We start from the raw sequence: 72,089 nt of genomic DNA, 5'->3' as shown, positions 1-72,089 counted from the left end.
TCCAGTTTAAGTGATTGATTAAACAGTTTCTTTTTTAAAGACTCCGGTCCAAAGACGACAACTTCTGTCTTGTCTGAATTTAGAAGCAAAAAATGTAAAGTCATCCAAGTTTTTATGTCTTCAAGACATGCTTGTAGTCTATCTAACTGGTTGGGTCATCAGGATTCATGGATAAGTAAAGCTGAGTGTCATCAGCGTAACAGTGAACATTTATTCTATGCTGCCTGATAATTTTACCTATTGGAAGCATATATATATAGTAAAGAGAATTGGCCCAAGTACTGAACCCTGTGGTACTCCACAATTAACCCTTGAGTTTAAAGATGATTTATCATTTACATGATCAAACTGGAATCTGTCAGACAGATAAGATTTAAACCAGCCTATCGCTGTTCCCCTGATCCCTACAGCATATTCCAACCTTTCTAAGAGAATATTGTGATCGACTGGATCAAATGCAGCACTGAGATCTAACAGGACAAGTACAGACACAAGTCCATTATCTGAGGCCCTTAGAATATCATTAGTGACTGTCAGCAGAGCTGTTTCAGTGCTATGATGAGCTCTGAAACCTGACTGAAACTCTTCAAACAGGTCATTACTATGTAAATGCTCACACATTTGATTAGCAACAATTTTCTCAAGAATTTTAGATAAAAATGGAAGATTGGATATAGGCCTGTAATTTTTCAAGTCATCTTGATCAAGCGAAGGTTTCTTGAGTAAAGGTTTAATTACAGCTACCTTAAAAGCTTGTGGTACATATCCATTTACTAAGGATAGGTTAATCATACCTAAAATGGGGCTGGTAATCAGAGGGAACACTTCCTTAAATAATTTGGTTGGGATTGGGTCTAACATACAAGTTGAAGGTTTAGATGAAGCTAATATTTCTGATAACTCAGGAAGCTCCACAGGATCAAAACAGTCCAAACACAAATCAGGTTCTACAGTTACTTCCAATGTTGTCTCTCTTGCTGAGGATGAAGTAATCATCTTCGGGAGTATGTCAAAGACTTTCTTTTTAATAGAATCAATTTTATTTAAGAAGAATCCCATAAAGTCATGACTGCTGAGAGCTAAGGGAATGGATGCCTCAACAGAGCTATGACTCTGTGTAAGTTTAGCAACTGTACTAAAGAGAAACCTAGGATTATTCTTGTGCTCTTCTATTAATGATGAGAAATAAGCCTTTCTAGCTTAGTGAAGTGTCTTTTCATACAACAGTAAGCTATTTTTCCAGATTAAGTAGGAATCCTCTAGGTATGTAGAGCACAATTTTCTCTCCAATTTTCTAACATTGTGCTTTAAAGTACGCAGCTCTGAATTAAACCAAGGAGCCTGCCTCCTATGAATAATTACCTTCTTTTTCAAGGGGGCTGCATTGTCTAATGCATCACGCAATGATGAAGAAACACTATGAACAAGAGAATCAATTTGTGAAGGGGCAGAAACAAAATTATTGCCCTCCACTGTGTTTTTCTGTGATACTGAGGACATCAAAAGTGGAACAGATTCTTTAAAGGTTGTTACGGCATTGTCTGATAATGATCTACTATAATGAAATGGTTTCGGAACTCGCTTCCTGAATTTTATTGTAAGTTTTTATAAAAATACAACTTCATCAATTTCACTGCCGGGAGGAACTTCCCCTCAGTTTATTATTGAATGTGGGATCAAACAAGGTTGTCCAGTCTCTCCTTTCCTCTTTATAATAGCTGCTGAAATGTTATCTATTTTTATTAAAAACTCTAATTTTACCCCTCTTAATATTTTAACAAAACAATTCATCATAAGTCAATTAGCTGATGATACTACTATTTTCATGAAGAATATAAATGAGACCCCTAAAATATTTTAAATAATTAACATTTTTTCAAAAGCTTCTGGTCTAAGGTTGAATTTAAACAAATGCAAACTTATGTCTATTCATCTTACTCATCTGACTGAAATGTACAACATCCCAATAAAAACGTCTATCAAATATTTGGGTATATTTATTTCTAAAAATATGGATGAACATGAAAAGCAAAATATATGGAAGGTGATTGAGAAATGTAAATCTAGACTGAATTTATGGTTATTAAGGGACATTCGTTTATTTGGTAGAATATATTTGACCAAAATGGAATCCTTATCTACATGTATTTATCCAGCTTACTCCCTCTCAATCCCTAATAAAGCCATTAAAAAAGTAAACCAGATTATTTATGACTTTATTTGGAAGAAAAACAAACACTACATTAAGAAAACGGATATGACTAAATACTATGAGAATGGAGGACTTCAAACTATTGATTTTGATTTCATGAATGGTACTCTTAAAATAAAATGGTTAAAATCGTGTCTTAACTCTAATAGTCTATGGTTTCATATTCCCAAGTCTGTATTTGATAAAATGGGTGGTATCTGTCACAGTGTTACGTATGGCTCTGACCCACATGCAGAATCACGCTCAAGGGAAACGGGTACAAGTTTGAAAAAGGTTTATTTATGGAGAATGGATCGGTATGGTTTGCTGGAACAACTGTAAGGAAAAACGACAGGTAAGTGGCACAGTAAACTGCCAGCCCCATCCACGCCGACAGGAGTCAAAAATGCGACGAACAGTCCAAACCGGGTGTCCGGACTCAATAACGTAGGGCCCAATAAACCTAGGTGACAACTTCTTTGATATGGCCTTGAGAGGGATGTCCCGGGAAGATAACCAAATCCTTTGTCCCGGCTGGTAAACAGGAGCTGGCCGTCTCTTGCGGTCAGCGATACATTTGTTCTGGGCCGCAGTCCAATTAAGCACATCGGCGAACACGATGGCGAACAGAGGGTACAGCCACGTCAACCTCATCAGCTGCGAACAGAGGTGGCTGGTACCCTAATGAGGCTTCAAAGGGGGAAACTCCTGTAGCAGATGAGACCTGTGAGTTGATAGCATACTCAACCCAAGGGAGATGCTTGGCCCAGTCTAACGGGGCAGAGGAGGTCACACACCTAAATGTGGACACGAGCTGCTGGTTAAGTCTCTCAACTTGTCCGTTAGATTGGGGATAGTGGCCTGAAGTCAGTGATACCTTGGCTCCTGAAACTGAGCAAAACTGTCGCCAAACTTGGGAAATAAACTGGGGCCCTCGGTTATTCAGAATATCCTGTGGTATACCGTGTAAGCAAAAAACGTGCTTGACCAAAAGTTTGGCAGTTTGCAACGCTGAGGGAAGCTTTCTAAGTGGCACTAAGTAACAAGCCTTGCAGGTCCAACCATCACTGCTGTGTGCCATTCTGCACTGCATCAACAAAGACCAATTCTTACCTGAGCTTTCATACCTTTCCAAAGGACTCCGAATTGCAGAAGCAATGGGCTGTTAAGATCAGGAGAGATCATTTTATCGTCACAAATACTTCCCGAGTGTGTTCACGACATTTTGTTACTGCTGATCTGATCGAGCCTCCCACTCCTGCTGATCTGATCGAGCCTCCCACTCCTGCTGGACGTCGACAACTGCAACCTGAAGCTGTTCCTGTGCTTTTTCATTGGAATAACTATAATATTCCAACACGACAACTTGGAGTATGGGAAAGAACAGAGCGTCCACCGAACAACGATCTAACAGTGATGCAGACTGACCCTGATGAAGATGACCCAGGGCCATGTCATGAACATGACTACTGCGCCAGTACTGAGCCTGCTGCCCTTCATCTCTCCCTCAACGAAAACGAAGAGCTCTGCGAGAAGATATCAAAGCTCCGAAAACAGATAGAGGACCGTCAGCAGCAAGTTCTGTTTTGAGCGGTTTTCTGCGTCTGATGAGGACATACGATTCTTTACCAGGTAATTAAAATATCCACAGTGTGTGAGTTAGAACAATAGATCAGCAGAGCTATTACATTAAGAGCAGTGAAAATAACATTATCTCGGTGGAGTATACTGACTATAGTTCTTAAATGCCCAACAGTTGGATAATAGAGATGACAATTAAGATCAAATAACTACATATTTACAATTCAGTGAATATTGCTGGGAATTATGTCAAGCTTGTTTTGGTTATCAGGGACGATCTGAGTTATGACTGGTGATCCAGTTGTGCAATACATTAGATGAGAGGCACAGGACAATGTGAGGAGATAGTATATGTATAAGTATTGAATGGGCCTTCTCTGGGGTCTGAAATAAGATGTGAATGAATTAACCTGATCAATATAACTTATATGTTTCACAGATTTGCAAGTCATACCCACCTGATGGGTTTGTGGAAGCAAATAAAGCCAGCCACCATCCACATTATACAGGTTACCAGGGCACAGAGTGTCACAAAGACTGAACAAGTCCCTCACTCTGCCAGTGCAACGGTAAATGTTTACCTGTTGTCCTTATAAAGCAGTTTTTTCCCCTTAGTTTATGAATCTTTTTTTTATTTTTTTATCATTTGATCACTTTATTATTCATTTTTATTAATCATTTTATGACCTTTAATACCTATTGTTTTCTTACTATGCCACTGCATTGCCCGTTTGTTTGTTTTTCTATTATGTTTTGTTCATGTAAAGCACATTGTCTTGTTACTGAAATGAATATAAATAAACTTGCCTTGTCTCACATCAAAAAGATTTTTGATAGTCAAATATGGGTTGCCAAGTATAAAATAAATGTCGCTAACACATTTGCATTATTTAGCTAACAGTGACCTAAATAACAAGAAAATGTTAGTGGAATTTGTTTTACTATGATTTCACACTCAACATGAGCTAAATAATAATTTGTTGGTGACATGTTTTGAACATTTTATTTTACTGGTCATAATGCATTTCCTGCCATAGGGTAACTTTTGTTTTTTTCCAGGTTCTTCAACCAATTGATGAGTTCTTCCTGTTCATGAACTACCTGCCACCGGGACTGATGCAAAAGGATTTGGCCCACAGATTTAGAATACATCGGTCAACTGTAAGTCGCATTGTTAACACCTGGGCCAACTTCCTTTATACTGTATTGGGAGTTGTGAATATGTGGCTAGACGAAAACACTGTGAAAGCTCACCTCCCAGATGTGTTTCAGGACTACGCTGACACTCAAGTCATTTTAAATTGCACAGAACTGCGATGTCAAACCCCAAACTCCCTTCTCCTCCAGAGCGAGGTGTTTTCCACTTATAAATCACATTGCGCATTCAAAAGGTTGATTGGGATAGCCCCTCATGGCGCAGTGACCTTTGTGTCTTCTCTTTATCAAGGTGCCACCAGTGATAAAGAGATCTTAAAGCGGTCTGGCATTGTGGCCCTCCTTAAACCATCTATGGCCATCATGGTGGACAAGGGTCTCCTTGTGGAAGACTGTGTACCATGCAAAGTCCACATGCCCACATTTCTGTCAAAGAGAGCTCAACTGTCTAGGTCAGAGATCAGAAAGACATAGTCCATTGCAAGACTGAGAGTCCATGTAGAGCATGTGATTTGCAGAGTCAAAGAACATAAAATATTCAGCACAGCGATTCCTCTTTCAATCACAGGCAGCATAAATCAACTTTTTGCTGTTGCCTGTCTTTTGGTGAATTATCAAAATGGTCCCTTGGTGAAAGCCTGGGCAAGCAGGCTGGATCCTTCAAAGGATTCAGCCCCTGAATTGGGACATCTGCAGACCTGTTCAGACATGCAGGGTATTTCCCAATTCAGGGGCTGCATCCTTCGAAGGACCCGGTCTACGTGTGCTGGGTCCTTTGTCGGTCGCTAAAACCATGGAAGCCGCAAGTGAGCAGCTGCGAATTGGGACGGTCTAGCCATTACCAGCTGTTAGCACATTCCAGCGCATTTCTTCATCAAAAATGAATATTGAAAAGCTTATTTATTCTCAATCACAATCTCCAGCGATACAGTAAGGTTACATAAAATTGTCCATTTATACAGGTTTACTTTAATATCACCTGTAATGTCAAATTGATTTACATGAACAAATGACACAATAAATTAAAATAATACATAAACTATTGGAAATCACTTGTGTTTAACAATCACTGTGATGACTGACAGCGGGAGCTCAGTGTCGGAAGTCCGGTCCGATCTCTCCAGGGTTAGCTTGCCTCACCGCTGGGAAGGCTGGCGAGGCAAGCCAGCAGTTACTACAGCGGGAGCGGAAAACTCCGAACACTTTGGAGCACGTTTGAAATTAAGCGATGTCTTGATAAATCAAGCAGATATTTCACATCTACACAGTTACAGGGGTTGGACAATGAAACTGAAACACCTGGTTTTAGACCACAAGAATTTATTAGTATGGTGTAGGGCCTCCTTTTGCGGCCAATACAGCATCAATTCGTCTTGGGAATGACATATACAAGTCCCGCACAGTGGTCAGAGGGATTTTAAGCCATTCTTCTTGCAGGATAGTGGCCAGGTCACTATGTGATACTGGTGGAGGAAAACGTTTCCTGACTCGCTCCTCCAAAACACCCCAAAGTGGCTCAATAATATTTAGATCTGGTGACTGTGCAGGCCATGGGAAATGTTCAACTTCACTTTCATGTTCATCAAACCAATCTTTCACCAGTCTTGCTGTGTGTATTGGTGCATTGTCATCCTGATACACGGCACCGCCTTCAGGATACAATGATGGAACCATTGGATGCACATGGTCCTCAAGAATGGTTCAGTAGTCCTTGGCAGTGACGCGCCCATCTAGCACAAGTATTGGGCCAAGGGAATGCCATGATATGGCAGCCCAAACCATCACTGATCCACCCCAATGCTTCACTCTGGGCATACAACAGTCTGGGTGGTACGCTTCTTTGGGTCTTCTCCACAACGTAACTCTCCCGGATGTGGGGAAAACAGTAAAGGTGGACTTATCAGAGAACAATACATGTTTCACATTGTCCACAGCCCAAGATTTGCGCTCCTTGCACCATTGAAACCGATGTTTGGCATTGGCATGATTGACCAAAGGTTTGGCTATAGCAGCCCGGCCGTGTATATTGACCCTGTGGAGCTCCCGACGGACAGTTCTGGTGGAAACAGGAGAGTTGAGGTGCACATTTAATTCTGCCGTGATTTGGGCAGCCGTGGTTTTATGTTTTTTGGATACAATCCAGGTTAGCACCCGGACATCCCTTTCAGACAGCTTCCTCTTGTGTCCACAGTTAATCCTGTTGGATGTGGTTCATCCTTCTTGGTGGTATGCTGACATTACCCTGGATACCGTGGCTCTTGATACATCACAAAGACTTGCTGTCTTGGTCACAGATGCGCCAGCAAGACATGCACCAACAATTTGTCCTCTTTTGAACTCTTTTATGTCACCCATAATGTTGTGTGCATTTCAATATTTTAAGCAAAACTGTGCTCTTACCCTGCTAATTGAACCTTCACACTCTGCTCTTACTGGTGCAATGTGTAATCAATGAAGACTGGCTACCAGGCTGGTCCAATTTAGCCATGAAACCTGCCACCCTAAAATGACAGGTGTTTCAGTTTCATTGTCAAACCCCTGTATATTCCCGCACTAAAAACATTGTAAAAGTTCCTTGGTGTCACAGAAAGTGTAAATTTTCACAATTTACACATAGCTTTTGCCGCTGTGGTCCGCCATGGCTGCCTCTGCTTGACCAATCCGCTTTGACCCGTAATGAATCATGGGAAATGATGGACCACGAAGGATACTCACCACCCATCCTTCAAATCGGGCCACATTTGAAGGAGTCTCGGAATGATTCGTGAATTGGGAACGCCTTCGTTGCCGCGGTGTAACGTAATCGGACTACAAATACGGCCTTCGAAGGATCCAGCCCCTGATTTGGGACATACCCGCAGATCTAGACCACTTGTTTTTGCGACAGTGTCATCTGCTGGATGACCGTAAAACTGCCCGCATGTTCAGACCCTGAGTTCTAGATCGCTTGTTTTCCTGACTGAAATAAAAATTTGCCATTTTTTCCCCACACAAATAAGTATAGAGAATTTCCGTTTGGGTATAAATAGGCTACTTCTGATTTCAATTTAGCCTGAGGTCTTTTTCAGCAACAGCTATTAAAGCTAATTAAAGCACTGATTGTAATAGTTTAGAGATTTAGTGCACCCCGATACCAAACAATTTGAAAGTTTATTACATTAAACTACTAAATAGTAATAAATGCTTCATGCTTACACAGAAATACAGGGGTTGGACAATGAAACTGAAAGTCCTGTCATTTTAATGTGGGAAATTTCATGGCTAAATTGGACCAGCCTGGTAGCCAGTCTTCATTGATTGCACATTGCACCAGTAAGAGCAGAGTGTGAAGGTTCAATTAGCAGGGTAAGAGCACAGTTTTGCTCAAAATATTGAAATGCACACAACATTATGGGTGACATACCAGAGTTCAAAAGAGGACAAACTGTTGGTGCATGTCTTGCTGGGGCATCTGTGACCATGACAGCAAGTCTTTGTGATGTATCAAGAGCCACGGTATCCAGGGTAATGTCAGCATACCACCAAGAAGGACGAACCACATCCAACAGGATTAACTGTGGACGCAAGAGGAAGCTGTCTGAAAGGGATGTTCTGGTGCTAACCCGGATTGTATCCAAAAAACATAAAACCACGGCTGCCCAAATCACGGCAGAATTAAATGTGCACCTCAACTCTCCTGTTTCCACCAGAACTGTCCGTCGGGAGGTCCACAGGGTCAATATACACGGCTGGGCTGCTATAGCCAAACCTTTGGTCACTCATGCCAAACGTCGGTTTCAATGGTGCAAGGAGCACAAATCTTGGGCTGTGGACAATGTGAAACATGTATTGTTCTCTGATGAGTCCACCTTTACTGTTTTCCCAACATTCGGGAGAGTTACGGTGTGGAGAAGCCCCAAAGAAGCGTATCCAGAATGTTGCATGCCCAGAGTGAAGCGTGGGGGTGGATCAGTGATGGTTTGGACTGCCATATCATGGCATTCCCTTGGCCCAATACTTGAGCTAGATGGGCGCGTCACTGCCAAGGACTACCGAACCATTCTTGAGGACCATGTGCATCCAATGGTTCAAACATTGTATCCTGAAGGCGGTGCCGTGTATCAGGATGACAATGCACCAATACACACAGCAAGACTGGTGAAAGATTGGTTTGATGAACATGAAAGTGAAGTTGAACATCTCCCATGGCCTGCACAGTCACCAGATCTAAATATTATTGAGCCACTTTGGGGTGTTTTGGAGGAGCGAGTCAGGAAACGTTTTCCTCCACCAGTATCACGTAGTGACCTGGCCACTATCCTGCAAGAAGAATGGCTTAAAATCCCTCTGACCACTGTGTAGGACTTGTATATGTCATTCCCAAGACGAATTGATGCTGTATTGGCCGCAAAAGGAGGCCCTACACCATACTAATAAATTATTGTGGTCTAAAACCAGGTGTTTCAGTTTCATTGTGCAACCCCTGTATGTTCTCTGCACTGGAATTAATACCAATAATAAATACATACCAGGTGATCCAGCTGGATGGCCTGGATTCCCTGACTCCTTCATTCTCTCCATCTGTTTCTTCTATACTCTTTTTTTCTCTCTCTCTGACTCTGAAGTCTTCTCATCTTCATCGCTTATGCTAACATCATTTTCCTCATCTTCACTCATTTCTTCACCTGTGACCCTCCTGGTCTCTCTGTCATTCTTCCTCAAATCTCACAGTCTCTTCTTCCTTCTCATCTCTCACTTTTTTGCCAAAGAAACTGGAAATGTCTCCATTTTTAAATTTCCTTTTCATTTTGTTCTGCAATGTCAAGCATCAAGATTTTGAAAAATTTGACAATTTATTACCACAAGAAGTCTATAACAATATGAAACCAGAAGTGATCCTATTCACACAGATCACACCAGTAGTTACATTCAGAAATCTTATTCTCATGACTGCCAATTTATTATTTTCCCGATCTGATTAAATATTGATCATATAGAGCCGTTAATTAAACTGCAGCCCCTAAAAAAACAAACACGAACATTTTTTTCATAGCTAAACTTCTCATTAACTGTTATCATGCTTATTGTACGCTAAACTAATAAGGAAATATGCTAACGCTCTTACAAATCACATGCCGGTCATTGTTGCCAAACACTTCAGTGGACATTTCAGTCAGTCAGTCAGTCAGTCATTTTCTACCGCTTATTCCATAGTGGGTCGCGGGGGAGCTGGTGCCTATCTCCAGCAGTCTATGGGCGAGAGGCAGGGTTCACCCTGGACAGATCGCCAGTCCATCACAGGGCACTTCAGTGAATATTTCATTCATTGCAAATTGAAGTTGACTTTAAGTTGACAAACTGACTTTAATTGTGGAAACTGGGACACTCGTTAATGTGCCCAAGACACATGCAGGTGTTTACCACAAGGCTCTACAGCAGGGGGGCAGTTGCCGCCCTTGCCTCCCTCTAGATCCGCCCCTGATTGATGTGTGTTTTTGACTGAAATAAAATCCTCAAATATTCATCAAAGTCGGTCAAAAAGATTCTTTCTGAAGATGTGCTACGTTTGTGGATGAAACACAACAGTATTACAACATTTCATTTTCATTTTCTGTAAGCCATAATCATCAGATTTACAAGAAATAAAGACTTGAAGGCATTGAATCCATTGTGTAATGAATCTCTATAAATATAAGTGAAAAAACTATTTTGAGAAGAACAGTTTGTGACCTTTTGTTTATTACAATATCGAGCAGGTAAGACCAGATTGTGCGGTTGTTGTCACACTTAAAACATTCTAAAAATGGTCCTTTCTTGTGATGTTAGAAGGAAAAGGGGGAACACCTTTATCTAAGAAGGAATTCATTTCAAATTTCAAATTAGCACAGTACAGATAGACTGTAGTCTCAGTTAATGTCATGATTTGTAGCTGTTTGGGTTTTGTTTTTCCTTTAGGTTTCCTACTTATTCTTGTATTCTGTTATGGTGTGTTTTAGTTTGGTTGGCTACATCTGTTTGATTATTTCCATCATCTCTGTTCAGCTCATTCATGTTTTTTTGCTTCTACTCTGCCACAGCCATGTTGTAATCAACTTCATTCAGCCAACCTGCATCATGAATATCAGCCTCCCTGTCACACCTGTGGTCTGTACTATATTTACTCTTCTGCTCTGTTTGCTCCTTGCTGAATAATACTGTTTCCCTTCAGGTCTAGACTGCTATACTCATGCCATGTTTGTCCATGTTCGTTTCCATGCCTGCTCCTGCCATCTCATGCCAAATTGTAAGTTTTTTGTTGTCTTTTTATAAAATCTTTTCAACTCACCAACCTGCTTTTGCCTGCCTGTCTGCATTTGGGTCCTACTCCAACAGCACTTCCTGACAGCTGTGTCAGCATGACTTTTTTTTACTCTACCTTTTGATACATCACTAACACCTCCCAGAGCAATATTTACAACAGATTTTAAAAGTTGGTCTATTGTGTGAAGATTCTCCAGATCAGATCCTCTATTATGATCTTTCTGGAGACATAAAAAGGTTTAGGTTAACATGATCCGAAATTGCTTGTTATCACAATCCGTTTCCAGTGGTTTCTTCTCTATGACTGTACTTCTTGTTGAGCTGCTGTGTTCTACTTCTCTCGTTCCTCTGCCCTCATTTATTAAACATGCATGCAAACAGCTGTATGGTAATTTTCAATGCAAATTTTCTGTTTTATCAGTTTAAATGTGAGTGAATGATATGCTAATATCCCACGCCAGGTCTCATGTACACAAGTTCATACCCAGCGCAGCCTAAAAATTCAGGCAGTGTGGGAGAATTGTACTCCAACTAGAGTAAAATTGGGTTTGGCTGTACTAGATAATAGCTTATGTTAGACAAATGATTTTGCTTTATTAATTTTCTTTGATAATTAAAGAGACCAGTCACATAAACATGCCTAGAGGCTAAAGCAAAATGATGCCATTGCATTTGCCCGAATATTATTGGAGATTTAAACAACAAAAAACCGAAGGGTACTTAAATGACATGACAAATGGTACTAAAACATATTTTAGCTTCTGAAATAGGAAATATGTTGAGATGGCGGTGACTGACATCAGGAAGATGGCTGTTGTTCTTGTGTGAGGGAGGCATAGTGAACTGTTTGCAGAGGGCATGGGGCTCACTGCATGGTGTGCCCCTTACGCCCACAATGCCCTTTGTCCTGCACCCCGAGACCCTACTGCTGTGTGGTGTTACATATGTAAGGGACACAGGGGGTGGACACCAAGGCACCAGCATAAATCTCCCAGTGTCTGAATGCAATTAGTTAGGTGTTTTACAGTGTGGTCCTTGCGTTTAGAGTTACCTAAACTGACTAGGGCAGAAACTGTAATTCACCCTTGTAATCTCTGTACCTGAGAAAAATACAATCATGTTCAATAAATTGGAATATGATTGAAATATTAGTTGATTTAAGGAACTCAATTCACTAAGGAAAACACATTATATAAATTAATGACACACAGACTAATTTTGTCAAGCCTTTATTTCTGCTAATTATGATGATTGTTTTGCATACAGCTAATTAAAACACAATATTTCATTCAGCCCACCTGCTTCATGTAATCAGTGTCACTGCTTTGACCTACATATACCACTAGAGTGTTTATTCCTTGCGGGAGTCTACTGTGTGCTTTGTCAAGCCAGTCCACAACTGCTTGTTTGCGACGCCAAGCCTATCTATGTTAATGCTTGCATCTGCTCCATCCTGCCTGCTGTGAGTTTTGTTTTTGGTCACTTATTACAAACTTTTTACTTACCACGCTGTCTCTGCTCACTGGTCTGCACTTAGTTATGATCCAAAAGCCACCTCCCCTGTTAAACGATCATGTTTTCATGTACTGATGCTGACAATTTAGCAATGACTGGCAGTGCTAGCCAGTTGGGGGCCCGCTCCCTAGTCAGGACCGCAGGCACCACACAGGCTCCAGCAAGTGCTCTCATCCTTTATGCCTCCCACTATCCACCCGGGTAGTGGGGTCCTAATTTACGCCTGTCCAGCGTTGCATAATTGTTAGGGTTAATTAATGATTATATATGTTTTAACTTTAATAGAAGTGAAGCTTGCTGTTCAGAGTGATTATATCTTATATGTACAAGAGCTGCAAGATAGAGACAGGATGTTCTAGAACATTCTGTCAGTGCAGCTGTTTCTAATCAATATGAGTGTGCATCTCTCCCTGTTTTGTGCTTGGAACATTCTGTAACCAGGGCCTCTTCTCTTATGAATAAAAGGCAGAGAGAGCAGGGGCTGTTTCAGAGTGTGTTTGGAGGATTGTAATTGAGCAGCCTCTGAGACACTCTCACCTGCAGGTTAAAATGAACTAACTTCTCTGTGTCTTTCTTTGTGCAGAATTGTGAAAGTGTTTGGTGTTTAAACCTAACATAAATGGTCCTTCGAGCCGGAGACCAAGACGCTTGACGATCCCAGTGGGTGAGTGAGATTCCAGACAAATCTGTGGCCACAGTACTAATACCCTTTCCGGGACTGGTCCCTCCCTGACAGGCTGGGGTCTGACGGCTGACGGTACTCCCGAGGACACAGAGAACCAGTGAGTAGGTCTTTCATTTAAAAGGAATGAGTGATGAAATGCAAATGACCTAAAATAGTACAGTATAGAGAAACCCTGACAATTCTAGACACTATCAGGTGAACTAAAATAGACAGTTAAATTCCGCAGGAGGGTAGACTCCCTTAGTTGAAATAGACTAATTAAACTCTACACAGGACGGCGGAGTCCTCTGTTGAACTAAAATAGACAGTTAAATTCCGCAGGAGGGTAGACTCCCTTAGTTGAAATAGACTAATTAAACTCTACACAGGACGGCGGAGTCCTCTGTTATGTTTTTGTGAAAGTAATTACAGTAAGAGTAAAACGCGTAAAAAAGTGTGACTGAAAAACGTGTGGAAGAGTGAATGGAATCGTAATGACCATTAGGTCCTTACTTTTCATATAAACTGAAAACAGATAGTAAATGGTGAGCCTTTGTGGATGCTTGTAGGCAAGAAAATCCCACCTGAACAGGGTTGAAGTGGATTTTACCACAACTGACTTCTTGATCACCATCCTGTTTTCAAATACATAAATCCAGTATTTAGAATACACCAGGTATTAAAAAACATACTGGATCTAAATTTAGTTCAAAATGGGAAAGGGGCAAAGTAAAGAGAAACAAAAGTTACTTGATAACCTTACATGCAAAGATTGGAAAGCGGTAGAAAAAGAAAATCAAGATGCAGTAGAACCCCTATGTTATTGGATAAAAACCTATAATTATAATGGAAAGCTGTCTACAAGTGCCCTAACAGAATTACAGAATAAAATAAAAATTAAATGCAAAAATAATGAAAAACAAATGAGAAAGGAAGGTTATGCACAGACTCAAGTCTGGGTTAAAATAGCAAAACAACGTGAGGAAGGAGAAAGACTGGCAAAACAGGAAAGAGAGGAAAGGAAGCGACAAAATAAAGAGAAAAAAAAAGCAAGTGAAGAAGAGCAAAAGAGAGAAAAAGAGGAAGCAAAATGGAAAGAAGCAGGACATGAGAACATAATGTTTCACAGAAGGGAAGATAATGAATATTCTGGTCCCTACTTAGCGTTGCAACAGCAGTTACTGCAGCAACAGGGAGGGGCAGTGGGGAGAAATGATATAGATGCACCCACTGCTCCACCACCACCATCACCACCTGGATATACACCACGAACACCAATTGCTACTCGAAGCACTGGTGCAGTGGGTAAATGGTCTGCAACATTGGGACATTTATTATCTCCATTACCTAGGGTTAGTCCCATGACCCTAGATGAAGGAGGGGATGTGCAAACTTTTCCCCTCATTGAACTCCCTAACCCACGAGCAGGCGCAGAAGGCCAATCAGACATAATTAGAGTTTATCGAACTTGGACCCAAGATGATGTTAAAAAGGCTGTAGAAGGAATCCCACACCCTAGAGAGGATGTGGATGAGAGTGTGAGGCAGATGGAGGATCTTAGGAAAGCCTACCATCTGAATGGAATAGAAGTCCAACAAGCATGGATGTGCAAACTTGGCCCTGACTGGTATCACGTGAAGGGAGGTTATAATCCATCAACTACATTAGGAGCACCTCTTGCAGCTGGTAGCGGAGAGCTAACAACCCAGTTAGTTCCTCTCCTGGAAAGAATAAAAGGAAAATATAAAAAGAGAGCAAACTATACTGAAATAGGGAGATGTAAACAAAAACCAGACGAACCTTTTGATGAATATAGAGTAAGAATGGCAAAAGTTTTTAAAGTTCACAGTGGACTGGAACCAAGCGAGGATGAAAATGGTGCTTATCAGCAGCAACTAAAAAATGCACTCCACTCAGGCTCAACACCCGACATACATGGCTGGGTGAACCGGCACTACATAGGAATGAGTGGGGGCTCGCTTGCAGACTACATAAATCATGCGCTGCATGCTGAAAAAGTTATAAAAAGTAAAAAGGGTAAAAAGGACACAGTCAGAGACGCAGTGTTTTACCAAGAGGAGGACAACACTGTGTACTATCAACAGTCACAGGGCAGGGGAAGAGGCAGAGGCCGAGGTAGAGGAAGAGGTAGAGGACACTTTGGAGCACAAAATCTTAGAGCATGTTGGTCCTGCGGTAAAGAAGGACATCTAGCCAGGGATTGTAGGGGAGGTCCTCCCCCACAAACTAAAAATGCATGACTAGATCGTGAGACAAACGGGACAGAATTGGATCAAAATTTAATACAAGAGAAAACCACCTCAGAAGATGAGGAAATACTAAATTTAGATGACCTATTCTATGTTGAAAAAATAAGACCTGAAATAACCCTGCTGGTACAAGGCACACCTATCACGTTTCTTTGTGATAGTGGAGCTTGCAGGACAACAATTAGAGAACAATTACCATATGTGAGACCCAGTGGGAAATGTACCACAGTTCAGGCCGCACAAGGTAAAATCAAACAAGTAAATGAAACAGAACCCTTATGGATCAGAGATCCAGAAGGAAAAACATGTCAGTTATCAGTTTTGATGTTACCAGAATGTCCAGTGAACCTATTAGGAAGAGATGGCTTAATAGCCCTCTGCCTAAGCCTAACACCAACCCCAGAGGGTTTGAGAGTGGTCAGAGGCAAACCTGAGGAAGTCTATGTAGTACAAGGGACGGGAACACCAAATTATTACTACACTTTAGACATCCCTAACAAACCGCCAACTGCAACAGGGGCATCGTTAGTGGATGAAGGCAAACAATCAATGCGGAGCCCACAAGATGTTATGTCACCAGATGAATTACATGTGACAATGTGGTATACTGCAAAGCCAGACACCAAGTACATGAGTGAACTGAACAGGATGACCCCAACAAAGATAACAGTCTCATATGTGTACTCAGATGTAGAAGCAAATGCAGCAGCTGCAGTAATATTGCCAGAAACTGTCAAACCACTGTTCAGACAACTTTCTGGGCCACACATATCCTTATGCAAAGACAAAAAGGAAGAATGGAAAAACTTAGCAAAACTAGTGGACAGAGGTGAAAGAGCAAGGGATTGGGTGGTAACCGGCATGAACACATGGTATAGCCAGTCCACTGAAATGACCAAAAAGGCATTGTTCTGGACAGTAACTGTCCAGGCTGGAGTGCACCTAGACCCAAAACAAAAATGACACATCTTTTTCACAAAAGAAGAAGAGGAACTACTTAAACAAGTTCCTGAGAGACTATGGTCACAAGGACCTACTGATGTTGGCCTGGTAAAAGGAGCACTTCCTGTTGTGATAAGACCAAAAACAGAGTACAGACCCAGAGTTAAACAATATCCTCTAAAACCAGATGCAATGGTGGGAATAGAACCTGTTATTGAAGATTTAAAGAAGGCTGGAGTATTAATTGAGTGTGCTGAATCACCCTGTAACACACCAATATTCCCTGTAAAAAAGGCACCCCCATCTGTGGGATGGAGGATGGTTCAAGATTTACAAGCGGTAAATAATGCAGTAATACAAAGATCTCCGTGTGTAGCAGATCCACACACGTTATTAAACTCTTTGAACCCAAAAGCAAAATACTTCACTGTGGTGGACATAAGCAATGCATTCTTTTCTGTACCACTACACAAAGACAGTCAATACTGGTTTGCTTTCACCTTTAAAGGGAAAAGATACACTTATACCAGATTACCACAAGGATATTGTGAAAGCCCCACCATCTACTCCCAAGTTCTTACATCCAGCTTGGCCACTTTTGACCCACCACAACAGAGCCAATTGCTCACGTATGTGGATGACATACTAGTTGCATCTGAAACCGAAGAAAAATGCAAAAAAGACTCCATAGCACTCCTGAAACATTTGGCTAAAGAAGGCCACAAAGTCAGCAAAAACAAATTACAGTTTTGTAAGGAAAGTGTGAAATATCTGGGCCATCAGCTCAGTTCAGGGGGAAAAACAATAATGGAGGAAAGGAAAACTGCAATTCTGCAAGCACCAAAACCATTGACAAAGAAACAAATGATGTCTTTTTTAGGACTCACTAATTACTGTAGAAGTTGGGTGCCAAATTATGCAGAGCTAACAGCACCCTTGCAAAGCCTGATGTACAAAGAGGACCTTAAAATGTCTGACTACCTAAAATGGAGTTCTGAAGCAGAAGATGCACTCTGTAAATTGAAACAAACTATGGTGGGAAGTTGTGTGTTAGCATTACCAGATTACAACAAAGACTTTGTACAAATGGTAGACTGCAAAGGAAATTTCATGACCTCCGTGTTGACACAGCTACATGGAAGTAAATATAAACCAGTAGCCTACTATTCAACCAAAATGGATGCAGTGGCGTGTGCCCTTCCACATTGCGTTAGAGCAGTGGTGGCTGCTTCCCTAGCAGTCACGTCTAGCGCAGATGTTGTACTATTCCATCCACTCACTTTGAAAGTACCTCATGCAGTTTCAGCACTGCTTTTGCAAACTAAAATGAGTTTTCTGTCACCTGCAAGACATCTTTCCTGTATGTCTATCCTGCTGTCACAACCACATCTCAAAATAGAACGGTGTACAGCACTAAACCCAGCAACATTAATCCCCACAGAGGAGGATGGAGAAACTCATGATTGTGAAACATTATCTGAGGAAATAGCAAAAAGCAGAAAAGACTTAAAAGATACTCCTTTGACAGAAGGAGAAATATTATTTGTAGACGGGTCTTCCAAAAAGGATGAGAAAGGTAAAACAAAAACCGGATATGCTGTAGTGACTCTTAATAAAGTACTAAAAGCAGAAGCACTCCCTTCACACTACTCAGCGCAAGCTGCTGAGTTAGTAGCCTTAACTGAAGCATGCAAATTAATGACAGGAAAAAGTGCAACAATATACACTGATAGCCAGTATGCATATGCAACAACGCATACTTTTGCACAACATTGGAAAAATAGGGGTATGATTACCTCCACTGGAAAACCTGTAACACATGCAGCACTATTAACAGAGCTATTGCAAGCAGTCCAACTGCCAAAAAAGCTTGCAATATGCAAATGTGCAGCACACACCACAGGAACAGACACTGTGACTAAAGGCAACGCCTTTGCTGATAAAACTGCTAAAGCAGCTGCAGAACAACAACCAAGTAGTCTTCTCCTAGTAACAATGGAACTAAAAGATGAAACATTACTGGAAATGCAACAACAATCACCCCAAAATGAAATACAAACCTGGCTAAAAAAGGGAGCTCAACTTAAAGAAGGAATATACACCTGACCAGAAAATAAACCTATCCTACCAAAAAACCTATACAAATGGGCAGCAATATCGAGTCATGGAGTTTCTCATGTCTCGAGAGGAGGAATGGTAGGATTAGTGAACAAAATATACACAACATATGGATTTAACTCTTATTCAAAAAATTTTTGTAGAACATGTTTGATCTGTGCCAAACACAATGCACAAGGGAACTTCAGACCAAAAAGGGGACAGTTCCCCAAAGCAAAATATCCTTTCCAACACATACATATGGATTTCATAGAATTAAATAAAAGTGAAGGAAAAAAGTACTGTTTAGTAATAATAGACTCTTTTTCTAAATGGATAGAGTTATTTCCTACACAAAATCCTGATGCATTGACCGTAGCAAAAGCACTATGTAAAGATATCATACCTAGATATGGAATTCCAGAAAAAATATATAGTGATAATGGAACTCATTTCGTCAATCAAATGATAGAAAAAATAGGAGAAGCCCTACAAATGGATCTTAGACATCACTGCGCTTATCACCCTCAAAGCGCTGGTCTAGTAGAACGAATGAATGGAACAATAAAAAATCGATTAAAAAAGTGCATGGAAGAAACAGGAAGACCATGGACTAAATGTTTAGACTTAGTAAAGCTCTACATAAACATCACAAGCACAGGAGGACTAACACCCTATGAAACCCTGTTTGGGAGGCCATATAGATTACCATTCTTTAAAAATAAATGGGAAACTGATGATGAAAGCACACTAGCAGATTACATGAGAAAAATGTTACAGCAAAAACAACAAACAGATGAACACGCAAGTGACCATGAGCCTTTTGTGTCTACACAGGAAAAACCATTAGTTGAACCTGGAGACTGGGTCCTGATAAAAAGCATAAAGAAGAAGCATTGGCATTCACCTAAGTGGGAAGGGCCCTATCAGGTGTTGTTGACCACTGGAACTGCAATTAAGATTGCAGAAAGAAACTCATGGATCCATCTGACACATTGTAAAAGAATAATAGAACATGACTAAAATAAGTTTCTTAATAGCAGTGTATATTCTAACCATCATAATTTGTGTTGTGGTCATAGCATTGTGGTATCTGCTGTAGCATTGTGACTTTTCAACAAACCTACAGAGAAAAGTCCGGCTACAAAGGGAATTGTAATTATAGTTTACAATTGTCTCAAACCGGTGAAGATCTCCACAACTCTGTTTAAAGGTGCTTAGGAAAGGTTCCAATCTATAAGTAAGATGTACACCCCCACACACAAGAAAATAGTGCTAGTAGCTGGAATAATCTCAGTGGTAATTGTAGGAGCTATTTTACTATGGGAACGTTTTTACGAAGAAAGAAAAGATTTGAGTAAAAGACAAATAAATGTTAATTCCTGCCCAAATGATGTAGGCATCAGAACCACAAAACTATGTGTACCAATACAAAAAACCACTACAGTAAAAATACCCTGGGGAACGCTTGGAACAGCACGTGATGGCGCAAACAAACATGCCGCATTGTATAAGAAGTGGGAGTGGTATTTGACCTATGGAGATGTGCAATGGTGGAGTTGGAAATACTTAGTAGCAGAAACAGGACAGGACTGGTCTGATTGGTCCACAGGTCCAGCAATTAAATGGAGAAGACAATTGACCCTGATAAAAGATGAAGGAGGTCTAACCTTGACTGTAATCTCCCCCAACAACACGGGATGTACAGACTTTGTGGCGGCACCATATGTAGATTCTAGCCAAGGCCAATATTACTGGCAGATTCAAATATGCGTTAAAAACATTACTGAGCCACTTGCGGTAATACGGCATGATGCAGCCACACCTGAAAACAAAACAAACAAATGGCATATGGGGCTAAAACTATTAGTGGAGTTCAAGACAGAACCAGTAACCCCAGATGACTGGTTCAAAATATCTACAGGAATATCTAAAATAGATAACAACTGGCTTTTAATGGCAGAACAGGCTGCCCAGGCAGCAAAAACAGATTGTGTAGTATGCATGGGAGCCAGACCCCTGCTACAAGTGGTTCCCTCAACGTTGACAGAAAAATGCTTAGTAGAAGTAATGAACAGCACAAGACTCTCAACAAACTGTACTATGTGGGATAAGATTTATCCTTTGACTACCGCCGAAAAACAAAAACCGATGTTTTCAAATAAGGTTGCTCCAGGAAATTTTTCCTGTATAAACCGAACAGGTGTGGGATCAAACATAAGCAGACTCAATAAAGATCAATGTCACTCCATCATAGCAGTAGGTGTCAGCTTTAAACCTAAAGCACGCAGCGACATCTGGTGGTGGTGTGGAGACGATAAACTGTATGACAGGTTGCCATACAACACAACTGGATTGTGTGCATCAGTGTCATTAATATTTCCCGTGTCTGTTATTCCACTCTCAGTAGCAGAGTTGTTGGGTACAGTAGCCAGCATATTTCCACACACCTGGAAAAATAGAGAAAAAAGATCAGGATGGAGTAAAGACGACCCTACTTATATAGATAGCATAGGAATACCAAGAGGAGTTCCTGATGAATATAAGTTAGCAGATCAAGTAGCAGCAGGTTTTGAATCCACCATATGCTGGTGGTGCACAATAAATAAAAATGTTGACAGAATAAATTACATCCATTACAATGTGCAACGACTAGGAAATAAAACTGAAGAAGGATTCTCAGCCATCCATGAACAATTGTCAGCTACCTCTTTAATGGCTTTCCAAAATAGAATTGCTGTCGATATGCTCTTAGCTGAAAAAGGTGGAGTATGTTCAATATTTGGGCATCAATGTTGTACATTTATTCCAAATAACACCGCAGCTGATGGGAGCCTCACCAAGGCCCTGGAGGGCCTTAGGTCACTTAACAGCAAAATGAAAGATCATTCTGGAGTTGACACCACAATGTGGGATGGGTTTGGAGAAATGTTTGGTAAATATAAACAATTAGTGTTGTCTATCCTTATGTCAATAGCAGTCTTTGCAGCTATTCTCACATTGTGTGGATGTTGCTGTATTCCGTGTATAAGAGCTTTGTGCACTCGCATAATAACCTCTGCTATTCAGCCAGTCAAAACAGAAATGTCAGAGATGTATGCCCTCCTGAGACCTGAGGAGACAGAAGGAGCCAGTGATGATGATGATGATGACCAGGAAGAAGAAGAGACTTCTCTGCATTTCCCTGATCTGTATCTTGACCCTGACGACAATTAGTTGTATACAGTAAACTTAAAGACCTCCTGCTACTTTTTTAATGACATGTACAGATAAAACACACCATGATGTCTTAACTGAAAATCTGAGAAGAAAAGGTTAATGATTGATGTATCAAGTGTTTAAAACATTTATAAAGAGGAGGAAAATGTTAGGGTTAATTAATGATTATATATGTTTTAACTTTAATAGAAGTGAAGCTTGCTGTTCAGAGTGATTATATCTTATATGTACAAGAGCTGCAAGATAGAGACAGGATGTTCTAGAACATTCTGTCAGTGCAGCTGTTTCTAATCAATATGAGTGTGCATCTCTCCCTGTTTTGTGCTTGGAACATTCTGTAACCAGGGCCTCTTCTCTTATGAATAAAAGGCAGAGAGAGCAGGGGCTGTTTCAGAGTGTGTTTGGAGGATTGTAATTGAGCAGCCTCTGAGACACTCTCACCTGCAGGTTAAAATGAACTAACTTCTCTGTGTCTTTCTTTGTGCAGAATTGTGAAAGTGTTTGGTGTTTAAACCTAACAATAATACTGAGCTGGACTGTTGGCTTTAATTTAGTACGGTGCTGCACAATGATCTGAAAGGCGTCTAAGGGCTGTCAGACAAACTGAACCTTATCCGCACTTCTGCTAAGGTACGGTTTCATAGCTTTGTTTGGCAAGTGTGCCACTATATTATTGTTTCAATCAAGACATGAAAACATGACAATTGCTTTCAGATGCCACATTCATTGACAATCAACTCTATTTGCTTTTATATCTCATTCTTTCAGTGTTTTGAGTTTTAATAGATGATACCTATATTGGTTTATTCATCTATGCAAATATTTGTGCAGACCATGGCTGAGCTTCACTTTAATGTTCATCCATAGTCTGTGCACACAACATTCATGGTGCTCTGTTCAGGCTGCAACTTTATTCAAAGACCTTTATACACTCTTATCGAATTGTTCTAGCTTTGAAACAGCCGGGAGTAAATGATTTACATTTGAAGATTTTATTGTTCAACACCATTACAGCATTGGGTTCCAGCCTTCATCAGGGAACCTTTGAAAATCACAGTAGAGTTGCGCTAGATAATGGTGTTGCCTGGAAGTAACGTAGATGGAGGGGTAACAACGCAGGGACCTGGGAGGATGCAAGCAAATACACTACAGGCGATATAAGGCTAAAAACTCACATAAATCAATAATACACGCATGTGGCACAGAACAAATCCAATCATAAAAGTCAGGTACATACATTTGGAATGTATGTACCTGACGTTTGTGAAGTGCCTTGAGACGACATGTGTTGTGAATTGGCGCTATATAAATAAACTGAATTGAATTGAAATCATAGTCAAACATGACGGTCCAGCAATAGCAAAAAGAAAAGAGGCAGCATACAGCAATTAGGCATAAGATTATGACCATCGGTCTAATACCTAATACCCGTCTAATGTTGTCCCCCTTTTGCTGCCAAAGCAGCCCTGACTCATCCAGACATGGAGTTCGCTAGACCCCTCAAGGTGTGCTGTGGAATCTGGCACCAAGGGGTTAGTAGCAGATCCTTAAAATCCTGTAAGCTTTGAGGGGAAGCCTCCATAGACCAATATGTCCAGTACATTCCACAGATGCTAGATTGGATTGAGATCCGAGGAATTTGGAGGCCAAGTCAACACCTGGATCTAGATCATGTAATAATCAAAGCATGCCTGAACCCTCTTTGCTTTGTTGCATGGTGCATTATTCTATCAAAAGACAACACAGGGAATGCAGTGCTTATGGGTGGATATGATCTGAAGCAATGCTTCAGGGTGGTACATGTTAAAGTAACATCCACATAGATAAAAGCCCCAAGATATCACAGCAGAACATCACTCAAAGCATCACATTTGCTTCTTTTCCCATAGTGCATCCTGCTGCCATGTGTTCCACAGGTCAGTGACATACATGCACCCAGCCATCCATGGTAATAGTAAAGAAAACGTGATTTAGCAGACCAGGCCACTTTCTGCTATTGGTCCATGGTCCAGTTCTGATTCTCGCCTGCCCATTGTTGGTACTTTCTGTGCTGGACAGGGGTCAACATAGGAACCCTGACTGGACTGTAGCTATGCAGCTATGTACACAAAATTAGGTGAACTATGTATTCTGATACCCGTCTGTCAGAACCAGCATTAAATCTTCAGTAATTTTCACACTAAAAAGTCAGCTATGGCACTGTTTTATAGCTCTTTGATTGAGTTGGTTCTACCTTTTGACCTTGTGTCTTGGTATGGTAATCTAACTTTGAAGGACACGAACTAACGTGAATTGTGAAGTAGTCAGGAAGGTAATTGGTGAATCTCAGCTCAACCCAGAGTCTCTGTATACCAGACATTTGCAGACAATGGCAAGCTTGATTTTGAGCAATGACTCCTGTGTCTCATGTTTTCAGTTCCTAAATGCAGAACAAAGTGGAACAAAATCAGTTCTAGCTGCTATTGCACAACGCCACAGCACTTATTTTATTTTGTGATAGAAATCTATTGTTTTTTGTCGGTTTTTTGTTTCTCTACCTTTCTGTTATTATTGTACAAACAAATCAGAGACCTAATATGCAGGAAGCTAAACCAAAAATAAAAAGGAATCAATTCAATCAAAACAAAGGGACATGGAACTGAACATAGAAAAAAGACAATGGTGAAAACTATTTCTGAGCAACATCCAATATTATTTAAGTGTGCTAGTTTGTTTTGTAAAAGTGCAGGAAATATTGGTAAAGAACAACCTTTGGCCATGAGGAAATGAAACTAACAAGCAGATGCAGAGTCCTGCAACAAATCATTTAATCAATTTAGATGACAGCATGACAAAAACTGTTTCATATTATTTAGTAAACCCTGTAACATTTCCACATCATTGATTCTGTGTCCACAGATTTCCAAGAAACCTATCAAGACCACTTATATCCCCATCTCCATCCATCCATCCATCCATCCATCCATCCATCCAAGACTGGGTTGAGGGGGGTAAAAGTTCAAGGGGGCAGACCCAGCAAGACTACAGCTCATTCTGGGAGATCTTAAAGCATTCCCAGGAAATATTGTCTCTCCACAGATCTTGATCTGACCACGGTCTTCTCCCTGTAGGGTTTGCCTGGACAACCTCCAGTGGGAGTGTCCTCGTCTTCGGGATGCTAGGAGGTAATTACAATCATCAGAGTGCACATGTAAACTTTAGTTACTGTATAGAGAATACATACATGTATTTCCACTTTCTTTTTATCAACTGCTTGCCAATGACTATATTTGTCTGAATCCAACTGGTTACAGTGTGGTCCATGTGTTTAGGGTTACCTAACATGACTTGGACAGAAACTGTAATCCACTCTTGCAGTCTCCGTAACTGAAACAAGTACAATCATGTTCATTAAATTGGAATATGATTGAAAGGTTTATTGATTTGAGGAATTCAATTCACTAAGTAAAATACATTATTTAGATTAATTACACACAGACTTTTTGCTAATTATGATAATTTTTGCATACAGCTAATTAAAACAACATTTAAGGTCAGAATATTACATCAGACCAATAAAAAACATACAGAAATGTGGGCTTAATTAAAAGTATGTTTGATACCTGCATAAAGGTTGTTATTCTCAAAAGGTACTTTTAATCTGAAAAACTAGCCTCATCGGAACACATATTTTAATTTATTAAATATGACTACACTGTGGCCTACTTCATGCATGATAAGTACCATTGTTTGCATTACAAAACACTACAGCAATAGAAGGTTGCCATTTGATTTTCCACGTCTACCTCAATTCACCCAGAACCTGTTTCCATTTGAACAATGGGTGACCACATCAACCAGGAAATTTTGAAAAAGTACCATTGTCCCTCTGCCAGAACACTGGGACAGGTCGTGCAGCTTGGCAAGGATCCAATACTTTATCCTAAAGCAACAAAGTTGTAGAAACTGGACATTTCTATATAAAAGAGAAAATGAAACTCACAAATTCAGAAAATAATTAACAAATAATGACTTGTGATGCTGGATCTGTTTTTAAAAATGATCAAGAAGAGAGGTTTGGGTCAAAGACCTTTGTTCACATTTTAGGCCCTAAGAAAAATTGTTTTAATATTTTCAAAATTATGTCATGTTTTCATGTACTGATGCTGAAAATACAGCACTGACAGCAGTAAACAAAAGTAAAAGAAAGAAATATTTTGCAGTCTTTTCATTCTATGTTTAGCGTCCATTCAAACAAGATATCAGTCCGATATGATACATTAACAACAGATACTAGAGGTGTCACGGAAACACAGACTTAACAAAACAAAACAAAAAGTGTGCAAGTGCAGGAAATCCGTTAGCAGAAGTCTGGGATATACAAGCCATCGGGACAATAAGGGAAACAGTGAGGGATCTAGCAACAATAGGCTGAAAATCTGGGACAATGAGAAACTAACTATTATAACTAGAAGAAGCTGAAAACTAAACTAAAACAGGCAGAGAAGAGACAGGAAGGAAACATGAAAACAAAAACAGAACCAAGACTGTCCTTGCACAACCCAACACAGAACCCATAAAGTACACAATCATGAAAAACCACAACAGACTGTCCAACTGCAAACAGACCGTAAGCAAAATATACTATGGAAATAAAATTGAAACAAAATACAATTTACCAAAATCAGACATATTGTGGTGGCCGCACAGTGGTGCAGTTCCTAACACTGTTGCCTTGGATCAAGAAGGTTCTAGATAAGAACACTACACATTCTGTGTCAAATCATTTCTCTTCACAATCTCAAGCCTAGTATCAAAACTGAAAAATGCTTGAAGATTTATTTTTCCAATAAATCAGTAGCAGACGAAGCGTCACGTCTGTGCTGAATTTCCTCTATATTTCTTGGTTTTTTCTGTGAATCAGCAGATGTGATGTCCACAAGTTTTCTATTGGATAAAGGTTAGAGGATTGTGCTGACACTGTAATAATAGGCAACATGACCTCTCCAAGTATTTCAGTGTATCCAAACTGATCTATGATCCTTGTGATGCAATAAATTGGCCCAACACTATTGCATAAGAAACATTGCCACAGCATGATGCCTGAACTATCATGTTTTACAGTGTATTGTGGCTTCTCCCTCTCTGATCAAAATTTTAATCAAGGAACATTGTTCTTTTGAACAATATCTGAAACCACTTATTTCACACAGATTAATTACCACAAAGTTTAGAGTCAGCACCCATATATGATCAGCACTCAGCAATTTCCAATACTGCTTTAGGTTTTTAATCAGATATTTGCCAAATCACTAAAAAATCTTTTTAATGGCAAATCCCCGTCTTTGTTGTCTGGACTGAAAGGCCTGCCTGTGCTAGTCCATCCAGCTGGATTTAGAGACCTGGCAGCATGCAAAGCATTCTCTTACCTGCACATGCTGCATGTGGAACTGTAAATATCCATCCTTCTATCCAGGGGAAGGACATTAGCAGGGAAAAGCAGTGAAGCAGTTGCAGATGCAGGTCTATGGGGTGCCGCATGTAAAAATTCAGCAAACAATTCACTGACACATTTCTGTTATTTAGCGCGCTTTCTTTACATTTAGTGAATTTTTCTCACATTAATTGGGAAATGCTAAATATAAATCTTAAGTCTATATCTAGAAATATATCTTAAATCAAAATCTTAAATCTATATCTAAATCTTAAATCTATATCTAATTATATATCTTAAATCTAAATGTTAAATCAAAATCTCAAACTTAAATTCTCAGAAGATATGCTGAACAGTGAGTGGGGGGGACATTAGCCATCATAGAGGCTCAGATCAAAGTAACAGCTGTAAAATGCTTTGGCTTTAAGCAGTATAAAGGTTTGGTTTAAATCCTACTTTGCTTCAGCTCTGTGGCGGTTTGCAGCCAAGTGTGAAGCGGCTGGGATGAGGATCAGCTCCTCTAAGTCAGAAGCCATGGTTCTCGACCGGAAAAGGGTGGCCTGTCCTCTTCAGGGTGGGGGGGAGTTCCTGCCTCAAGTGGAGGAGTTCAAGTATCTTAGTTTTGCCTTTTGTCTTGTTCACGAGTGAGGGAAGAATGGAACGGGAGATCAAAAGACGGATTGGTGTGGCTGCCACAGTAATGGGGGCGCTGTGCCGGTCGGTTATGGTGAAGAGAGAGCTGAGCCGAAAAGCGAAGCTCTCGATTTACCGGTCGGTCTACGTTCCTACCCTCATCTATGGCCATGAACTTTGGGCCATGACCGAAAGAACGAGATCCCGGATACAAGCGGCTGAAATGAGCTTCCTCTGTAGGGTTGCCGGGCTCCCCCTTAGAGATAGGGTGAGGAGCTCGGCCATCCGGGAGGAGCTCGGAGTAGAGCCGCTGCTCCTCCACATCGAGAGGAACCAGTTGAGGTGGCTCGGGCATCTATATCGGATGCCTCCTAGACGCCTTCCTCGGGGGTGTTCCAGGCACGTCCCACCGGGAGAAGGCCCAGGGGACGGCCCGGACGTGTCCCCGGAGGAGGTGTCTGGGGAGAGGGACGTCTGGGTGTCTCTCATCTGGGACCAGGTCGCGGGGGCAGCAGTAAACGGAAGACGAGTACGAGTACTTAACCAGGATCCAACTGAATGGACTGAACAACAAAAACCATTAACCCAACACATCAGAATAAAAGAAATACAAAAAAATTATTATTTACATCAGAAAACAGATTTTAATTGAAGTTTTTTCACACTCAATACATTTAGACAGTAAATCATATGAAACAACAGTGACTAGTCTTATGGTGCTCAACCTCATTTACAAAATGTGACAAAGATATGAAAATGTAAAAACATTCCAAGTTGCCTGACATTTTTAATTTGTTATGTTTTAAGGTTACAAAATTGAAAACCTTTACTGTTTTCCTGGTTTTCAAGTTAATCATTAGAGTACAAGATTAATGAAAAACTTGCTGAGGCGAACAAAAACATGCCTGAGGGCAGCACTCTTGACAACTCCTGTGAGCTTGATGGTACCTTCCCTGCAACAATAAAAAACTTTTTATCTTACAATAAATCAACACTGGTTGAGCCTCATCTTCTACTTTCTACACAAAGAATGAAACCAAACCAGTGATAAAAAAAGACATTGTATTAACTGAAGGTTATCTAAGTACAGTCTTACTTTACACAAGCAGAAAGACAAAAGGGCTTTGGCTTTAGGACAGGTTTCTGCGATCATGTGATATCAGCAGACAGAAAAAGGATATGAGCTCTGGTATTGAGCACAATGCCACACAAACAAAAACTGAACTTTGACCAAAGACAGTCACACCTTTGGCTTTGATTTCTTGTCCTATTAATGGCTAATGTGCAGAGCACTTTCAGTGTAAAATACACACACTACATTGGGTACTTTCATGAACCTCCCTCCCCCTTTCTAATTAAGTGTTTTCCTTAAAGGTCTTACATAATATTACAAAAAGACAAAGAAAAACAAAGAAACTTACTTGAGCTGCCAATGGCTACATTTACAGCATAGGGCAAACGCAGACATATTATCTGTCTTCTCATATCTCCTCCAACAGCCACTACATCTCGGGTTGGATCCAGACTCCTGTTATTCCTAAAATTTAGGGATCTTGGCAACATGTTGCATTTTGTGTTTAACATGTCTGAGCCTAGATTTGTACCGCCTTCCTTTAAGCTGCTTCTTCACTCGACGCAGGAACAGTGAATCCCATCTTGTTTTATTTTGACTTGATTAAATCTCTCTTTATCAGTATGGTGAATCACAGTAATACAAGATATCCCTGAATATGGATGGTTATTAATTGAAGGAAAGTTATATTGTGAGTGTGGATCTTAGAAGGAAGGAAGTGCCGATTTTGGAGGTTGGCAGTAAATGGATAAATAAATGTGGCTCATCTGGTTTCCTGCAAAGAGAAAGAGAAAGCTTTCAGCTATTTGTTGAAGTCTGTTCCTGCTGGTGCAGAAATAAACAGTATTCTCAGTCGTAGACTAAAGGTTCAACCATTACCTTAGGCCATGCTGTCTTTCCCGTTGACACCGCCTATAGTAGTTTGATCTGTGGACACGTGTATTATTTAGGCCAGTGTAAACACTAAATGAAATGATGTAATCTAAATGCACACTTAATCTGGGCTTACCGTCACCTGGATCTGAAGCGGAAACCTCGTGATGTGTCCCTAAAAAAAGTTTTGACATTATGTAAGAATTTGCAGTCATAGAAAGTAGATGTGAAGCCACCACCATATTAAGTTCATGGCATGCAAGCACAGACAGATCTCTCAGCACCTGAAGCCTAAGCACAAAGACGGAACCCTAATGGAATACTGTCATACGTGTCTGGACTTGCCATGCAAAGTTTAAAGGAACATTTCATCAAATTTGGCGCAATGTTCACCAAAAAAGGCTTTACGCAGTTACAGTCTTACCTGTTACTCTTGGCCCCAGCTACACTACCTCAGATAATTTGGCCTTTGTTTTTGAAAGAATCTGCGTTCACACTGTCTGCGGGTTTCCAATCAAAAACACTTCCTATGCTGCTCCAACAGGTGGCGGTAACAGCAAGATTAACTTTTGCATCTCTTTTAGAGGAAACGTAGACCCTAGGTCCTTGAATATCATGCAAGACAAACAATTTTGAGACATAGCTGCTAGTCCCTGATTTGCAAAATTATATAGAAAACCTTTTCTCCCGCCACTACAATGTTTTTTATTGATTTCACCAAGCACCCTGATGTTGCACTGACTCTCATTCAAACCACAGGGTCTACTTTCTACCCAAAAGGGTGCACAATTCCAATTCTCGGGAAATAGTTCACAGAGGAAGATGGAAAAAAAATCATCTAACAATGTTAGCTTCAGCTGAAGTATCTGTTGCAGGTAAGATATTAACTGCTACACCTTTCAACAGAACTTTACTTTGAGAGTCCTGAACTATTCCTTTAAGTAAAGGGAAAGGGAAAACACAGCATTTAGTCCTAGGACAGCAGAGTTTCCTGGTCAGTGATGAACATGTGATTCAGCTGTAGTTCCCACAGGAATGACCCTTAGTTTTATCTTTAGTACTGTTAGCCATTTATGCCCTTTTAGAAGATAATTGTAAGAGCTGTAACAGTTTGTCCAAAAATGGACATACCCATAAGAGGAGTAGTTGAGAGTCTTCGGTTTTCTGTCAGACATTTGAAAAAAGGCAGAACATGACAAAAGGTACACACTCACTGCAACACGTCTACCATTTTATTAACTCCAGAAGAGCTTTAACCACACAAACTATTTTTACTGCAATATTTAAAGAAGTTAAAAGTTCCCAGCCAGCTGCTTCATACTGTGTAACAATAGGAGGCACTTCCCCAGCCTGAATGGTCACATTTCAGGTGTTTTGCAAGTTGTTCCTGTCATCAATCTTTCTTTATAGTTCGTCTGTTGTTTGTGAAGTGATAAAATGTCAGAGTCACTAAACTCTAAAGGGTTGATTAATAATCAGCTCAATTGTATCAGACCAAATTATATAAAGCCTTTTAGATTCTGATCAAACTTCATTTAACAGTCAGACTCTAGTTTTAAAGGTTGGCATTAAGATGCTATAAATTTAATAAAATATATTTTAAAATAACCAATTACATAAAAATAGTCAGTTTGCTGTATATGGTAAAATGTGGTATAACCGGTGACAATGAATAACGATAATAATCCCAAAAAGAAACAAGTTTCAATAAATACTTATAAAGGCTGCTTATTATGATCTGTAGGCTGCCACTTCCACAGTGTAGTGTTCTGGGAACTAGAAACTCCAACCAAATTAATTGCTACTGTGGTAAGACGACATTCTGAGCTATTGATGCAACATCTGTGGGAGTTCTGATGCAACTCCTCTCTTTGAGAAGTCATGGAAATTAAATAGAGCAGGTAGTGCTAAAAAAGCATAGCTATTTACTGGTGCACCAAGGTTTTAAACATGTATCCTATCAAAACCTCTAAAATTCTGATACCTTAAAGTCCTTTGATGAGATGCCAGAGACAGTGTCAAGCTCACTTAACTCTCACTCACAAGAAAGATAAATTTGGCTGTTTTGAAATATTTCTGGTCATGAAAAACACAGAAAGTCATGGCAAGGAACGTAAATGATAGCTGCCTTATTAAGGTAAACAGGCTGTTGTGGGTTCTCTCCACCCTATTTTCATAGGTCAGGAATGGAACCTCAGACTAATATCCTACATTTATGGGGCACCCGTTCTACCAATATGCCTCTGCCTCTAAAACAGTACATTTAAATATTCAACTGAGATTCTTCAAACATAATTAATTATTTTTTGCCAAGACATTCATACATGTTACATGTGATCAAAAATCAAACATAAACTCACGTTGAGATCGTCTTCTAAAGAATAGCAGTGCCATCAGCAACCCCACAATCAGCGACCCGATGACCACCACTGGAGCAATTATTGCCGATCCTGGGGTTTTTATTTTAGACACTGAATGAAACAGTTTGAAGGAAAGGATTAATGCTTTCATACTCAAATTATGACACAACAGCAAAAGGTTTCGAGCACTTGTAACATAAGGTATGTTGCTACTGTCGCTTTGACCCAAACAAGTACAAAGGGCAGCTAGCAGCTGATGCACTGGTGTTTCAGAGAGTTGAACACCAGATACTAATTTATGTGACAGCTGTGAGAATTTAGATTGCAGCTCATACAGCTGTGGAACAAGGATGTTGAAAAGTCTTTCTATGAGGAAGAGATGGAACTGTTTTTCCCTGAAGCTTTACCTAGTTTCATCTGACAGGCGCTGTTTGGATTGGCTAATATGTCGGAACAGAAGCATGTACCAGCATGTCTATTTACTTTTTGGTGTCTGAACACACCTGCAAATTAGCAAGCAAAACTAAAGTTACGTAGAGAAACTGATTCAGCATACGAAGACCTCCATTTTAATCATCTTGTTCTGTTGAACTCCTGGTTTTTCTGTTACAGGACATTTACAGGACCTATGTCTTTTCATGGTCCACAACTCCTTCACACGTGTTTTCCGTTGGGAGGTTCAGCCTTGCCTCAACCTCCCACAAGGCTAAGAAAAACATGTACAGCTGGCCCCTGGATTGAGCAATCTTTAACCAAAGTCTGGCTATGTAACTGCTCTGTCTGAAACTTGTTTGTGTGTGCTGAAAAATGCTGTGCACTTAGAAACACATACATCGACTTGGATTATTCACTACTATTGAAGCCGAGTCTTCTTTGTCGTAACTGGCATTGTAGACCACGCAGGTGTACTCGGAGAAGGTGGATCCTGTCAGCAATTGCAACTCGCTGGAGAGCTCAAACAGACCGTCATTCCTCTTGTTCTCTGTGAGCTTGGCGCTTTTTGTCCACTCTGTTTTGTTTTCATCAAACCAGCGTAGTTGGCCTTTTGGGTAGCCACCACTAGCCTCACAAATCAGAGTCTTGTGTACGTTTGGAATGTCTTTCTGATCAATGCTGCGCACAGTCGGGGTATTGTACTTGGCTGCGAAAGCAAAATGGAAAGGAAACATGATCAAAGAGCTGAACTTGGCACTGATGAACCTCTCAAATAGCATCAAAAAATCTGAATGACATTTGTTTACATTCATCCATGTCAAGTAAACAGAACTTCTAAAATAAAATGTTATGCAGTCAAAGAAATTACGCCACAGTTAAACAGCATGAAACAACATGATGATTATGATGAGTATCACTTTATTAAATTAAAATTTGTCAAAAACTACTTTGAAGACATACAGGTACTTCTAAAAAAATTCAAATATCATGAAAAAGTTAAATATTTTTTGTCTTATAATGCAGTTATTCGGTGAAACTCATTTATAATATAGATTCATTACATATAGAGTGAAATATTTTAAGGTTTTATTTCTTGTAGTTTTGATGATTATAGATTACAGGTAATAAAAAACAAAATTCTGTGTCTCAGAAAATAAGAATATTACATAAGCATGAAGTGCTCTAGAATTTCCTGGTAGATTGCTGCATTGACTGTGAACTTCAGAAAACCCAGTGGACCAACACCAGCATGGCAGATGGCATGGCCCCCCAAACCATCACTGACTATGGAAACTTCACACTGGACTACAAGCAACGTGGATTCTGTGCCTTTCCACTCTTCCTCCAGACTCTGGAAACTTGATGTATTATATGATGTATTCATGTATGATGATTTTAAATAATATATGAGTTTCACTCTCTGAAATGAGTGACAAAAAATATAGAACTTTTTCATGATATTCATACTTTCTTAGATGTATCTGTATTTTCTTCTTATAACAGTCATCGGTCAGCTTCACCTGTCACTTTGAGCATAGTTGTACGGGTGGCGGGACCACTATCTGTCATCACATCGCACTTATACTCTCCCTCGTGCTGCAATTTGGTGTTGCTGATGAGCAGAGATACGTTCATGGTTTTCAAGCTGTGGTCAGCAAACTCATAGCCTTGCTGCTTTTTATATTCTGGTTTGGTATTTCTATTATCAAAAACTGCAACAGGATTTTCCAATCCTGTCTTTCTCCAGACAACCAGGATGATTTTTAAATTTCTTATGTTTTCCTTGGGTTTGACCGCACACATCAGCATGGACTGATGGTTGAACTGAGCCTTGGTTGTAGGTTCACATGCCACTTCAATGAACGCTGTAGACAGAAAGAAAGCAAACATGAAACAGAAGGTTAAATGAATCATTTGAAGCATTTCAAATGTAAATCCATATTATAGAAATGAACCTTGTTTTCATTTAAACTCACAGGGTATGACTCCTGAATAGAAACAGAAGACAAAGAGCACAAAGAAGAGGCTACTACAGGAGGCCATGTCTTTTTACCTAAAATAAAAAAACAAATCAGTTAAGTTCATTTTAAAAGACAAACAGCATACAGATATGAAGCGAGCTTTGTAAATATATGTGCAAAGGGTGCAAAAGTCACCAATCAGCCACATGTTGAGTTCACTATCTGATGAACACTGAGATAAGATTAGGACTGAAATAAATCTGTAAGTGTGCTTTATCAGAAGAAGTGAGCCGTTGGAGGAATCGGTTCAAGTCTACTGATTGCAAAAATCTAGTCACTGAGGAAAGTCATGCAAATGACCAGCTTGGGAGACCTTCAACAAGATGGTAAAAAGTTACAGTTTCAAAACTGCAATAATTTCCAGTCATGCCACTCCTACAGCTTGCAGTCCTTTTACTAGGACACCAGAGAAAGTGACTGGATGTTACCGGAGCCTCTCTCCAATCTGCTGTTGCTGTGCACTCCTCCACTATTTTGTTGCATAAAACAATTTGGAAATAGTTTGGAAATATGTCCTGTGACGAAAACCTCCAAGCTGTCAACCAGGTTCTTATACCTGTCTATTAGGAATTAGGCATTCGTCAAGATATAAGGTATTGTGCCACACGGCTTTAATGACCACCAAGTGAAATACCAAACAAAGTGCTGAGGTTTTCTCTGCTGTATGAGGCACAGAGTAAAGCAGCACTTCTCCTTCCCCACCTGTTGCTGTGCACTGCTAGACAGCTGCCTCAAAGACTGGTACTCCAGTTACCCATCACTCTTTTTGAAGTAACTGTTATTTTCCAACTACAGTTGGCAAGCTATTAGTGGATTGTCTGTGTGGCAGCAGACTGCAGGCTTGCTGGCAGAGCAGATAGTCCAACTAATTAATTATCGGTTTGTTACACTGAAATGTTACATTATTTTTCCTGCTGAGGCTTTAACTGCTGATTTGCTGTTTTAATTAAAAGCAATTAGATCATGTTACATTTTTAATTTTGGTGCCAATGATACAATCATATTTTTAACAAGGTCATCAGACTGCAAGAATTTCACACCAGCAGAAAGCAAAAAGAGCAAGAAAAATGTCCATAGGATTTTACTGAAGATTACAGTGTTTTTGATGAGATGACAGATTTGACTAAGATGTTTCAAGTTAAAACCAAGACGACTTTTTAATATGTGCACAGGAAAAACACGACTTGTGCATTATTACTAAACAGTGCATTGATGGAGCAGACACATACATTTTTTTCGCAAGGAAAAAGTGGTTAAACATACACCCCAGCAAACAATCCTCTTTGAGACTTTGAAGAGAAATAATCTATAATCAAAACTTTATCTCTGATCTGTACTTTGTCACAGGGTTATGACTTTGAGTAAAGACAGCTGCAGATGACTAAACATTTTCCAACAAACAAAATAGTTTTTGAGATTTGCTGTTTGATTTCTCTGACGGAATTCACTTTAATTCCAGAGAGGCTGATAAGACTATTTAAACCTTTAAAACTGATGCTATTTATGCCATTTTTCATCTAGTGTAAAGAGTAACTGGACCAATGTAAATAAAGGGAGGGCAGTTTCATTCACAAGATCAGAGGTCTTATATGAGCAGGTTTTCATTTTATCAAGAAGGACAGACTCAGCCTCTAAACATCTTGCAACAAGCACCGACAGGCCCTTATCATTTCATTCAGCTCTTTGATTTCACTGTTAACATTGTTCTCAAACATAACTTTAGCTTGCATACCAAGTTGCCCACTTGATATGCATCGATGCAGCTACCACATTTCTTTTTGGTCACCGGAGACAGACAACAGCCTGAGAGAATGGTCCGTCATAGGTTGGAGGAGAAAAATAAAAGTCTGCTGATTGAGAAGATGTGCCTGACCTTTTATCGCTGTTTACACTGGTATAAAATCATTAAGCTCTGTTGCTTCTTTATGACTGATTTGATGTTACTGACATTGCAAACAAATGGTAAAGATGACGTTGTAAGGTGAAGTGTTTACAGATTGTTTGATAACGCCAACTCAACATGAGTTCCTCACAGCTAAATAAACCGGATGAAAACAAGTATTAAAAGGAGAGGTCACGATATTTGATGTAAGGTTGTATTGGAAGATGATAAGCAATTATTATCTTGCCAGCAGTAGAAAACTCCTTTAGGGTCTTTATTTAGATTAAAGCAAGATCAGCTGGAGGCTAAGCTAATGGCTAGTCTGAGAGGGGCCAAGACCAAAGTGAGCTTCTGGCATCTTAAAACTCCAATTTATGAAATATTTTAGCACTTTAAGCACACAATATTTTACGAGCCTTTCAATCATTGACATTTTTGCTTTGGGTGATTATTTAGACGTTCAGGATTATTAACACAGCAAATGGAGGTAGGAAGTGGTATCAGTATAAAGTTTCCTGTGTGCAACATGTGCTAAGAACTGAACATTTCTGGTCAGAGCAAGTGTCTCATACACAAGCATGACAATATCAATACTAATAAAATAACATTCCCTTAAACTGCTATAATATTTTTGATTTTTATATCAGCTACTCTGGCCGGATATGCTTTACATGTTCAGCTCTCAGTACATGATTTACATAGCAAGATCATTGGTGGGGCACTGTCTCCAACCTTTATGCCTTTTGTGAATAATCTAGGCTTCTCTGTAAAAAAAAAATATAAAAACATCAACCAATGCAGACATGACAGTGGTCTCATGACATAGCGTTAGCCTTAGAAGCAATGATGTTTCTGAAGCTGGCGTTGTTTTAATAAGGTAGAGGTTCTCTTAGATCTTGACCTGTCTCAGGCTAGCCTCAGCCTCTGAGACCAACTAATCTGGATTTCTGCTGAAAGAAAACACCAAGAGAGTTGTCAACTGCAAGTAAGATATGAACTGCTCATAAACGTTTAACAAAACCTCACTTCTATTTCTATTCAATGTAAAAGTACAGTCTTTTTGTTCTTAGAAAGAGGTAAAAGATGGTTGGTCCCTTCTCTTCTTTCTCCAGAAAGATCCTCTTTCAGTTCACCATAGCTCACCAAAAGAGGCACAAAAAGGATATTTTCACATTTAAATAGAATTTTCTTTCATAAACACAGACAGAGAAAATAAATCCAGAACTAGGTCAAATCTGCAGTACCCACCTTCTGTGAGTCACCATGAAATGCACCGTAAGGAAGTATTCTGACTTCATTAGAGCTTTTGTGGTCAGTTTTATGTATCAGGGTTAACAGCAAGTCTGTTTTGATAATGGATTCATAGAGTAAATATCAATCCTATCCATTCAGCTCTATAAAATCCAGTCTGACCAGCTTTGCACGAACAGGGTTGGTTTATCTGACATTCATCAGTAAGAACAGTCATTCTGAAAGAGAAAGCTCTCTTGATTATTTTTCCATCCTCTACAGTTTAATTAAACAGGATGCGTTTCTCATGATTTGAACTTGCTGGATTTTACCTACCAGCTTATCTTTCTGTATGCAACGTTACATTTCAACATTTAGCATTCCACCACTGAATTTAATACCCACAAAAAACATTACAAACTAAAAAGCCAGTCAGTAGCCGAAATTTTAGCCCCTATGCCTTGAAGGGTGGAAAGAAACCACACAGTCACAGAGGGAACGACTGGAGTCCAGCAGCCAGAGCCAGCCCAAATCATTTTGCTTTCAATCAGAACCTTTGAAAAAAGCACCCTGTTGCCCTTGCACTTTTCCTTCAGCATTACAAGTGGTCACTGTCCCACCAACACAAATTGAGCAAGGACAGGCCTTTCTCTGCAAGTGAAATTGAATTGTGAATGTGACATGGATATTCTCTGAAGAATAGAAAGTGATCAAACCAGCATGCAGCCCTCCAACTTGACTGCCAAGTCAAGGGGTCACGAATGAGCTTTCTCATTTTCTACAAGGCCACATTTCAATGAGAAAAAATCCAGGCACAGCAGCTGTGTGATGCTGGACGCCAAGATTTTCTGTTGTGAATAGTGAAGATATATCTGCAAAACCCACATTGTGAGTTTTTTCACACATCCTGTGCGATGAGGAGTTCATTCCCAAATGGAGTGTGGAAAAACATATGATGAAAATGGACAATTCCAGCACAAAGAATTTATCAAAGTTCACAGGCTAAACACCTTGGGAGACCTACCTAATAGTTCTAGTGTGTGTTATATATTATCTCTCATATTAGGGAGGAGGTGGCAAAATTTCTTCCCTCGATCCATCAATTTTCGTTACCCAATTATTCCTTACAGGGTGACATGTTCATTGGACGAGAGGTGGGTTACCCCCTGGACAGGTTGTCAATCCCTAATAGGACAGGACAGGCACACACTCACACATAAGAACAATATTTGAGTGCCCTAACTTACTCACTAACTAACTAAGTAACAAATGTTTATGGAACGTGGGACGAAGCCAGAAAAACCCATCTTTTCATAGATTTAAATGTAAAATGTGGCAAAAAGTCACACGAGCGTAAACAAAAAAAAAAATACAATAAAGAAAAACACTTTAATGCATAATTTTGTTCTTTCAATCATCCTTAGGCATAAAATTGTTTTATAATTTTTCACCACTCAGGTGGAAAACATGCTGCTAAACTGAAATATGTGACCAACAAATTAAAAATACTTGTTATCATTAGACTCAATTATTAGCTCCAACTTTTCTGTCATGTACAGAAAGGTTTGCTTTATAAAATACACATGACAAACTGTAGCTCATAAAATTGAACACACCAACAAAAACATTCATTTGCTTAGAAAAAAGGTAAAGTCCAATAACTTGAGTGTGTTTTTACTGCAGAAACATTACTGTTGTCAAATCTTCCAAGAACAGCAGTTACATTAATGATCCAGAACTCAGGTGGAATATACCCAGCGATGCATGACTTTACTGGACAGATGATTAATCGCAATTTCAGCCAAAATAAAATGTATGCTTCAATTGTTCACAAATATATTGATTTTAATTTCTCCACTGTGAGACAATACAATCTATTCTAATCTTTACTTGTTCTGCTGTTTTCCGGGTCCACTCCAGTGTTACACAATATTCTGTCTATTTTTTACTTTTATAAAAATGACAAAGATAAAGCTCAGTGTTTTCCGTTAACAATTGATCTGTGCGTAGATGAGCTGTATTTATTCAGACTATTTGCCCATCAGTATTTCAGAACATGACGTTGTTTGACTGCATAAAGGGGAACTTGAATAATGTGCCTCCACGTCAATATCCCCAACAACACAGCAAATGCAAACCTTTCCACACTGCATTTTGAATTTGAATGAATTTGAATGTGCGAATAGAAGCGCCTTTCTTTAATAAAATATAAAACAATCTCATTTCGGACGCCTAGTGGTCGACTTAACACTTCTCAGTTTGTAACAAAACAAGGACCGAAACGGAGTTTATAAATCTGAACCAAACACGAAGCGAAAGTAAAACCTACAACGGCTTATGAAGGCAAGAGGTTAAACACAGAGCTCGACCCCTTCCAAAGTCTTGAATAACATATGGCTGACAGTAACAGAGACGCGGATTTCGTTAAAGTATTAAGCGCCACGTCGTTTTACTGATTTTCCACGATCCTTTAGCCCCCTCTTACGGTCTGCTGTGGCGTGGGGTCAAACATATGGCCTATATACGATACATACCATAGGGGTGTATCATGGCAAAAGGAGGTCAGACTTACCGTACAAGCTCCTCTTCACGGCCTCCACTGAGGACAAATGACTGGCGTGACACAGAGGGAGTTAGTATACAATACTTTCACTTTCATTATGAATAAGATGTCAGTAGGAGGGCTGGCTGCGATCTAACGCCATCCCACAATAAGCCATTTTAGCTGTGTGCAGCCTTACAAGAACTGCTTTCTTTACATTGTCCACAGTGGCGTCACCAGTGGGTGGCCGACGAGGGGCAATGGCCACCCATATAAATTTACTCTGGCAGACAGTCTTAAATAGTAATTAAGTTGTGAAGTTTATTTATTTAAGGACATAGTATGGGCTGCCGTTTGTAAAGTTATAGTCTAAAATTGACATTAATATTTATTATTTACCTTGTCATATGAGATAAATAAATGGGGGTTCATTTTTAAAGACATATTTTTACCATGTCATTAATACATTTAGAAATATCATTTCCAAGCTAAATATTCAATTGGCAAGTTAAATATTTAGTTTACAAACAAACTCTAGTTTACAGTCAGCTGACCTCAGTGTCCAAGGACAGCCATACAGTTTAGTATGGGGGACTATCAGCAGGCCCTGATCACAACACCTCAAGGACCTGCTGAGGTTGGATGAATGTTAGTCCTCTGATGTAACGCGGTGCCTGCTCAAAACGAGCTCTCCTGGTCAGGACAAGAATATACAGGTCCTTCTCAAAATATTAGCATATTGTGATAAAGTTCATTATTTTCCATAATGTCATGATGAAAATTTAACATTCATATATTTTAGATTCATTGCACACTAACTGAAATATTTCAGGTCTTTTATTGTCTTAATACGGATGATTTTGGCATACAGCTCATGAAAACCCAAAATTCCTATCTCACAAAATTAGCATATTTCATCCGACCAATAAAAGAAAAGTGTTTTTAATACAAAAAACGTTAACCTTCAAATAATCATGTACAGTTATGCACTCAATACTTGGTCGGGAATCCTTTTGCAGAAATGACTGCTTCAATGCGGCGTGGCATGGAGGCAATCAGCCTGTGGCACTGCTGAGGTCTTATGGAGGCCCAGGATGCTTCGATAGCGGCCTTTAGCTCATCCAGAGTGTTGGGTCTTGAGTCTCTCAACGTTCTCTTCACAATATCCCACAGATTCTCTATGGGGTTCAGGTCAGGAGAGTTGGCAGGCCAATTGAGCACAGTGATACCATGGTCAGTAAACCATTTACCAGTGGTTTTGGCACTGTGAGCAGGTGCCAGGTCGTGCTGAAAAATGAAATCTTCATCTCCATAAAGCTTTTCAGCAGATGGAAGCATGAAGTGCTCCAAAATCTCCTGATAGCTAGCTGCATTGACCCTGCCCTTGATAAAACACAGTGGACCAACACCAGCAGCTGACACGGCACCCCAGACCATCACTGACTGTGGGTACTTGACACTGGACTTCTGGCATTTTGGCATTTCCTTCTCCCCAGTCTTCCTCCAGACTCTGGCACCTTGATTTCCGAATGACATGCAGAATTTGCTTTCATCCGAAAAAAGTACTTTGGACCACTGAGCAACAGTCCAGTGCTGCTTCTCTGTAGCCCAGGTCAGGCGCTTCTGCCGCTGTTTCTGGTTCAAAAGTGGCTTGACCTGGGGAATGCGGCACCTGTACCCCATTTCCTGCACACGCCTGTGCACGGTGGCTCTGGATGTTTCTACTCCAGACTCAGTCCACTGCTTCCGCAGGTCCCCCAAGGTCTGGAATCGGCCCTTCTCCACAATCTTCCTCAGGGTCCGGTCACCTCTTCTCGTTGTGCAGCGTTTTCTGCCACACTTTTTCCTTCCCACAGACTTCCCACTGAGGTGCCTTGATACAGCACTCTGGGAACAGCCTATTCGTTCAGAAATTTCTTTCTGTGTCTTACCCTCTTGCTTGAGGGTGTCAATAGTGGCCTTCTGGACAGCAGTCAGGTCGGCAGTCTTACCCATGATTGGGGTTTTGAGTGATGAACCAGGCTGGGAGTTTTAAAGGCCTCAGGAATCTTTTGCAGGTGTTTAGAGTTAACTCGTTGATTCAGATGATTAGGTTCATAGCTCGTTTAGAGACCCTTTTAATGATATGCTAATTTTGTGAGATAGGAATTTTGGGTTTTCATGAGCTGTATGCCAAAATCATCCGTATTAAGACAATAAAAGACCTGAAATATTTCAGTTAGTGTGCAATGAATCTAAAATATATGAATGTTAAATTTTCATCATGACATTATGGAAAATAATGAACTTTATCACAATATGCTAATATTTTGACAAGGACCTGTACATTATAAAATAAATTATAAAATACACCAGGAGCCAATGTAGAAGTCACTGAGCATTTGGGTGATTTTTGCCAGAAGCTGATGGGCTCTTATCCAAGGCACCAAAATCTTCATCAAGATGACAAAACAAAAGCATTAATTATTTCCAGTTCAGGATGAGAGACAATGGAATTAAGAGAGATGACATAATTATCCAACGTATTTCAGTTTTCTTCTTTTAATCGAAGGAAACTGGCAGCCAATCAGCTTTTTATTGAGTCTTAGGACTTTGACTGAAGGATGTACAGCTCAATATCATCTTTATCATTATCAAATGCATATTATTTTTTTACACATTTTATAAAATGGGAGACAATGGGACAAATATTGATTTGCAGCTTTATTTAATTTTTGTCCTCCATTAAGGTCCGCTTTTAAAGATCACTCAGTAACAATAGTTGTTCTACATACAGTTAAGCCTCAGATTTAAAGTAATACGTTCATTTTACTAAATTGTATTTTGACTGGAAGTAATGTTCATATTTTGAAGTCTTGGCTTGAATATGATGCAGTCGTCCCCAAGCCTGTACATTTTTCTCCCTTGTCCAGTATTTTTGTACATCTCCCCTTTCAGAGGCATTGGGCTTGGTTTTTTTATTAATTTCAATGATACTTTTAACACATGAAGTTTCCCACCAGTTTCTCAGACATACATGTTGCTATGGTTGCTAAGGAAAGCCTCCTAAAGCAGGCGAACAAACCCTTCATATTTAGCTAATTTCAAATTTCATAATCAGTTCGTTCATCAATCCGTAGGTCTTTTCCCCTCTACTGTCAAACTGCGTGCTTGTCTTGTAGACTTTATGGCCTTCTGTAAAATCCTCCCGGAACACAGAGAACCCACACCAATCTCTCACCCTGGTTGGACAGAATTTCTTTTGAACCAAAATGTCAACAAGCAGACAAAAAACGCACGGCGGGCCCAATTCATGGTCAAAACTGATCTTTAATGTTCAGTTCCACTTGTGCCATTTCTTCATTTCAGATTTCTGCAGTGACTTACATCCTCCAGCATGACCAGTTTGTTTAGGATGCAAACAGACATGTCCCACATGAGAAATGATCAAAGTAAACACATCACAGGAAAAACATCATTTACCTAAAATGTTTGGTTGTTGTTTTTTATTGAATGACAGCTGGTGGACACAGCAGTCATGTACACAGGTAGTATGGACTGAATACTGTTAAGTGAAATGTACAAAACGATTGTTCTAAACTTCCACTGAGCAGGAAAAATGAAAAGGGGTGAAAGGAAGGCTGGGCTGTCATAAGGTCACTTTTCAAATCTAAGATACACTTAGAAGTCAGGACCAAGAACATCAACAAATCTGGGTGTTTCAGCTAGTTTTAGCTAGCATTGTGGCGCAGTTCAGAGTGAACTTCCATGTAAGACATGGAACAGTGGGGCTACAATAACCTACGGTTAGTGGCTGCCATTTAAATTCATGGGATGAAAAGTACCTCCTACATCTTTTAGAATAAAATGTATGTGGCTTCAGTGTGGTATTAATACTAGATTCAGTACTAAGACTTCAATTTCATGCAACAACCATACAACAATAATTTCACTAATTCAAGAAAAACTTAGAAGAGGTAAAATTATTATTAAAAATCTTCACAGTAAAGTTTTCCTCACATTCATACAGACCAGAAAAGCATGCAAGACAGGAAGGAAGGAAAAAAAATATATAGTACAAACAGCAGTTTTTGTTATGTTCTTCAAACATATGATCTAATTGCCCAGAGCTTGTGCTGCTGAAGTAACATTTGAGGAGATTTATGACGGGCTGCTGTAAGAAATATGAGCCTTGCACCTTTATGGCTGCGCTAATTTCAGGGGCAAAGGCCGCCTTCCAACCATAAAAATAGGAGTACATAAAGTGCTTCTGTTAAAATAAACAATAAAAACAGTACAAAAACAGCTTTCCAAAAACAGGTATCAAAACAATGCACTTGGGGATATGGAGGAGGAGGAGGGTGTCTGCTGGACTTTAGATGGTTCCTGAAGTATGAGCCGATTTTTGTTTTTAAGAGAAAACCAAACAGATGAGTTCCGGGATGAGAGGAGGTTAGGAGAAGGAGATGTGTGGTCAACCCAAGATGAGGCTGGACTTGCCCCCTGGGGGATTTCGGCGGCCAGGTGGTCCACCTGCAGCGGCATCCTCAGCCTGCGGGGGCTCCTCCTGCGTCTCTGGAGCCAGATTTGGTTCTGCTGCGATGTTTTCTAAACATGGTGAGACGTGTCATGTGTTTGTTAAGAAAACAAGACGATAACGACAGCCTGACACACCCACTAGATTCCCGCAGAGGCTCCATTTTATCATCCTTGTAAAATCCACTTCGTGGAAATCTTAAACATGCTTCTGCTTAATTACTCTCAGGACAAATCTAATGTTAATTGTTTATTTGCATCTCTCAAAAAAAAAAAAAAATGAATACTGATTGATAAATCATAAACAACAAAATATGCACTTATAATAAAGAGTCTGATTTTAGCATGCATGTTGTGCTTAAAACGATTGTTCAGGGGAAATCCACTGGTTGGAATGAGGAAAAACACCTGCTTACCATTACCACACACAGAATTATCTCCATCCTAAAAAAAGACGAGACAGAGAGATAACAGGTCAGCATATAGTTTCTTCCAGCAGTTAAAAAAATACAGCAAGCTTCAGAAAACTGTCCAGACTACAGCACTTCCCCCTTTTTATCTGTCTGTAGTCAAAGCCTAAACATTACCAGCGCAAGCCTTTCCTCTGAGTACACAGAAAGTGTGACGTTAAAGGCCAAATCCCCACCTACAGTGGATTTCACATCTCTGTTAAAATGTCAGGTTTGTGTGATGGCCATCATTCAAAACCTTTTTCCAGCTTTAATGTGACATTCATTCTGTGTAATTCAACTAAAAGTGAAATAATGTTTTTGGAAAAATAACAAGCCACGATTACCTGACTGCATATGCATGAACACTCTCAAACAGATACTTTGTTGAAGAACCTTTTGAGTCAGTCTTCTTTATTGTCACACTTACTTCAACTATTGTGAAGCTGATTAACCAGATATAAAGGCCAGGCCTTTTCAGATATTAGCACCCTTTAGCTGAAGCTATTATTGGCAGAGAGGTTGGATGGCTTCAATAAGACCTTATTGTGTATCAGTCAGGTTACAGGTTACAAAAACAAACTACTTTCCACCACTACTTTCAACTTCATAAATAAACACTTAGCTGTCGGCGTCATACTAAATCTCTACATTCTATATAAATCCTACTCTTTCCCCCCTTCACTGATATTTTCCGGTGTATCAAGCATGTTTTGTACTTTATCTGGGCAGTGCCTCATTGTGCACACAACATTTAGAGTGCAGAGACCAAACTGGAAAAACTACTATGGTCGCTTTCAAAATAAAAGCAGCACAATAGGATTTGTGACCAAATTAATTATGGAGAACTAATAACAGGAGGACCAGGGTCCAGATTTTACTGGTTCATTTGTGCGTTTCCGCATCCATTCAATCTCTGCAAACACTTTGGGTAAATCATAGCTTTTACCATTAGGCTTCCATACAATATTCTGATGATATGCTTCTTTTACTACATAAGGGATAAATCCCAACTGTGTTTTGATGGGATAAAACCAAACCTGAAATTTTGCACCACAATTTCAGAAGGCATGTTTGGCACAAACACAACACTGAACATCACAATGGAAAACCCCGAACCTACACTGAAAAATGGGATTAGAAGCATCATGCTATGGGGTTATCTTTCTTCAGATTTTCTCCCTCCAAGGTGGGTAAACTTACGAACAATGTTAAACACCAGTCAGTTCTGACCTAAAATATCCAGGTGTCTGCTAGACAGATGAGGATGAAGAAGGGTTTCATCTTTTAGAGTCACACTGAGCCCAAATCAACAAAACAATGGCGTCACCAGACAAAAAGATAAAATTTTGGAATTACTTAGCCAGAGACCAGAACTAAATCCAACAGAAAATCTGTGCAGCGACCTGAAGATGGCACTGAACAAAGATGTGAAAAAAAGGCAAAAAGGTTAAATATTGCCAAGTCAAAATGTGGCACAGTGTATCAAAAAGTGCTTTGAAAAACGTTTAGTTTAATGCTGTATACCCTTATGCAACCAGGCTATTACAGCTGTTTTTAATTATTGCATTTCCTCCTATTATATGTGTCAAAAAAGCCACAGATGACAGACCTGCTCATCAAGGGACCATTCAAGCTGATGATGTCCCATGCAGATGTGAACTTTGAAAAACTAAGGTGCTCTTCAGGGCAGAAAGGCCTTGATGAAGACATTATAGGATCCACTAATTTTAAGTCATTTTGCACGGTTATGCCCCACGAGTTAGTGTTCTGGTGTAACAACTTTGACAAAGATAGGTAAAAAAAAAACTCAAAACCATTTACTGGTGGTGCTGTAACTGTGTATGATTTGTGGATATATACTTTCATACGCTCCTAAAATCTAAAATACATTTTTGCACAGTTGATATAAAATAATGATACTCCTGGCAGATTTAAGTTTAAAATCCTATAACTAGAGTAGCCCAGCCAGAGTTGTTCTATGTAAGTTGTTTAACTGTCTTTTCATAGATCTCTCACTTCCAATCAAAAAACAACTTGAGTCCAGTGACATTTCTGTGTCTGATCGACATATAGGGTAGTTCGACATGTTAAAAGTGTCCTATTAGGAAAAAAGGAAAAACAGGAGGGAAAACGATCTCTATTTTAGCCATTATGGTTACATTTACCTAATTGTAATTGTTTTGATAATTACTGACCATTCTTCTCTCTATTTTCCTCAAGCTTCCACACAACACACAACGTTAAACACCAGGAGGCTCTTGCATCCTTCAAGCCACTGGAGTCTGACTGGAGCAGAGTCTGATGTGATGCCTTCTGTTAGGGTCATAGAATGAACCCATTTGGAGAAATATATGCTGCACAGGTGATTGCAATGCATAAAATGTGTGAAACAAATACCTACTATTATTATTACCTGATTACAATAAAGTCATGAGACCATGCAGGTTTTGTTTTGTTACATAATAATAATAATACTTCCCTTTCGAGATCTCACTACATAAAAAAGGTTGTCGCAGATCCTTTTTACAGTTTCTTAGTTTTCAGTCTGAATATTAATGATCATATGACTGCATGACTCAGTCACTTCCATCAACCACCACATCATTTATTCCCACAGTACCCAAACAAATTCTCATCAAATAAAAAGAATACAGTAGTCTGTCTGACACCTGGATTAAGCGTCCTCAGTCAGACTGATTTGAACTTCATAACCCCTCAAGAAGACTGTTCCAGCTGGCACCAAGGTGCCACCCAGGCATTAGTGGCTCTACACCAACATCATCTCTGTGGAAGACCGCGGCCAAGAGGTGATCCAAACGCCACAGGTGTCACAAGAAGAAGCCGCTCGGGTCCATGAAGTAACACAGCTGCAGTCATCTCTTAAGTTCGGTATGAACAACAAATCGGCTGAATTACTTTTTTATTGACAGCAGGAAGTTACATACTAAGCCCAAACTAGCCTGTCTCTTTGCTGATAAATTTGTGATAAATGTTTAAAGAAAATAAAAATTGCAGAAAGGAAGAGGAGACAGAGGTACAATCAATACTTGAATAGATAACATGGCTGAAACTCTTCCCCGAATGATTTATAGAAACAAAATCCTTAAGGATAACATTTTTGATGCTTCACAAACTGTTCAGCCAACTTCTATTTTTGCAGCTATGTGTGACAGTTATTGCATCTGCACCACATGTCTGTTTACATTAAAGAAAGACCAAAATGGCAAAGTTCGGTACCTCATCAAACAACGAGAAGCGATCAATAAAGTGAACAATAAAGTTAGCTTAAGAGTTAGCTTAGCACAACTTGGCACAATAATGTGACGTAAACAAACAAATGCAGGATGCATTTCTCATCCTTGAAATGATTTCCAACAACCTCCAGCTTTAATGATCCTAACACAGCCTTGAAAAAGAACCAGGCTTAGTGGACTCTACTGTAACTGAATATCCATAGGGAGCTTGCCAGTAAACTGATTTAGTGTCAAAAAAATATAACTACTACTGCACTAAGAAACAACAAACTGAGTTTGGGGTTATTCTCTTTGGTAGAGGTGCACAATATATGTAATCCCAATCATCATAGCAATACCCATGTGCAAGGACTGCTTGGTTGTAATAATTGCTAGGTTATTTTATTTCAAGTGTCATCTATTCCCACTCTGTATCTGTAACATACATGGTCACTTGGATTGACTAAGTGACCTCAACTCCCAAACCTCATGTATGTTGTTAGTTACTGAGAGTGCTAAAGCTCTCAGCAGGAGGTGGAGACATTATGTAACAATAAAGAAAGAAAAGATTCAAGAAAATCTGTGTTAATCACCATCAATATCGCCCTAAGGAGAACGTTCAGTTAGCAGGAGGTCCCCCTTGTTTCTGAACAGAGGACCTGTGTTTTCATGGTTGTAGCTACACTTCTGAAGCAGTTTGGCCAGTCTTTGAAGAAGTGCTTCTTTCTCTCCTGTTTCTGCATGTTATCTTCTCCTCTATGTGCTGAAAGATTCCAAACCACACATCCTAAAATTGACTTTTCTGCGTTACAGTTTTTATCATATTGATTGAACCTCCTTACTTCTTGCAAGTCTTGTTTATGCTTTTATGTCCCACCACCAGCTGCTTTCAGCCCCTCGTGTCATCTAAGGTGCCTGGTTCTGGATTTAAGTGTATAGTGAAAGAGGACTAGAATAGTTCCCTCCATGTTTGGGAAGTTTGCCCTTCCTTATTTTTGCCCATGAAAACTGATAATTGGAGGACATTCTTACTATGGCAGGAGCCTCTCCAACGTGATTGACGGCATGATTGATGCCTCTTCTCAGGGGGGCTGACGGCTCTCCGCACAGAACACCTGTGGGTTTCCCTCCTGCAAGAGCAAGAAATCGGCAAAATAAGAACCATCACGTTGAATGCAGGCTCTGACTATTCACTGTATGCTGTGCAGCTGCAAAGTCTCATCTGCACATGGACGTTATTGGCATTCTTTACATTTTCTGATGCAGAGCCAACAGCTTCTCAAGAGTTACAGCATTGAGCAACAATAATTGAAGAACAACATATAACATCAATCAGCCTTTCACATTTATTTATTGTTGTATGAGACAAAATGAACATACCCCAGAAACTACCATAAAACTAAATCGTCAAACTAAACCAACTCTACAGCACAGGATTCAAACTCCGGTACTCGGGGCCAGGGTCCTGCAACCTTTACATTTGCTTCGGTTTCAAAACACCTGAATCATATAATTTGGTCATTAGTAGCATTCTGTAGAACTTGACTGCACGCTGAAGAGGCAATTCAACCTCTTGATTCAGGTGTGTTGGAGCAGGTACACATCTAGATGCTGCAGGACACTGGCCCTCGAGGACTGGAGTTTGACACCACTGCTCTACAGCATAAACTAAATATATATAATTGAATAAGGCACAAGCATCTAAAAATGAGTTAGACCAACATGCATGTTAATTACCAGCTCGCAGTGTCTAACATTTAAAGGAAAAGCATATGTATGGTGGTTTTAACCCATCAGATGACCAGAGGATTTGAGCAACAGTGGGTCAGTTTGTCCCTTTGGAAATTCATACCCATGTACTTCACCAATATACATTGCTCAAAAAAATAAAGGGAACACTCAGATAACACATCCTAGATCTGAATGAATGAAATATTCTCATTGAATACTTTGTTCTGTACAAAGTTGAATGTGCTGACAACAAAATCACACAAAAATCATCAATAGAAATCAAATATATTAACCAATGGAGGCCTGGATTTGGAGTCACACACAAAATTAAAGTGGAAAAACACACTACAGGCTGATCCAACTTTGATGTAATGTCCTTAAAACAAGTCAAAATGAGGCTCAGTATTGTGTGTGGCCTCCACGTTCCTGTATGACCTCCCTACAACACCTGGACATGCTCCTGATGAGACGGCAGATGGTCTCCTGAGGGATCTCCTCCCAGACCTGGACTAAAGCATCCGCCAACTCCAGGACAGTCTGTGGTGCAACGTGACGTTGGTAGATGGAGCGAGACATGATGTCCCAGATATGCTCAATCGGATTCAGGTCTGGGGAACAGGTGGGCCAGTCCATACCTTCAATGTCTTCATCTTGCAGGAACTGTTGACACACTCCAGCCACATGAGGTCTAGCATTGTCCTGCATTAGGAGGAACCCATGGCCAACCGCACCAGCATATGGTCTCACAAGGAGTCTGAGGATTTCATCTTGGTACATAATGGCAGTCAGGCTACCTCTGATGAGCACATGGAGGGCCATGCAGCCCTTCAAAGAAATGCCACCCCACACCATTACTGACCCACTGCCAAACCGGTCATGCTGAAGGATGTTGCAGGCAGCAGATCACTCTCCACGGTGTCTCCAGACTCTGTCATGTCTGTCACATGTGCTCAGTGTGAACCTGCTTTCATCTGTAAAGAGCACAGGGCGCCAGTGGCAAATTTGCCAATCCTAGTGTTCTCTGGCAAATGCCAAGCGTCCTGCACGGTGTTGGGCTGTGAGCACAACCCCCATTTGTGGACGTTGGGCCCTCATACCATCCTCATGGAGTCTGTTTCTAACCGTTTGTGCAGACACATGCACATTTGTGGCCTGCTGGAGGTCATTTTGCAGGGCTCTGGCAGTGCTCCTCCTGTTCCTCCTTGCACTAAGGCGGAGGTAGCGGTCCTGCTGCTGGGTTGTTGCCCTCCTACGGCCTCCTCCACGTCTCCTGGTGTACTGGCCTGTCTCCTGGTAGCGCCTCCAGGTTCTGGACACTACGCTGACAGACACAGCAAACCTTCTTGCCACAGCTCGCATTGATGTGCCATCCTGGATGAGCCGCACTACCTGAGCCACTTGTGTGGGTTGTAGAGTCCGTCTCATGCTACCACGAGTGTGAAAGCACCACCAACATTCAAAAGTGACCAAAACATCAGCCAGAAAGCATCGGCACTGAGAAGTGGTCTGTGGTCCCCACCTGCAGAACCACTCCTTTATTGAGTGTGTCTTGCTAATCACCAAAGATTTCCCCCTGTTGTCAATTCTATTTGAACAACATCATGTGAAACTGATTTTTAATCAGTGTTGCTTCCTAAGTGGACAGTTTGATTTCAGAGAAGTTTGACTTACTTGGAGTTATATTGTGTTGTTTAAGTGTTCCCTTTATTTTTTTGAGCTGTGTATTTCTTAGACTGAAGGTATTTTGACCACAACCAGGGGTGGAAATAAGTCCCAGCTTCTAGCCAAATGTGGCCAAATTTGAACAACGCACAAGCCACGGCGGTGGATTATCAATTTGAACAGAAAAACAGCATTTAATTTGTACTGACCTGTTTGGGGCAGCAATGCATCGAAGCAGCTGCTAGTCTGGTCTAAGTGCCATGGTCAGTAAAAGAAGAAAAACTAAACTGTAACTTTATCAATGTGGCATTACACTTCTGCTGTAAGTAAGTGGGCGGCAGATAAAAGTTTCTCAAGAGAAGTCAAGGGAAGAACCCTAAGTTACAGAGCGTTTTTCTTAATAAGAAACTGAAATGAGCTCGTTTTGTGAGTTACGTGAGTTATGTGATGGGCTCGTTTTTTATTAGAGCAGCCAGTCAATGTTTTGAAGCATGGCTCTCCAGCAGCAAAACTAATAGCTTCATTGTAGGCACAAGAAATTTTAGATTTGAGGCTTTGAATGTCCACAAATAGTCTACATGCCACAAGGAGGTGGTATGCATCATTCAAGGACATGTGGTCCCAAAGAAAACTGCTGCTATGAGAGCCCAGTCCCACGTGAAAATGCTGTGTAATATTTCTTTGTCCTTCGGTATATATTAGCTAAAAAGAAGGGAATAGACACAGTAAGCACCTGTGTAAACAGGAAGCCAGCCAGAGTGTTTATGAAGTACATCACTGAAGATGAGAGAAACTCCCTCAAAGCAAAGATTGAAGAAGCCAGTTTCCTCTGCATAATGTCAGATGGATCAACCGACACAGACATGGCAGAGGAGGAAATCTTGTATGTCTGAGCAAGGGGGGGAGGTGGAGGTTAGCTTTGTTGGAATACAGGCAGTGGAAAAGGCAGACACAGAGAGCATCACCAACGCCATGTTTGATGACAAGACTGTGGAGACGATAAGTGGCAGGGCAAGCTGGTTGCATGTGCAACTGATGGAGCCTCAATGATGGCACAGAAACAAGGAGGTGTGGTCAGCAGGTTAAAAGCAAAGAACGGCAATGATGTCCTGGAATTACTGTATGGTCCATCGCCTGCAGCTGGCTTTCAAAGCTTCAGGTAAAGAGTTGCGCTTTGGCAAAGTAGAAGATCTTCTATGAAAAATGTTTCTGCTTCAGATCCAGACACCTCTTTTACCCACAAGGGTTGGAGGCACTAAGTGAGTTACTCATATGTTCAGGGCTCATGATCACTTTTTACAACGCCATCAAGGTCTTGTTAAGTATCTAGAACAGGTTACACTAAAATACCGTGTCAGTAATGGTTATTTCATTTAGACTGGCTTCAGTGTAGTGTCAAAATAATATTGTGTATAAATTTGACCTATCATTGTCTTATTTGTTGTCTTTAAAGATTCAGCTACCAGATGGTGTGGATATGAACACTGTGCAGAAGCACAAATTGCACAACTTCCTCAAAACCTTCCGGAAATCCTGCTTGTGGATGTTCTCAAACTTCATGCATGACTGCCTAACCCACCTGAGCAACCTCTCTCTTACAACTCAGGCCTTAACGGTGAAACTAGCTGAAGTGCATGGATGTCTCACCTCTACCCAGTCAGTACTGGCAAAATACAAAACAAGTTGAGAGGTCCAGACATAGTATGAAAGTTACTAAGCTCTGATATACCACTGGCTAGGCCCCAAACTGGCAGCCCGCATAGAGCAGAACCAGTGCAATGAAAAGGCTTTAAGCTCAGTGAGGAAAACAGAGAGTCTAGAAAACTAGACAGTCTGAGTGAGAACTTGCAGAGCCGATTTGCTGACAAGAGCTTCAGTGGTCTCCATGAAAACGAGTTGGTGGGTCTGAAGTCTTGGCCTCATGTTAAAATAATTTAAACATTGGTGATCCATGTACTGTCTTGTACTATGTATTGTACTATTTGTGTATCTTTCTGCAGAGTTTGGGGAGGCAGCAATAAATGAACTGACTAGATATTTTAAGCAAATCCTTCAATCCTCAGGAGTGACAACTAATCTCATCTCAGACCAATGGACGATATTGGAAAAACACATTGAACCAAAAAGGTAACACCCTCCATTCTACAACCTGGCCTGAGATTAATCAAATGCTATAACACCAGTGCCCTGATGTGCTCAGCCAAATGGACCTAGTCCTCGCCATTCCAGTCTCAATAACCGTGATAAAGCTCGTTAAAAGTGAACAAAGGTCTAGACTTTCGGTAGCTGCTGTCTGACCTCCAGATTGCAACCCCCTCGATTGAGGGTTTTGACCCCAACCATGCTATCCAAGTGTAGCACCAGGACAGCAAAAGACCCAGCAGGCCTGATCAAGGCAAATGTAAAAATGTTACACATTTAGTGGGTGGCAGTGGCTAGTATAAAAATCTACTTAATTTACAGCCACTGTGGCTGCTCTAGAAAATGTTTTAATTTCCACCCCTGAACACAACTGTAGATTGGGAGTCCAAGGTGAGTACAGATCATGTCTGAAGGAATACAGACACTTGCAGATCAGCACATGAAGGGACGTATGTTTTTAATCCCACCCAGAACTTCGAGTGGAAAAATGTGTAAATCATGACATTTCGGTTGAAAGACCAGATGGAGATAGCAGACAGCTTAAATTCATTAAAAAACTACCTTAGACATAGACAACAGAATTTTGTTTCACCTGGTTTGACTGATATAATCAGAAATTAATATTTTGGCCCAAACTCCAAACCAAATGTCCATATCCAAATGTCAGGAGAAAAATAGTCAATGCTCATTAGCTGGCTATCACACTCCTTTTTTTCCAAGCATGGGGGTGGCAGCATTGTGATGTAGAGATGTTTTATTGCAGCCAAATTTAGAAAGTTTTTCAAGAAACCCTCAAGATGGCCCTGGACCTTGGACTGAGGCCACATCTTGATCTTTCAAAATGACAATAGCCCGAAGAAAACAGCCGAGATAACATCGGAGTGGATTCAGGTTCAGTCTGTGAATGTCCTGGAGTGGCCCAGCCAGATCCTGGACCTTCATTTAACATCTCTGGAAAGACCTGAACATGTCTACTGATGCTGTACATCCAAACTGACAGACCATGAGAGGATCTGCAGAGAAGAATGGTAGGAAACCCCAAAACAGGTGTGCAAAGCTTGTAGAGACATATCCAGCAGACCATTCTTTTTAATTACTGTAAATTAGCGAGTATAATCTGACAAATTGTCTGTATGAAAGGTCCTTCTCATACACGAATTACTTGGCTATGAAATCACCAAACTGCAAAAGTATAAACACCAAAATTTCAGCTCTAACAGTCTGTCTCCGCAAAGCTAATAAAAGGTTAAGTGTCGCTCTGGGTGTTTTGACCATAACCAAGGGTCTGTTTCCTTGTGACAATTGCAAGTATAGAGTGAAGTAAAGGGGAAAATACAACCCATACATTCAGAAAATTGTAAAAATATCTGAATCTGGGTGTAATGACTTGACATGATGACCTTTATTTTGTCTGCTATTGGTTTCTGACTAAGACTCTTTGTTACATGTCCCACTCACTTTCTAATATGCTTCGGGGACATTTTTGTACTCCTAAAAACTACTTTCACATTAGATGTTGTCACACTAGATCTGTTCATAACTATAATTTTGAACAAAGACAGATGTGCTCATTTTTTGCTGCGTAGGTTTTTTTCTCACACCTCCATGAAAGTCTCTGTATTCTAAGCATTCACACCCCTTGAACTTTTCCACATATTGTCACATTACAACTGCAAACATAAATTGATTTTTTTTTTTATTTTATGTGAAAGACCAATACAAAGTGGTATACCATTATGAAGTAGAACGAAAATTACACATGATTTAAAGCATTTTTTACAAACACAAAACTGAAGAGTGCGAAGTATTCAGCCACCTTTACTCTGAGTGCAACCAATTTGCCTTCTGAAGGTGCATGATGATTGCCAATGACCAAATAGAGTCCATCTATTTGTAATCTAATCTCAGTACAAATACAGCTGCTCTGTGATGGCCTCAGGGGTTGGTTAAGAGAATATTGGGAAGCAAACATCATGAAGTCCAAGGAACACACCAGACAGGTCAGGGATAAAGTTGTGGAGAAGTTCAAAGCAGGCTTAGGCTATTAAAAGATTTCCCAAGCTTTGAACATCTCATGGAGCTCTGTTCAATCCATCATCCAGAAATGGAAAGAGTATGGCACAACTGTAAACCTACCAAGACAAGGACCTCCACCTAAACTTACAGGCTGAACAAGGAGAGCTCTGATCAGAGATGCAGCTAAGAGGCCCATGGTGACTCTGGATGAACTGCAGAGATCCACAGCTCAGGTGGGGGAATCTGTCCACAGGACAACTATTAGACGTGCACTGCATAAACATGGTCTTTATGGAAGAGTGGCATTGTCAAAAGAAACCATAAGAAGTCCCGTTTGCAGTTTGCCAGAAGCCATGTTGGGGACACAGCAAACAGCAGAGGTTCACCTTCCAGCAGGACCACGACCCAAAACATAAACCCAGTGCTACAATGGAATGATTTAAAACAAAACATATTCATGTGTTAGAATGGCCCAGTCAAAGTCCAGACCTAAATCGATCGAGAATCTGTGGCAAGATCTGAAAACAGCTGTTCACAAACACTCTCCATCTAATCTGACTGAGCTTGAGCTGAAATGATGCCTCATTTATAGATGTTAGGTGTTTTTATAGTGAGGCTGAGGAGTGTATAAATGTTACTGCTATAAAAGCATAAGAGAAAACTGTAGCAGACAACAGTAAAAGCCTGCCTTCTGTTTAGATTGTGACAAAGCTGTGAACTTTTATGTCCAAAGAGTAAAAGTCTAGTTCTAAATATGTTTTATGAAATGAGTCAGATTAAATATAGTCTGATTATTTTATAATCCTTGTTCAACCTAAACTCAACAGTCAAATTGACCATCAGAAACACTAGTAACGATAAGAAACTACGGTTTCTTGGGTAATACTCCACAGGAATAAAGCCAAGGTCAGTTTAGAGCTTCTTTAACCTTATGTGCAAATCCCCTTTGCTGGGAATGCTTGTTTCAAGAAAACAAAAGGAGATAAGACATGTACAGTAGTTAAGACTGTAATCTTGTGAGCTATTAATTCGATTAAAGAGAAAAAATATATATATATATCAAGTTAATTTTATCAGAATTTCATCAAAGGCTTTTTAATCTAATAAAACGAGTTGTTAACATTAAATATGTCTTTGTGATGACATAGACGGACCTCAAAATGTACTTTTTAAAATAGGCGTGAATCGCCCCCCCTTATATGCTTCACACTGTAGGGAATTTATACACTTTGAGGGGTATTTACTTGAGCTTGACGGTGTGTCTTACACTGTCGTACTCAAACCTCAGATTAATTCACAGCTTTAATTTGTTCCTGCTGTGTGTGATGTGTTAAGAGTGATCTAGTCTACTAGGAAGGACGTCAGGACCACTTGGACCTCAAATCGGCGATATTCAACATGTTGGATTGTCTTGGATTGCCATTAAAAGTGGACACCTTTGCTCATAGTCCGTGGTAACAGATTTTACGTGTTCCCCCAATTCCCTGTTCCTGGATCAGGTGCGAGAGGAACCATTTTTCAATCATTCTTATAGCCCCAAGAGCATAGGCATTCACTGGTTCCTGAATCTGCAGCAGCTGCGGTCAGGCCACCGGTGGCGGCTGCCATAGAAGGATGCACTCCCCAAGTGGGAGGGGTGATCAGGAGCTACCCAGAGATAGGCCAGCGTCTCTGGGTCTGGCCACTGACCCAGCTTAGGAAAGCTCGGCCCCCGCAGGAAGTCGTGCGCATAATTCAGGGTGCACAGGCGGCTTCTTTTACAGCTTTAATTACATTTCTGGCATTTAAAACAGGACTGCTGTCAATTCTGACATCTGCAAAGAGAGGGAGTGAATATCTGCGCTCTCTGTTGCTCCTTCATGTTTTAGAATACAGAGTGATGGCAGTACAGTTGGGCTATATCCTAATCCTGCTTTTATACCTAAAGCATCACAAGCTCATTCATAGCCAAAGTGGTAACTCTGAATGGCTTCTATCCTCTGCCTCATAACTCTGAGGAGGAAACTGTGCCTCATCTTCTCTGTCCCGTGCACGTTCTCATGTTATGTGGCGCGCACGGCTACAACCAGCGTCTGTTTCTACATTACAGAGAAAACTCTGCAAGACAGCCGCTGTCTGCTCAGCGCCTTTTAGACTGGTTATGTGAAGCTGTTTCACATGCTTACATTTATCTGGAATCTTACCTGGTCCCTTGTATTATATCTCATGTATTTTATAAACTCACCATCTGTCTATAAACTAAGATACAGTGGGGAGGACAAGTATTTGATACACTGCCGATTTTGCAGGTTTTCCCACTTGCAAAGCATGTAAAAGTGTTTAATTTTGATCATAAGTACTGTATATGAGAGTGTCTTTTGAGCTGTACAGCTTGGAGTTTTAGCATCTACACAACCATGATGTGTTCCACCACAATTCTCTGATGTTAAACTTTACTGGGATGAGTTAGAAGTGGATATAAACTGAGAACAAATTAGTCACAGAAGACTTCATGACCTTCAGTCGTGGCCAATGCATGTTAGTAGTGTGTGTTTAAAATGGACATTTTGATTGACTGACTGATTCTGGTCACAAAATGTTTTGATTGCTGTCCTGATCCAATACTGAAGGTCAAACAAAGACATCCTCATCAATACCAGTACAAATTTGAATCTCATGGCGCAGAGCATACTGGTAGTGTAAGAGTTAAGCACGTGACCAGAGGCTATAGTCCTTGATGCGACCGTCCCGGGTTTCAGTCCCGGACCCAGCGACATTTGCAGAATGTCTCCTCCTCTCTGCCCCTCGTTCCTGTCTGCCTACTGTCCAAAAAATAAATCATAAAAACCCAAAATTCATTGTCTCAGAATATTAAAACATCAATAGAATCAGAATCAGAAAAGCTTTATTGCCAAGTACGTTTTTGGACATACAAGGAATTTGTTTTGGCGTAGTCGGTGCAATACAGTACAAATTAAACAGTATAAACATATCTACAATATAATATAAATATATGTGCACAGTTTTAAGTGAGTGAGAGTAAATGTAGAGCAGTATAAGATGCAAGAGCAATACAACAGTGCAGGTGATCATTGTGCAAGTATGGCAGTGCAAGTAAAGCAGGAGTCCAAGCTGAGCGTTAATGTAACGCATAGAGTTCAAAGTTACAGGTGTCCTGTCAGCAAAAAGTGGGGGTGTGGGTGAAAGGGAGAGTGTCAAGGTGGTTTCTGGGCTTTGTTAACAAGGCTGGTGGCAGATGAGAAAAAACTGTTCTTGTGGCGTGAGGTTTTGGTCCGGATGGACCGCAGCCTCCTGCCAGAGGGGAGAGTCTCAAAGAGTCTGTGACCGGGGTGGGAGGGATCAGCCAGAATCTTCCCTGCCCGCTTCAGGGTCCTGGAGGTGTACAGTTCCTGGAGCGACAGTAGACTGCAGCCAATCACCTTCTCAGCAGACCGAATGACACGCTGCAGCCTGCCCTTATCCTTGGCTGTAGCAGCGGCGTACCAGATGGTGATGGAGGAGGTGAGGATGGACTCAATGATGGCTGTGTAGAAGTGCACCATCATAGTTTTTGGCAGGTTGAATTTCTTCAGCTGCCGCAGGAAGAACATCCTCTGCTGGGCTTTCTTGATGAGGGAGCTGATGTTTGGCTCCCACTTGAGATCCTGGGAGATGATGGTTCCCAGGAAGCGGAAAGATTCCACAGTGTCAATTGTGGAGTCACAGAGGGTGATGGGGGCAGGTGGGGCTGGGTTCTGCCTGAAGTCCACAACCATCTCCACTGTCTTTAGAGCGTTGAGCTCAAGGTTGTTCTGGCTGCACCAGTCCAACAGATGGTCCACCTCCCATCTGTACGTGGACTCGTCACCATCAGAGATGAGTCCGATCAGGGTGGTGTCGTCCGCAAACTTCAGAAGCTTGACAGACTGGTGACTGGAGGTGCAGCTGTTGGTGTACAGGGAGAAGAGCAGAGGAGAGAGAACACAGCCTTGGGGGGAACCGGTGCTGATGGTCAGGGAGTCAGAGACGTGCTTCCCCAGCCTCACGCGCTGCTTCCTGTCAGACAGGAAGTCAGTGATCCACCTGCAGGTGGAGTCGGGCACACTCAGCTGGGAGAGCTTCTCCTGGAGCAGAGCTGGGATGATGGTGTTGAAGGCAGAGCTGAAATCCACAAACAGGATCCTGGCGTAGGTTCCTGTGGAGTCCAGCTGCCGGAAGATGAAGTGAAGGGCTAGGTTGACTGCATCATCTACAGACCTGTTGGCTCTGTAGGCAAACTGCAGGGGGTCCAGGAGGGGGTCAGTGATGTCTTTTAGGTGTGAGAGCACAAGACGCTCAAAGGACTTCATCACCACAGAGGTCAGGGCGACGGGTCTGAAGTCATTAAGCCCTGTGGTCCTTGGCTTCAATAAAAGTGATATTTTAAACAGAAATGTGAGGCTTCTGAAATGTCTGTTCATTTCTATGCACTCAACACTTGGTTGGGGCTCCTGATGCTTGAACTACTGCATCAATGCGGCGGAGCATGGAGGAAATCAGCCTGTAGTTCTGCTGAGGTGTAATAGAAGCCCAGGTTACTTTGAAATGAATCATCTGTGTTGTTGGTTCTGGTGTCTCTCATCCTGCTCTTGACAATACTCCATAGATTGTCTCTGGCAGGGGTCTCCAACTCCAGGTGTGCTTGGGCAGGGATTCATCTAAAGGTTCCAGGGCAGTAGCTCCCAAGGACTTGAGTTTGAAACCTGCGCTCTATAAGGTTCAGGTCAGACCAGTTAACTGGCCAATCAAGTACAGTAACACCATGGTCTAGAACCAGTTTTTGGTACCTTTAGCAGTGTGGGCAGGTTCCATGTCTCGCTGGAAAAAGAAATTAGCATCTCCATAAAGCTTGTCAGCAGAAGGAAGCATGAAGTGCTCTAAAATGTCCTGGTAGATGGTTGCATTGACTGTAGACTTCAGAAAACAGTGGACCATCACCAGCAGATGACATGGCACCCGAAATTATCACTGACTGTGGAAACTTCATACAGAGCTTAAAGCAACGTAGATTCTGTACCTCTCCACTCTTCATCTGAACACTAGACCCTTGATTTCCAACTGAAATGCAAACTTTGGACCACTGACCAACAGTCCAGTTACTGTTCTCCTAAGACCAGGTAAGATGCTCTGGTTCAGGAATGGTTTGACACCAGGAATGCTACATTTGTAGCCCATGTGTTGGATTCGTCTGTGCACAGTGGCTCTTGATTTTCCTTGACAATCCTCTCCTGCAGTTATCCCTTTTGGTGGTGCACCCTTTCCTACCACACTTTTTCCGTCCATACAACTTTTTATGTATTTAACTTTTTGACAATACTCTATTTTTCTGAGACACTAAATTTTGGCGTTTTCATTCTCTGTAAGCCATAATCATTATTTCCTTTATTTATTTTCTGTGTGTAATGAATCAATATAACATATCAGTTACACTTTCTGAAATGAGTGACAAAAATATTGAACCATTTCATGATATGATGAATATAAGTGTATGAGGTTTTTATTTTTTAGTAAATGTAACCTTAATACATGTGCGCTGAGTAAATCTATCTGGAATTTGTCAATTTAATTTTATACCTTAGACAATTTCTGAGTGTCAGTGCAAGAATCCTTGGTCTTGAAAACAAGAAGAGATTAAATAGATTAAAAAATCCCTTTTGACGTCATTTAATCAAGTTCCCACTAACTTCCTTTTTTTGAATGAAAAGAGAAGTAAAACAGGGAATTGAGAAATGGTTTGACGGCCACAGCGAAGTAAATACTGCCACAATAGAAGGCTATAGTTCTATAGTTAAATGCAAGAGGTTAGAGGAAAAAGGAGAAATGTCAGTCATGGGTAAAAGTTTCAGTGTCCATTAAGCCTGACAGATGATATTCTCTGAAAATGTTCTAGAAGGTTTGTGCTCCTCAGTGACCATCCATACTGGATGTTATAGACTACTGCTTTTTAAGGAAAGACTCAAACTGAGATGAACACTAAAATGACACACCTAAATAAAAACTATATATCCACAGCAGAGGTTAGTAATGTTTTATCCGTCATCATTTGGTACAAAGTATTAGAGTAGTTTCGTTTGTAGCTAGAAGAAGTCTGCAACAAGAAAAATGGCTGAAACAGAAATTACTGACATAGGACATAAATATGTAAAAAAAACGTCTACATTCACCAGTGGGACATTTCTAACCATTAAAGGAAATGGGGAAGTCATTTTGTCAGTCTTTAAAGTGGGGATGTTCAGCAGTTCAAAAATAACAAAAACATCCGGAACATCAATACTGGAGAACAAGTCAGAACAAAACTATTGCAGAAATCGCAGTACAAAGAAAAATCAGATCTGATGCACTTTCATTTTACAAAACGGGTAGTTTCCCAACTTTCATATTAATCATTAGTAATATTTTATTAGAGAAACACTTAAAAACTGACCTGTAGATTTTTAGGAGCATACTGAGAACATTTAATTAACCCCATTTACAATATTTTATACATTAACTATACAATCAGATACTTTTTAACTCTACTTTTTACTCTATACAACATGAGATACTTTCACAGTGCCCCGGGTTTAGGCAGCTTGTTGAGAGTTCGCCTCGTATTCTGTCTCTGGGTTTCTGTCCCTTCCACCTCACTTGTTGTACACTATGTAAAACAGCAACCAACTATTAAGCCATTAACTTGATCAAGTGTTTGGTTAATTTTTTTTATAAAATCATAGTGCTCTAATAAAGAAGCTGAGGGTCACAAACAACCTTTAAGCATTTATTTTGATTAAAGGTCGTAAATGTTCTGGACCTTAAAATTATAAGATTTGTATGTAGTTGGAAGTAGTTTTGAGAACCTCTGCAACGAGAGAAACTAAAGTGAAGTGTGCCCTCTGGTGTGCGAAGAATTTCAACAAGCGGATTGTGAATTCCTCTGGAGAACGTCTAATTTTCATCTAGAGCTAACACGCACCCAACAATGACCCAGCTCTTACTAACTGTACACGTGAGAGGGCTGAGTCTTACTGACCTACATTGATAATCTGGTATTTACTGTGGTGTTGATGGACAGGAAATTCCACCACTGGGACATAAAGGAAACCAAAGCCACTGTGTTTTAGAATGGATCTCTATATTGTTTTTACAAATACATGTTTTAACTTGTGTCCTAAACTCTGTAATATGCCATGGATTTGTTGGGGCTTAAATCAACAGAAATACTTAGATTACTTAGAATCAAGCAATGATACAGCTTAAAGAAAAACCGACAGGTAAAGAAAGGAACTTGGTACCACCCAGCTCAGCTCACCCAGCTCAATAGACTGTTTTTTATTCCAGTCTATTGAGCTTGTTAGAAGCGGGGAGGCTAAAACTGAAAACATTCGGTCCTCAAAACAAGCAAAGAATTATTTTTTCCCACTTACCTCTTACTCCGCCACCATTCATAAAAGTAAGGCAGCAAAAAGAAATCTTTACTACAGATTTAAGGCCGGAGGAAAATAGACAAAAAGCAACAGGAAGTAAGTCAGATCATACCTGGTGGGTTGTTCCTTCGATTGGCGTAAGGGTCCTCCGGCTCTGCGAACACACTGGAGGCCATCTTGTTTTTCCTGACGGGAGGCTTCTCCCCATCCGCCCCAAGAGAAATGTTGGAGCCGCCACCAGGAGGGCGCAAAACCCTGGAAAATGATCACAGACACTGCTACCAAATGTTGGATCCTTCTGTTTTGTTTTTCAATTCTATATGATTTTTTTTTTTTTTTTAAAGAATGTTTCATAAACCCAATTATTCAAGAGAAATTACATAAAAAGCAATGAAGGCTGCACAGTGGCGTAGTTGGTAGCACTGTTTCCTTGCAGCAAGAAGTTCCGGGGTCGAGTCGCGGCAGGGGGTCTTTCTGCATGGAGTTTCAATGTTCTCCCTATGCATGCGTGGGTTCTCTCTGGGTACTCCGGCTTCCTCTCACAGTCCAAAAACATGACTGTTAGGTTAATTGATCACTCTAAATTGCCCTTAGGTGTATGAATGAGTGTGTGCATGGTTGTTTGTGTGTTGCTCTGCGATGAACTGGCGACCTGTTCAGGGTGAAACCCGCCTCCCGCCAATAGACTGCTGGAGACAGACACCAGCTTCCCCGCGACCCACTATGGAAGCGTTATAGAAAATGACTGACTGACTGGTAATAAATGCTACATACAAGACTAACAACTTATAGCTTTAGTCTTTTAAAATTAACGGCACACATTTGTAGACCAAGTACGAGGGATTTTATTATGGAGGATTGATTTAGTTTTAGATTTACTACTGATTGGCCCTTTACAGGAAAAGCTGACTTCTGATGGAACATACGGATTAGTATTAAAGATGCACCCAGATGACTTTCAGCTTGACCACTGACCTGTCACTTCGAAACCTAAAAATCCAACATTTTTCCAAACAGTTAACAATTCATACATAAGAAGTTGCACTAAAAACATCAACTCTTCGGTGTGGAAGTTATTACTAAGAGAAGAAGGCTCAAACTTAGCCTTAGTTTAGTCTCACTGTTGGAAGAAAAATTAACCTGAAGCCAACTTCAGCAGACAACAGGAAGTCTGAATGGTTTACAGCTAAATGTTTTGTTTATGGAACATGGCAGATTTGGAAATATTGTCAGTTTTTTGAAACTCTAAGTTAAGGTACAAATCTAAATTTTCATGGGAATACACAAGGAGACTGATGTTTACAATTACCAATACAAACACTAATCACATGTCAACACTGTAATCATTTTGTCTTTATTTTGAATTAGTAAAACCACGCATTACAGCAACTACACCTCCTTCACACACTGTGGGACTTCGCCCCCCTTCTGCTATAAATAATAAATGACTGCTCTTAGCACACTTTGAAAAAACGTTTTGAGCGTTTGACTATAGTTATATAGTTATAAAAAGACGTTGGAATTGCATTTAAATTAAGGGGACAAGAAGACGGGAAGCAACAAGAAGTTATTGCACAGTACAGCTGACTGTGATGCAATCAAATTCAATCAGACCATGTTGCGTTTAAAGTCATGGCTGGAAATTTTGCATTGGCACAAATTTGCTTTTTGCCCTTAATCTGTAAATGATGTTTATGTATCTATGATATACTAAAGAATAATTAAAGCATTTTAAAGGCTTTTATCAGCAAAACCATCAAACTTATGTGAGATCTTCAACAAGTCACTGGAGCTTTGTGAAGTTCCCTCCTGCTTCAAAAGCTCTACTATCATGCCAGTAACCAAGTAACCCACCATCACAGGATAAAATGACTACACGCCTGTCACTCTGGCGTCTGTGGTCATGAAATCCTTTGAGCGACTGGTGTTGAAGCACCTGAAGGACACGACAGGCCCTCTGCTGGACCCTCTGCAGTTTGCCTACCGGAACAACAGGTCAGCAGATGATGCTGTCAATTTGGGACTACACTTCATCCTGCAACACTTCGACCACCCAGAGATGTACGCCAGACATTTGTGGACTTCAGTTCGGCCTTTAACACTATCAACCCAGATATCCTCCACCAGAAGCTCATCGCCAGTACCAGTTTCCTGAAGGACTGGCAGCAGCAGGTGAGGCTGGGGAGCATCTTCTCCTGCACAAGAACCATCAGCACTGGCGCTCCCCATGGGTGTGTTCTCTCCCCACTCCTCTTCTACCTCTACACAAACGACTGCACCTCAGCAGACCCGACTGTGAAACTCCTTAAGTTTGCAAATGACACCACTGTTACTGAACTGATCCAGAACAGTAATGAGTCTGCATACAGACAGGGAGTGGATTGGCTGGTACACTGGTGTGGTCAGAACTCAATTCAATTCAATTCAAAGATACTTTATTGATCCCCGAGGGGAAATTAGAATTCCAGTACAACCCATCCAAACATACATCATGACACAAGACAAGACAATGGGGGGACGGGTCACTGAGGCTTTGCTGCCCACTCACAGGCGCTGCCCTTGCTAGATCAGAAAAGAGGCCACATTAGGTAAGTAGAGGGGGAAAAAAATCATATTTCACACCTTATCCTTAGCAGGATACAGTTTGAGATTGCAAAAAACCTCAGCACAAAGAAGCAACAAATTTACAAAACAACATCATGCTGGGAACGGTGAAGGTGGTGTGAGGGGTGCATATGTTTCTCTTGAGCATGTGTGTGTGTGCTAGTGAGTGTGTGCAAGTAAGTCCATGAAGCACTGTCACAGAGGCCATTGTTCTTGATGGTTCGTTGGAATGTACATCAACCGGCCAAGTTCTGAGCAGGTCCACAGGTGTCCTCAGGGAAGGGAGAGGGCAGAGGGAGCAGAGTGTCATGTTTACATAACTTCCAGGAGAAGTTGAAGATAGCCAGCCATCAAGGCCACGCAGGGGAGCCAGATTCAGAAAAACAATAATTATTTGGGTTAGGCTGACTCTTAATTTTCCGTCAGCCTTGAGAGTCTCACTGGTGCTTCTCAAAGGCGAATCCAAATAGACAAATTCCTGGTCTTTCTGCCAGATCCAAGCGAACAACTTTCTCCAAGATTTATACCATTTCACCCCTGAGTCCAGGAACCGCAACCCGCTTGCGATCCTGTATAAGGATCACATCCAGTCTGCGATTCAGCTCACGTAACATCTCATTCTGAGTGTTGATTGCTCTGAAGATCCAATCACACATGCCAGGCAGCCTTACAATGGCCAGAACATCTGCTGACATGCTCCGAATTTCCCGATATGCCAGGTAACCGCTGACTCCAAAAAGCAGAAATCCTGATATCAAACATCCAATTATATACACATCTTCCACATCCTCGACTGACATTATCGACAGACACACAATCCTCCACTTCTGCCAGGAGTCCATCGTGTATTCGGGGAAAAATGTCCCGTCCGGGCAAGTGGGCTCTCCCGACCCCTGTCTTCTCGTCGAGAAAATTTGATCAATTGCATTGAGAGACCAGCTGACCAAATCCATAATTTGGAAGAATTTGGAAGATGTGCAAAAAGAGGCTCCAAAAAAAAGACAAGACACAGAGCTGAAGCAGGGCAGATATGGGAGGGGTGCGGGAGACAGAGAAAAAGCGTCCACCTCCACCGAGAGCAGGAAACCTAACCCACTCAAGACTGTGGAGAGGACGGTGGACTTACAGAAAACACCACCCCCACATACCCCCCTCACCGTCCTCAACAATATAGTGTCTGCTGTGGGCCACTTCTGGTTCCTAAGAACCACCATTTCTCGAAACTTGAGATGGTCCTCACACAAAGACAATGTTCGGAAGAAGGTACAGCAGAGACTGTACTTCCTGAGGCAACTCAAGAAGTACAATTTCTACAGGAGCTGCTGGTCATCTTCTACACTGCCACAATCCAGTCTGTTGTGTCTTCATTCATCTCAGTGTGGTTTGGCTCATCCACAAAACAGGACAGGTCCAGACTGCAACGAACAATCAGGTCTGCAGAGAGAATCATCAGGGCTGACCTTCCCTCCATCCAGGACTTATACAGGTCTAGGGTCAGGAAAAGAGCAGGAAAGATCTCTGCAGACCCCACACACCCTGAACATAAACTGTTCAGAGCTTTACCTTCAGGCTGCCGCTACAGAGCACTGTTCGCTAAAACCAGCCGCCACAAAGACAGTTTCTTCCCCCAGGCTGTTTCTCTGATGAACACTTGACAGTCGTCAGAGTTCCACAACAACACCATGCACACTTGGACTGATCTCACATTATATTACATTGTAAAGTCAAGTGTGTATATATGTACATTTAAAAAGAAGATTTTCTTTATAATTGAGAGCAAAGTTTACCGGGTTTAAATTTCTTGTTTGTCTGTACAAACATATAAAGCTGATTCTGAACAGTTAATATTTAATGTATTAACCATTACTCATAACCTCTGCCGTTTGCTCTGGCATGCTGGATCTTACCTTTCAACAATAGTCTGGACTCCTCGAAGTATGGACTGATGGCAACCTACACTCACCGGCCACTTTATTAGGTACTCCTGTCCAACTGCTCGTTAACGCAAATTTCTAATCAGCCAATCACATAGGCATGCAGACATGGTCAAGACGATCTGCTGCAGTTCAAACTGAGCATCAGAATGGGGAATAAAGGTGATTTAAGTGACTTTGAACATGGCATGGTTGTTGGTGCCAGACAGGCTGGTCCGAGTATTTCAGAAACTGTTGATCTACTGGGATTTTCAAGCACTACCATCTCTAGGGTTTACAGAGAATGGCCCAAAACCTAAAAAAAACAAAAGAAAATATCCAGTGAGCAGCAGTTCTGTGGGCACAAATGCCTCGTTGATGCCAGAAGTTAGAGGAGAATGGCCAGACTGGTTCGAGCTGATAGAAAGGCAACAGTAACTCAAATAACTACTCGTTACAACCACGGCATGCAGAAGAGCATCTCTGAATGCACAACACGTTAAACCTTGAGGCAGATGGGCAACAGCAGCAGAAGACCACACCGGGTGCCACTCTTGTCAGCTAAGAACAGGAAACTGAGGCTACAATTTGCACAGGCTCACCAAAATTGGACAATAGAAGATTGGAAAAACGTTGCCTGGTCTGATGAGTCTCAATTTCTGCTGTGACATTCGGATGGTAGGGTCAGAATTTGACATCAACAACATGAAAGCAAGGATCCATCCTGTCTTGTATCAACGGTTCAGGCTGGTGGTGTAATGGTGTGGGGGATATTTTCTTGGCACACCCTGGGGCCCCTTAGTACCAACTGTCAACGCCACAGCCTACCTGAGTATTGTTGCTGACCATGTCCATCCCTTTATGACCACAGTGTACCCATCATCTGATGGTTACTTCCAGCAGGATAACGTACCATGTCATAAAGCACGAATATCTCAGACTGGTTTCTTGAACATGACAATGAGTTCACTGTACTCAAATGGCCTCCACAGTCACCAGATCTCAATCCAATAGAAAACCTTTGGGATGTGGTGGAACGGGAGATTCGCATCATGGATGTGCAGCCGACAAATCTGCAGCATCTGTGTGATGCTATCATGTCAATATGGACCAAACTCTCTGAGGAATGTTTCCAGTACCTTCTTGAATCTATGCCACAAAGGATTAAGGCAGTTCTGAAGGCAAAAGGGAGTCCAACCCGCTACTATCAAGGTGTACCTAGCTGAACCCATTTTGTTGTCTTCTGGTAATCCCCCAGCTTTCTGAGAATGTATCACAAGGTAATCGTGTGGTTAAACATCTGGGGAGTTTCATGGCCACCAGTTCAAAATGTTTAAGTTATATTCTTTGTTACTACTTTTGACTTCTGATACAGCACTCCATCCTGCTGACAAATGCACCGATCATTGCTAAATTTTGCCTGGATTGTTGGAAAAAGTTACTCTTGTAGTACATTTTGATCTCACTGTTTCTTTATGGCAGTAGCCTTAGGCAGTGTTGTGAGTAAGCCGTCTCTCTTGCATGAGAAGCAACCTTGTTCTCCACAAATGGATTGATGTTTCACTCTTGGACTCATGGAAGCACACACATCTTCTTGACAGCACAAATGATTTTCTAGAATAATCAAAAGTAGAATTTCTAGGTGAAACTAACTTTGTTCCGTAAGGCAGATCACATGTACCAGGTTTGAACAGGGCCGTTGATTTTAAGCACTCTTTTATATCAGTCACTCAACTAATTAGAATGATACAGCAAGTATACTTTTAGCTTTATAGCATCACATGTGCTTCTGATATGACTATTATGTGAAATAAAGTTAGCTGAGCTCAGTGTGTGCAGAACAAAGACAGCGGAAATGGTCATATATTTTTTTTACTATAACAACATTCAAACATTAGGGTTTATTGTTGGAATCACTAAAATTTGCTTTTGAAAGCCTTGATACAAATAATTATATCCATTACTGTATTTTTCCATTTAATGTGTGGCATCTACATAGCCTGTGATTCATCTGTGTTTAGGAAACATTTCTGAATGTAAAGCTGAACAGTTGTGGCCTGCTGCATTAATTCATTCTTTTACACTCCTGCCTTGATTTGAAATATACTTATTTAATTGTATATTTCTATGCAAAATGATGTGAATTTGACCCGTTTGACATCTGAAATGGTTTGAAACAACACTGGTCCGCATTAACCCTCGTTATTTATTTGCTACACTGGGTTACTATTATTTTAACAATGCTAGTTTTTACAGCACAGGCAACGCTGTACATTGGTTCTATGGTAAATCTGCAGGTCTCAGACATTTACCTCTATAACATCGTTATTACGTGGTAATACGGTCGCAAAGGTTTCAGGATTTAAGGACCAGGATTTCTTACATTCACCTTATTCTGTGATTATATTTCTGTTGCGTAAGTAGACCAGTAATCATGACCCAGATCAATTCAAAACCTTTATGTGAAATACAATTTCCACGTGCCTCGGCTTGAACTTCAGGTGTGGCCAGCTGTAATATGGCCCTTGGTATAATCAGGCAACATGCTGGGCAGACTGATTCTACATCAGCTGTCGTCTTGACAACTGATCTGAAATGAGCCGAGACCCCACCCTAATGGAGTGACCGATCTGGTGTGCAAAGCCTTTTTCAGACTGTAAACACGACAGCTCACAGTTAGGAAAATGCTGCACATTCACGGAGATGTAAGAGGCCGTCAGAGGGTTATTACCGAGCTGTTAGTTGAGTGGATTTTTTTTTTTTTCTAAAGGGATGGTCCATGCATGCTAAGTTGCTAGCTATGGTTATCAATGGCAAAATTCAATCATGAATCACCAAACAGCCGGTTTGTTTTTCTATCGCCATTTAAACATTTTAAAACGGATACTTAAATATAGAAGCAAGGCTTCAGAAATATATATATATATTTCGTAAAATCTACGTTGCATCGTTGTTAAAGTCAGGATGCTGAACTTATGGGCTAAAGGCTTCACAGCGGTTTGAACGAAGCCTTTTACTTACCTGGAACTGCTTTTAGCACCGGGCTCCATCCCCTGAAATGTCGTGGTAGTCGTCATTTCTGCACAAAAACGCCGTACGCTAATAATAAACTTGTTAGGAGAAACGCAAACTGCACTTGTTAAAACAATGCTTCACCACCTCATCATCGCCTGAACAAGCTAGCGTTTCCGAAGCATCAGCATCCACCTGCCTGCAGTCTAAGCAGGAAACCCAGCCTGACGACGGCGTCTAACATCCGGCCCAGACTTCAAAATAAAACCTAATGTGTGGCGTTATTATATTCAGTAGGATCAAATGCATTATAAGCAATTTAGAGATTGCATGACTTAAATATGTTATTATCTATTTAACTTTGCATTTCTTCTGTAAAACCTAAAGAAAGTCAGAGAGCTTCCGGTTTTACGGCTTTCGATACCTTTTTCTTCACAATTCTGGAAATGTTCGCTAAAAGTATGAAAAATTAGCTTTCAAAGAACGTTCAGGAAACGTCACCTGAAGCTTAATGGTTTTCTAACCGAACATTTAGGGAACGATCTTTAAAGGTTACCCAAAGTTCCATCATTGTATGACTTTCTGTGAACTATCAGAAAATGTTTTCTAAAACATCACAATGTAAACTTAAGAGAACCATAACATGTTCCCAGAATGTTCTCTGAAGGGTAGTTTCAACTTTAACAATGCAAAATATCAGAGAACACTCTAAAGGTCCCTTTAGACCCTCTGAAGCAACACTTTAAAGAACCACCTTTCACTGAATTTATAACTGCAAATCTTTTTAGGGTATGTCTACCAGTTTTACATATCTAGAGCTTTTTTACCCCCATCTTTCTTCACAAAAATAGCTCAACCATCTCAGTAAGATTGGGTGGAAATCATCCAGAAACATAAGGTTTCAAGTCTTGCCATAGATTACCAATTAGATTTAGATCTGGACATCCCAACACAAAACATGTTTTCATCCATATGCTTTGAACCTTTCCCTTGCATCCCTGGCTGTTTAGGGTA

The 72,089-nt window shown here is 40.6% G+C and overlaps 2 protein-coding genes across 3 annotated transcripts; both read right to left on the bottom strand.

Moving 5' to 3' along the window:
* Nucleotides 1–28,583: 28,583 nt before the first annotated feature.
* zgc:174863 (uncharacterized protein LOC100136852 homolog) lies at nucleotides 28,584–40,538 on the bottom strand. Of its 2 annotated transcripts, XM_047366908.1 has the most exons (9): nucleotides 40,405–40,538; nucleotides 34,676–34,752; nucleotides 34,220–34,564; nucleotides 33,097–33,405; nucleotides 32,265–32,375; nucleotides 31,036–31,068; nucleotides 30,041–30,079; nucleotides 29,911–29,958; nucleotides 28,584–29,806 (listed from the first exon to the last, which is right to left on the bottom strand). In XM_047366908.1, the coding sequence occupies exons 2-8, from the start codon at nucleotides 34,740–34,742 to the stop codon at nucleotides 29,912–29,914; spliced, it is 951 nt and encodes a 316-aa protein (XP_047222864.1). In that variant the 5' UTR covers nucleotides 34,743–34,752; nucleotides 40,405–40,538; the 3' UTR covers nucleotides 28,584–29,806; nucleotide 29,911. The 2 variants fall into 2 exon arrangements, with proteins under 2 accessions (XP_047222864.1, XP_047222865.1); XM_047366909.1 differs by lacking the exon at nucleotides 31,036–31,068.
* Nucleotides 40,539–43,663: 3,125 nt separating this feature from the next.
* On the bottom strand, nucleotides 43,664–71,304 carry jpt1a (Jupiter microtubule associated homolog 1a). Its single transcript, XM_047366817.1, has 5 exons — nucleotides 71,085–71,304; nucleotides 63,659–63,801; nucleotides 49,607–49,704; nucleotides 45,306–45,333; nucleotides 43,664–44,961 (listed from the first exon to the last, which is right to left on the bottom strand). Exons 1-5 carry the CDS (start codon nucleotides 71,138–71,140, stop codon nucleotides 44,828–44,830), a joined length of 459 nt encoding a protein of 152 aa, XP_047222773.1. The 5' UTR covers nucleotides 71,141–71,304; the 3' UTR covers nucleotides 43,664–44,827.
* Between the last annotated feature and the right edge of the window lie 785 nt (nucleotides 71,305–72,089).

The sequence above is a fragment of the Girardinichthys multiradiatus genome, chromosome 5 (genome assembly GCF_021462225.1).
Source record: "Girardinichthys multiradiatus isolate DD_20200921_A chromosome 5, DD_fGirMul_XY1, whole genome shotgun sequence".
NCBI classification, from domain to species: Eukaryota; Metazoa; Chordata; class Actinopteri; order Cyprinodontiformes; family Goodeidae; genus Girardinichthys; species Girardinichthys multiradiatus.
This window is presented reverse-complemented; position numbering and strand designations above follow the sequence as displayed.

Coding starts and splice junctions, on each gene's coding strand:
- zgc:174863 (XM_047366908.1), bottom strand. CDS start 34,742: ATGGCCTCCTGTAGTAGCCTCTTCTTTGTGCTCTTTGTCTTCTGTTTC. Junction 31,069..32,264: donor CTTTAGAAGACGATCTCAAC/GTGAGTTTATGT, acceptor AATGTCTGACAG/AAAACCGAAGACTCTCAACT. Junction 30,080..31,035: donor CTCAACTACTCCTCTTATGG/GTATGTCCATTT, acceptor AACTTTTTTTAG/GGACACATCACGAGGTTTCC.
- jpt1a (XM_047366817.1), bottom strand. CDS start 71,140: ATGACGACTACCACGACATTTCAGGGGATGGAGCCCGGTGCTAAAAGC. Junction 63,802..71,084: donor GGTGCTAAAAGCAGTTCCAG/GTAAGTAAAAGG, acceptor ATCATTTTCCAG/GGTTTTGCGCCCTCCTGGTG. Junction 45,334..49,606: donor TTGGAGAGGCTCCTGCCATA/GTAAGAATGTCC, acceptor GTCTTTTTTTAG/GATGGAGATAATTCTGTGTG.